At 33.6% G+C, this 69,435-nt stretch overlaps 9 protein-coding genes and 1 pseudogene across 16 annotated transcripts in view; 6 read left to right on the forward strand and 4 right to left on the reverse strand.

Annotated features, from left to right (window-relative positions):
• Positions 1-2,085: 2,085 nt before the first annotated feature.
• On the forward strand, positions 2,086-11,767 carry LOC18035664 (V-type proton ATPase subunit a1). Of its 3 annotated transcripts, XM_006424602.2 has the most exons (18): positions 2,086-2,553; positions 3,998-4,042; positions 4,513-4,635; positions 4,804-4,911; positions 5,595-5,708; positions 5,802-5,975; positions 6,139-6,276; positions 6,560-6,667; positions 6,807-6,914; positions 7,036-7,184; positions 7,952-8,105; positions 8,446-8,606; positions 9,236-9,442; positions 9,551-9,734; positions 9,828-9,911; positions 10,414-10,607; positions 10,691-10,750; positions 11,010-11,767. In XM_006424602.2, exons 1-18 carry the CDS (start codon positions 2,410-2,412, stop codon positions 11,212-11,214), a joined length of 2,460 nt encoding a protein of 819 aa, XP_006424665.1. In that variant the 5' UTR covers positions 2,086-2,409; the 3' UTR covers positions 11,215-11,767. The 3 variants fall into 3 exon arrangements, with proteins under 3 accessions (XP_006424665.1, XP_024034587.1, XP_024034586.1); XM_024178819.1 differs by lacking the exons at positions 2,086-2,553; positions 3,998-4,042 and having other exon boundaries at positions 4,595-4,677; XM_024178818.1 differs by lacking the exons at positions 2,086-2,553; positions 3,998-4,042; positions 4,513-4,635; positions 4,804-4,911 and adding an exon at positions 5,328-5,439.
• Positions 11,768-13,992: 2,225 nt separating this feature from the next.
• Positions 13,993-16,952, forward strand: LOC18035061 (DDB1- and CUL4-associated factor 8). The gene is made up of 5 exons (XM_006424603.2): positions 13,993-14,252; positions 14,834-15,085; positions 15,577-15,720; positions 15,807-16,496; positions 16,580-16,952. Exons 1-5 carry the CDS (start codon positions 14,145-14,147, stop codon positions 16,817-16,819), a joined length of 1,434 nt encoding a protein of 477 aa, XP_006424666.1. The 5' UTR covers positions 13,993-14,144; the 3' UTR covers positions 16,820-16,952.
• Positions 16,953-18,798: 1,846 nt separating this feature from the next.
• Positions 18,799-25,169, forward strand: LOC18033798. Of its 3 annotated transcripts, none has more exons than XM_024179535.1 (11): positions 18,799-19,018; positions 19,445-19,645; positions 19,742-19,971; positions 20,096-20,181; positions 20,306-20,469; positions 20,618-20,754; positions 20,881-21,135; positions 21,252-23,950; positions 24,085-24,193; positions 24,576-24,656; positions 24,807-25,169. In XM_024179535.1, the coding sequence occupies exons 1-11, from the start codon at positions 18,838-18,840 to the stop codon at positions 24,894-24,896; spliced, it is 4,233 nt and encodes a 1,410-aa protein (XP_024035303.1). In that variant the 5' UTR covers positions 18,799-18,837; the 3' UTR covers positions 24,897-25,169. The 3 variants fall into 3 exon arrangements, with proteins under 3 accessions (XP_024035303.1, XP_024035304.1, XP_024035305.1); XM_024179536.1 differs by having other exon boundaries at positions 20,621-20,754; XM_024179537.1 differs by lacking the exons at positions 18,799-19,018; positions 19,445-19,645 and having other exon boundaries at positions 19,901-19,971; positions 20,599-20,754.
• Positions 25,170-25,916: 747 nt separating this feature from the next.
• LOC18034339 lies at positions 25,917-26,780 on the reverse strand. Its single transcript, XM_006424605.1, has one exon. The coding sequence runs from the start codon at positions 26,778-26,780 to the stop codon at positions 25,917-25,919; it is 864 nt and encodes a 287-aa protein (XP_006424668.1).
• A 689-nt stretch (positions 26,781-27,469) lies between these two features.
• LOC18034719 lies at positions 27,470-28,475 on the forward strand. Its single transcript, XM_024179929.1, has 2 exons — positions 27,470-28,143; positions 28,259-28,475. Exons 1-2 carry the CDS (start codon positions 27,470-27,472, stop codon positions 28,473-28,475), a joined length of 891 nt encoding a protein of 296 aa, XP_024035697.1.
• A 1,565-nt stretch (positions 28,476-30,040) lies between these two features.
• Positions 30,041-31,691, reverse strand: LOC18033953 (annotated as a pseudogene).
• Positions 31,692-34,039: 2,348 nt separating this feature from the next.
• LOC18034365 (laccase-17) lies at positions 34,040-36,351 on the forward strand. Its single transcript, XM_006424608.2, has 6 exons — positions 34,040-34,211; positions 34,287-34,438; positions 34,516-34,760; positions 34,859-34,987; positions 35,084-36,055; positions 36,143-36,351. Exons 1-6 carry the CDS (start codon positions 34,098-34,100, stop codon positions 36,271-36,273), a joined length of 1,743 nt encoding a protein of 580 aa, XP_006424671.1. The 5' UTR covers positions 34,040-34,097; the 3' UTR covers positions 36,274-36,351.
• A 2,884-nt stretch (positions 36,352-39,235) lies between these two features.
• LOC18034415 (mitogen-activated protein kinase 3) lies at positions 39,236-42,200 on the reverse strand. The gene is made up of 6 exons (XM_006424609.2): positions 41,946-42,200; positions 41,703-41,832; positions 41,113-41,250; positions 40,674-41,006; positions 39,988-40,171; positions 39,236-39,602 (listed from the first exon to the last, which is right to left on the reverse strand). Exons 1-6 carry the CDS (start codon positions 42,116-42,118, stop codon positions 39,433-39,435), a joined length of 1,128 nt encoding a protein of 375 aa, XP_006424672.1. The 5' UTR covers positions 42,119-42,200; the 3' UTR covers positions 39,236-39,432.
• A 4,439-nt stretch (positions 42,201-46,639) lies between these two features.
• On the reverse strand, positions 46,640-49,467 carry LOC18034822 (L-ascorbate peroxidase, cytosolic). Of its 2 annotated transcripts, none has more exons than XM_024179175.1 (10): positions 49,366-49,467; positions 49,106-49,232; positions 48,855-49,029; positions 48,679-48,744; positions 47,817-47,865; positions 47,647-47,732; positions 47,444-47,523; positions 47,198-47,300; positions 47,018-47,076; positions 46,640-46,898 (listed from the first exon to the last, which is right to left on the reverse strand). In XM_024179175.1, the coding sequence occupies exons 2-10, from the start codon at positions 49,222-49,224 to the stop codon at positions 46,883-46,885; spliced, it is 753 nt and encodes a 250-aa protein (XP_024034943.1). In that variant the 5' UTR covers positions 49,225-49,232; positions 49,366-49,467; the 3' UTR covers positions 46,640-46,882. The 2 variants fall into 2 exon arrangements, with proteins under 2 accessions (XP_024034943.1, XP_006424675.2); XM_006424612.2 differs by having other exon boundaries at positions 49,340-49,445.
• A 16,496-nt stretch (positions 49,468-65,963) lies between these two features.
• The window catches only part of LOC18034564, a 9,086-nt gene continuing 5,614 nt past the window's right edge, over positions 65,964-69,435 (forward strand). For all 3 annotated transcript variants that reach the window (XR_002904373.1, XR_002904374.1, XM_024179679.1), the window contains exons 1-8: positions 65,964-66,145; positions 66,831-66,930; positions 67,805-67,932; positions 68,048-68,204; positions 68,313-68,422; positions 68,671-68,754; positions 68,899-68,947; positions 69,041-69,132. Coding sequence is in view for 1 of the 3 variants with exons in the window: in XM_024179679.1 (XP_024035447.1) it covers positions 66,838-66,930; positions 67,805-67,932; positions 68,048-68,204; positions 68,313-68,422; positions 68,671-68,754; positions 68,899-68,947; positions 69,041-69,132 (713 nt within the window). In the remaining 2 variants the exon portion in view is untranslated. The remainder of the gene's footprint in view (positions 66,146-66,830; positions 66,931-67,804; positions 67,933-68,047; positions 68,205-68,312; positions 68,423-68,670; positions 68,755-68,898; positions 68,948-69,040; positions 69,133-69,435) is intronic.

The raw sequence follows: 69,435 nt of genomic DNA on the forward strand, positions 1-69,435 counted from the left end.
TACTAGTAACACAACATAATGAACTATAAATAATGCTTACAAAATTACAAAATATATAAATTGTAAATTAACTAGACTCATTCATAGGGGCCTTTAAATTTTTTTACCCATGTCCATAGCCTCATAATGTGGGCCGAGCCTAGTGCCCAGGAGCCTAGGTAGGACCGGTTCAAACTTTTTTGTCCATCCTATATATAGGGAGGTTGAGTTTACTAATTTACATGGTATAATAGTTAGTTTTTTTTTTCTATGTAAGTAAATTGTTTATAGTATAAGATAAAAGATAAATATATTAAAAGATTGAGTGTTATTGGAGTTTTATGTGTTAGAAAATACTAGAATTATTATAATAAATTTTCACACTGTAAATTATTCTCTCGTTGTTTATACTGGCCATGGTTTTTCTCTAATATAAGAGTTTACTATGTAAACTCTTCTACTATGTGACTGGCTTTTTTCTTGATCTATATTTTTTATTTTTTATTTGTTTAATATTTTTACTTGCGAGATCTTAGGTGGGATTAAAAATCCCTAACAAGTTTTTATTTAATTGAGTAATAATTCAGTTTATTCTTTAAAAGTTAAATTATTAATAATGATTTAGATCATTCAATTAAAGTTAACTTAAATCACTTAATAATAGATTTATCAATATGAAATTTAGAAATCTAGAAGACACTGAAAATTTTCAAACTTAACTTTTTAAATTTGAACTTCAAATTTTTAACTTTGTATTTTATTTTCTATAACAAAACAACACAAGAAATTAATAAAAAAGAGCATGTGAGCTGGCACGATGGGCTGTTAATGGGCTTATGCTCGGGCATGTCCATTACCCTGACGTGCCTAGGTATGGCCATGTTGTGCCTAAGCCTGGCACGATGTATGGCCCAAAATGATTGACTTGATATGGTCAATTAATGGGCCGTGCCGTGGCCATCTATATTCTCATATTATTTGAAAACACTGATGGTGTGTTTATTTTGTAGATTAGTGAATCGGAATCCGAATCATTAACAATATTTATTTTAAAATCTGAATTATTAATAATATTTATTTCATAAAATAGAGATATTAATCTAAATCAGAATTGTGGGGCCTATTCCAATTTGATAATGAGGAATGGGAAAAAAATTCCGGGTTGATAATTGGTCTGCCATGCCCAAGAATGACGATTTTGTCCCATTAGAATTTCAAAATTTTTAAAATGCCCTTCTATAAATAAAAAATAAAATTGCCGCAAAAAACTAAGCAAATCTCAGCAGCCAAACCATCGCTACCAAATCGAGCAGCAACAATTGCGATCCAGTAATATTGTCTTCGTCAATTGTGGAGCAGCAATTGGTCGCTAGTGTTGTCGTTGTTCAGCCCCATTTTGAGCAGCAGTAGCAACCAGTGATGATGAAGTAGCAGCAGCCGGTGTCAATGATTGATGTCGGCGATGATGATGATGATAATAATAATAAAGTGTAATTAATTAATCTATTAATGTTAACATTATTATTATTATTAATGATTAAAAATATTATGATTAATATAATAATAATGATGATAAATTTTTTTGTCATTAATTAATATATTAATATATTATTAACAATACTTAATAATAATAATAATTTTTGAATAAATAATCACAATAATTAAAATAAAAAATATTAATGATGATAAAGTTAATTAAAAGGATTTTTAGTAATTTATAATAATTGAATTCATTCCAGTTCTAATTTTAATATAAAATAAAAATATTTATAGCAATCCATCTTATTTTGATTTCGATTACATCAGTTCAAATAAACAACTTAATTGTGATTAGCATTCCTTATTCTGATTTTTGTCAATTTTAATTTTTACACATTCCGATTTCAGTCTATTCTTATTCTTATTTAATAAACTCACCAGGAAAAAAAAAATTAAAGACAAGTTTCGCGTGTGTATGCGTTACTGAAACTTTTTAATAAGACGGGTGAAATGCGAAGATGGATTAGTTTAATGGTAGAGTTTTGAACTTTTGGTAATGGAATATGTGGTTCGGAGCTGGTTCGCACCGACTGTATTTTACTACAATATATATTTTTATTGCGCATTGGACTTTGTCTAATGTCCGTAGTCTCATACGCAAACTTCCATTTCAGTCCCCAACAAGTAGTGAAATGACAGAAAACCCTTCCGTTAAGTCTCCGTTCGGAAAAACTCCCGTTGAAAAATGGAAGTGATGCGAAATTCTCGATTCAATTGACAGTTGCAAAATGGCAATACAGAAACTGAAAAAGAATTAAGCCCACACACACCAAACGCAACTCACTTTCATTCCTTATTAGATCTGAAAAGAAAACTCACTTAGATCTAATAAGAACGTAAAGTTTTTTTCTGCCTGGTTCTCGAGAAGAAGAACAAGAAAGAAAAAGAAAAATGGACAGGTTCATAGACGACTTACCGCCTATGGATCTGATGCGGTCGGAGAAGATGATGTTTGTTCAGCTCATCATTCCTGTTGAGTCTGCTCAACGAGCCGTTTCGTATCTCGGCGAACTCGGTCTCTTGCAGTTTCGTGATGTAAGTGTTCTGTCGACTCAGATTCGATGTCGCTGTCTTGAATTGTGTTGAAATGAATCTATGCATTGTTTATCTGTTTGCTTGTTCTCGGTAGTATTTTAGTTTGTTTAGTTTGATGAGAAAATGGAGGAGAGAAATGGAAAATTTTGGAGTGTGAAGTTTAATGATATTGTTTTTGGCTCAACGGCCTGCGTCAGTAATGCTAATTATTTAATTTTTGTTATTTGCTCTTTCTGTCATTAGCCTTAAGTCAGATCCGGCTAGGTTGCGTTGATTAAGTTGAGCTGAAGTAATGTATTTTTCGTGTTTGTTTGCTGTGAAAATGGAGAGAAATTAAGGACAGGACTGGAATTTACTTGTTAATTAAACATGTGTTAGGTATATATGAGCGAAAGAATTTAGAATTTGAATGCCACATTTTCAATACTAATAGGTGAACTCTTGGTTTATGGTTTATTTAGTGTTAGGATTTTATTTCATGGTTTGACTTAGTTTTTATCTGAATTCTGGTTTATATCAGACATGTTAGCTTTGCCAGTTATGGTTAAGATATGAGAGGTGTAGGTTTCAAGTGAAGGAACAGGATTTCGTCGTTGCATTTAATTATGTAAGTTAATGATCATTTCCAATTTGGGTAGATCGATCCATAAATTTGATTGTTAAGTATGGTTCCAGAATCCAGATGCATGCTTTACTAAATATGGCTGAAAGTCCATACTTTTGTAAGCAATAAGACTGCAATTTCTCTAGAATGGGCAAATGTAGGGTTGCTTTGAGTATTCTGTATTAATCAAAACAAAATTTCACTCTCTTCTTGAGCCAATATATTAGGCACTGTGATACGTAGATATCTTTCAATTGGTAAACTGCAATTTAATCGCATTTAGACTTACTGCGCCTTATACGTATCAGTGGAAAGTGTGAATCTATTTGGGTCGGTTTGCTTATTGGACCCTGTTTTCGGGAACTTGGAGTTTTGAATTTGAGGCTTGAAACAGAAAAGAGATCGATAGCTTGGAAGACAGCATTTTTAAGTTTCTTATGGACTGTTTGAAAGGAATAAATTATGCATGGTTTTGACGGGATTAAATCTTCTTTACACAAGTTTTAGTCTGACTCTATGAGTGTTTTTCTTTATCTTATCCTTTTTCCTCCCTTCTTTTCTGGGTTTCATATATCTGAAGGAAGTTCTTTTCGGGTACCTGACTCATGTTCTCTTTCTGATTTCAGATTGTATCTCCTAGCAGGTTCATTTGTATACCTCATCTGAGCCTGATCTTTCTGCTTTCCTTTTGTTTTTTAAAAAAATTATTTGGTTACTTTTAATTGTTGGCAAATTGTGGATTTTCATTTTCGTCTTAACTTGAAACTAGTATGTTAAACTGAGTTTTGTGCTCTTGTAGTTTTGAATCAGATACATTATGATTTTTTTCCCCTTTTGCAGTTAAATTCTGACAAAAGCCCCTTTCAGCGAACATTTGTTAATCAGGTATGTATTGAACTCTATTAGAGCTATTGTTGCTATCAAAATTTTTTATGTTGTCGTACTATAAGATGTTAGTTGGTATTGTATTAGCCATTTGTTCTTAAATCTTTGTATATGCAGTTTTTGATGTTTCCCGTCTCTCAGTGATTATATTTGTTTCAGTGTATGTATGCCTTTAGTTAATGTAAACTAGCGCATGTTGTAACGTGCAGTCATCATAATTTTTTATAATCTGTGCTCTATTGTTCGTAATTGCCAAAAGATAGGATAAACATTTAGCGTGAATGTTTTGAAAATGCTGCAGAATCAGAACCACTTGTAAATTTTTTTGTATTTAAAACACAGTTTGCCTTTGGACAAGAATATTCGATCACCATTTACTATTGCAAATCTTTGTTGTTAATTTGATATGTTGTACTTGAAAATTGTATTGCCTTGTATTATGGTGTTTGAAGTCTTATGACTCTTGACAGGTAAAGCGATGCGGAGAGATGTCAAGAAAGTTACGATTTTTCAAAGAACAAATAAATAAAGCCGGTCTTCAGTCTTCTGTGCATCCTGTTTCAGGACCTGATCTTGACTTGGAGGAATTGGAGGTTCATATATATAACATCCCTCATGTTGTTGATACGTTTTAGGTTTTGGTCATGTTTATTACTCCATCAATCATTTGAAGTTGTAACTTTTTGTTTAGAGGAGGCATCTACCGATACCACTTCATCTTGGTTATGAAATCTTACAGTGTTTTCTTTCCCCAATTTCAGATTCAACTTGCTGAACATGAGCATGAGCTAATTGAAACAAACTCGAACAGTGAGAAGCTTCGACAAACATATAATGAGCTCCTAGAGTTCAAAATGGTCCTGCAAAAGGTATTCATTTAGGCTGCTTATTTGAGTTAGGGTAATATATTATGAATAATTGTCATTTACTTTTGTGGTTAAATTGGCATCCTAGGTATGCACACATGTTTATCTTTCTTATCTTTGTTCGTCTCAAACTACCCTCACCGCATGTACTGTCGCTACTATCACAATGAAGCTTATCTGATTTAACCTGAAGAGAATGGTTTCACTATTAGTACCACTAAGCTATTGGGTTGGTTGACTATCTGTTGCTTCTAGTATTGATTACAAACGCTGAACCAGAAAACAAAGTACTTTTGTGGGGTTAGCTGCTGAAATATATTGTTTCCTTTCAAATTAGCACAGACAGGTGATGTGTTTGAATGCTTTCTTTTGTGAAATGGTTTCTTTTGTGATCAGATGGATTTTAGGAAGAAGCTCTAGCATCTACTTCTGCATTGCTGTTGCCAAAAGTTGTTTGACAGTTCACAAATACATAAGTGATCAACTTATGGTCTTTAACCTGTTTGGCTGATGAAGGAATTCTCATTCTTGGTCATGATATATCCTTAATTAAATTTCTGTAAAGTCCAGTTCAAATGTCTCTAACAAAGCTAACCTATTTTAAAATGATAAAATTATAACTTGGCTCTAAACTTTTGACAATTGATACTTTTCTATGCCCTTTCTATCTTATGGGGCAATTTCAGGCTGGTGGCTTTCTTGTATCAAGTAATGGTCATGCAGTTGCTGAGGAAACAGAGTTAAGTGAGAATGTGTACTCAATGAATGACTATGCCGATACAGCATCATTACTTGAACAGGTATCTTCTGATTTTTCAACGTTGCCTTTGAATTCTTTTCTTTTCAGACATTTATCAGATGGTTTTATTTATTATAGATTATTCATTATGCAGGATATTAGGGCTGGGCCATCAAATCAGTCTGGTCTGAGATTTATCAGTGGGATTATTTGCAAATCCAAAGTTCTTAGATTTGAGAGAATGTTGTTTCGTGCTACAAGAGGCAATATGCTTTTCAATCAGGCACCAGCTGATGAAGAGATTATGGATCCTGTAACAGCTGAAATGGTTTAAGTCTCTCTTATTAATATTAACTGCATATTAATTTTAGCATATTTTTTCACCTTGTATTGCACTTGCCCCACCTTTTGTGATCAGAAGATTTATTTAGTCATTTACAATAAAGATTAATTAATTATCTGCTAATTGACTTCTGGTATTCACGTTGCAGGTCGAGAAAACTATATTTGTAGTATTTTTCTCAGGGGAGCAGGCAAGAACAAAGATTTTGAAAATCTGTGAAGCGTTTGGGGCAAATTGCTATCCTGTTTCTGAAGATTTAACTAAACAGAGGCAAATTATTAGAGAAGTAAGCGTGTTCTTAGCAAAGCTGGCAGATTCCATTTCATGCATGGAAGAAATATTTTCTGCTCAAATTGATCTCTATTTTCATTTCATTGTTCCGTAAATGGTTTTTTTGTACAGGATTATTTGGAATTCCTTTCAGAATTTAACTAATTTTAATCTAATTTTGCTTACATTCATAGTCATACACTGCAACCTTATATGTTAAAAGAAAACGAAAGAGGTGCACTGAATATTTGTTCATTTATTTATTTATTTATTTTGTTGACACAAGCTTTTATTTGCAGGTTCTGTCACGTCTTTCTGAATTGGAAGCCACATTGGATGCTGGCATTCGCCACAGAAACAAGGCACTTACTTCCATTGGATTTCATCTAACAAAATGGATGAATATGGTGAGATGCAGCTCTATCTTTTTTCCTTTGTTTGGCTTCAGTTGAGCTGTCAACACATTTGATGTTTGCATGACAATAGTTTATGGTGTTTTGAAACAGTGATAACAAAATCCTATTGACTACTTTTTTCCCCCACCAGGTAAGAAGAGAGAAGGCTGTATATGATACATTGAATATGCTGAATTTCGATGTGACTAAGAAATGTCTTGTTGGAGAGGGCTGGTGTCCTATTTTTGCAAAAGCTCAGGTAATTTAGCGTGCCTCTTCCATTTTAATTTTGTATAGATTTACACACGCTAGTTGGTTCTCTGTTGTTTTGCATATTTTCTGAAGAGAGATGAATTAGAATTTGGTTTATGATTTAACAGATTCAGGAGGTTCTCCAACGTGCAACATTTGATAGCAACTCGCAAGTTGGTACAATATTTCACGTAATGGACTCTATGGAATCGCCTCCTACGTATTTTAGAACAAACCGTTTCACAAATGCTTTTCAAGAAATTGTTGATGCATATGGGTTAGTTACCATGCTGCTATTACTTTTTCCCCGGTTTTTATATGGAAAAAGATTTGTTTTCAACTGGACCACCATGTGACTTGTAAAATGAATGAATGTGAGTTTGAATAATGAGTTTTGTGTACGATATTTTTCTCTGACACTGTTATTTCCTGGTATAATTTTTATCAAATGCTCTTTGCTGGTATGTGATTTCGGGTGTATGAGATGTCTTGTCTACATGATGACCAGCAAACTCAAGGATAATGCATTTTCTTGTTCGTTGTTTATCAGTTTCTGTGGAGAACTTATTGTTTGAAATCGGGTTCTCTGTGTCTCCAAACTAAAAGAACTGATTCAATGGATAATATAATTCAGTTGCTGGTGGTGATAGCTGACTGCTTGATGTCAGTTTAGACTGAATTGGTTAACCAAATTGATGAAGCCTGACTCCATCTTCACTCTCATACTTGGTGTTACCAATTTTTTTTTTTTAACATGATCGGAGACAAAATAAGTATATCGAGTTTAAGGAATGTACATAGAAGAGGGACAAGAAGTCCACAAAGAAAATGTCAAAAAGTCCCTAATTCCAAAAATCTTACAAATCCTATAGGATCAGAAATTCTATCTAATGATATTACACTGTAGCTAAATTTTGGTAAACTGAATCAATTAAAATAATTGTATTGATTTATTGAGCTGATGAGTTCTGCACTTCTTATTTATTTATTTATGTCATCTAATGTAACAGATCAGATGAATAATGTAACACTTTTATTTGGCAGTGTTGCTAGATATCAAGAGGCAAATCCTGCAGTTTACGCTGTTATTACATTTCCATTTCTTTTTGCGGTGATGTTTGGGGATTGGGGTCATGGAATATGCTTGTTATTGGGAGCATTAGTCCTAATAGCACGGGAAAGGAAGCTCGGTAATCAGGTATTTGCTGCCAAATTCTTGCACTAGAAGTTTGAAAGAATGTGTCAAGTATATTTGGCTTGTAATATGAGTTATGGTTCTCAGTTGGGGAAAACCTGCTTCAAAGTATTTATTCACTCATGTTACAAGCCAGTTAATGCATCAGTGTTTAAGATTAATTGTTATCATTTGTTTTGATTTTGCTGTTGCTTTTATATTTTGGAATAATTTATCATCACAATGTTGTGATTGTTACTTATATGATAGTTGATAGTGATTTGCATAGTTATGTTGCATATATTTCACTCTGACATGAAATACTTGCATATCAATAAGTTGATTTTGGGTAGTTTGTACATAGAAACTTGGAAGCTTTATGGAGATGCTATTTGGTGGGCGCTACGTACTACTTTTGATGTCACTTTTCTCAATTTACTGTGGGCTGATTTACAATGAATTTTTCTCCGTTCCTTATCACATATTTGGTGGGTCTGCTTATAGATGCCGGGACACTACTTGTAGGTATGTGCTATTGGACCTTCTAATTTTAAGTAGAATTCTCATATGCTAGTTCACAACATGCTTAATCTTTACATACTTTACCTGAAGCTTTTATTTGTTGATATGTTGTCTAGGACTCTGATTAGCCTAAAATGATCAATTTACTTTTTTGGGGCAGCTGTAGCATTTGTTTAGGATTATTTTTCTTGGGTTTTGTGCTCAGGATTTTTGGCATAAAATTGCTCCCCTAGGATGGATTGATGTTAATATGTTATTTGATATATCAGAAGGACAAAAAGGACCTAAGGGTTGTACTGTTGTCATCTTCTTTCTGGGCTTGAGAGATGATTTTTGCTTAACTAGTATTTGATTGAACAACAGGGAACTATGGTTGTACAGCACTTTTATATGGATTATTCTAGAGTTAATTTGTTATAGATTAAGAAACTACATTAGTCATATACCCTGCAATATAATTTAAACCTTGTAGAAGTTAAATAATAACATAGTAATTTTAACTTGTTAGGATGAGTTTTTGCACCATTTTATTATACTTTTTCCTATCTTGGATACGTCTTGATATATCTGAAAAGTATTTTCTTTGTTTTGCTCTGTGATTGCTTATTTTATGTTTTGTTTGCTCTTATAAGTGATGCCTACACTGCTGGTTTAGTCAAATATCGAGAGCCATATCCATTTGGTGTTGATCCCAGTTGGCGTGGAAGCCGTTCAGAACTGCCATTTTTGAACTCTCTCAAAATGAAAATGTCTATTTTGTTGGGTGTGACTCAGATGAACCTTGGAATTATATTAAGTTACTTTGATGCCCGCTTTTTTGGCAGCTCACTGGATATTAGGTTTGTCTTTCTATCCACCTCTATTCCTCTGACTATATTCCCTGCTTCTTCTTTTCTGTTCTTTATTCCTAGGCAAGAAAGTGAAGTTATTTTGTATCTTGGTGCTAGGTACCAGTTTGTGCCGCAGTTGATCTTTCTTAACAGTCTCTTTGGTTATCTATCGCTTCTCATTATCATCAAGTGGTGCACTGGTTCTCAGGCAGACCTTTACCATGTAATGATCTACATGTTTTTGAGTCCTACTGATGATCTTGGTGAGAATGAATTGTTTTGGGGCCAGAGACCACTTCAGGCATGATTTCTATTCTTTCATCTATTTATAAAGTGTACGTATGTACAATTTCGTTACTTTCAGATCTAATCAATTCGTTCTTGAATTTTGCAGATCTTATTGTTGCTTTTGGCTACAGTTGCAGTTCCATGGATGCTGTTTCCAAAACCTTTTATTTTAAGAAAACTTCACACGGAGGTACTATGGATCTTCACTTGTGGAATTGTTTTACATGTTTCCTCGAAAACTTTTAGCTAATTTTTGAACATAAATGACTTTCATCTCATGACTATTGCAAATGTTAATGGGTCTTTTCTTCTTTCTTCCTTAAAATTTCTCGACCCTCTCCCATGTTATTATAAGTTAAAACATCAGAGTCCAACTTAATGGCCATATATAATAATATATTCTTTCTTGTTATGTGTAATTGATGGATCCCTTGGATTGTCTTGTTAAAATGGATTATTAAGTGTGCATGTTTGCTTCCAATTTTGTCAGCATTCTAGTGATCTCTGTTTCGATTGTAAAATGAAATAGTGAGGAAATTGAGGAACTGGTTTCGGTGCCTATCCATCTCCATTACCTAAATTTCTTTTGGTTCTCCTTTAGATTTCTTGATTTTATCTTTTACATATTCATTTTATCTCTCTTTCAAATTCTAAACTTGGTTTTTTCCTTGGCTTTTTTTTTTTTTTTCTAGAGATTTCAAGGTCGCACCTATGGGATACTTGGCACCTCTGAGATGGATCTTGAGGTAGAACCCGATTCTGCACGACAACATCATGAGGACTTTAATTTCAGTGAGATATTTGTGCACCAAATGATACACTCTATAGAGTTTGTTCTAGGTGCTGTCTCAAACACGGCATCATACCTTCGACTCTGGGCTTTGAGGTACAGCTTTGAATAATCCTTGAGTTTAACCTAGATCTGTTTTAATGCAACTGTTTAATTGGTATCTATTACTGCTATTGCAGCTTGGCGCACTCTGAATTATCAACTGTTTTCTATGAGAAAGTGCTCCTCCTTGCCTGGGGGTGAGTTTTTATATTTTACCTTGTGCCACACTGTTTTTCTGCCCTTTTGATTTCCCTCTCATTCTTTTTATGACTTGCACTTTGTATGTTTCTGGATACAGCGTATATTTTTTTGAAAATGAAAAAAATATTTGTTGATCTTGTCATTCTACCAATTATGGAAGATCGAGATAGGAATCACCCAGTTATGATATTCTTATCAATGTGCTGAACAACTTTTTTTTGGTCAGTGCTGACATACAAGAGGAAATTATTGCAGGTATGATAACCTTGTTATCCGGTTAGTGGGGCTGGCAGTTTTTGCCTTTGCCACTGCTTTCATATTGCTCATGATGGAGACTCTCAGTGCTTTCTTACATGCATTGCGTCTTCATTGGGTGGAATTCCAAAACAAATTCTACCATGGGGATGGCTACAAGTTCAGACCTTTCTCGTTTGCCTTAATAAATGATGAGGAAGATTAGGTTTATCATATATCCTTCAGTTTTTGGATTTTTTTTTTCTTGAGAAAGAAACGGAGGCAGATATATGTTCAAATTTGGAAGCCACTTAAGATGGACATCGATTAGAATGCCATTGTCGCTGGCTGAGGATCGTTTGCTCTAATATTAGCTGTCGCTGGCTGAGGATCGTTTGCTCTAATATTAGCACCACTTTGACTTAGGAACATGGAATCATGGCTCATTCTCTGGAGGTTCTGGTAAAAAAGAATTTCTGCTTCAGTCATGTTAAGCTATTGTCATAGAAGTTTGTATTTTTTGATTTTTAATTATTATTTTGCACAAATGAGAAAAAGAAAAGAGCAAAGGGAGGGGAAGTTATTACTGTAAAGATGAACTGGCAGTCGTTATACCATGTAGCCATTTTTGTTGGACTGGGAATTAGATCTATAGTTTTTACACAAACCCACTTGCTGCCATGGACTCACCGGAATTTGAGCCTTATTTTAAACTTAAAATTTTGTCTTATTCTAATGTAACTATCGATTCGTCAATTATACAGCTTATTTACAGAGAACTTCAAGAATAATAATTTCATTTACATTCTCAGCTTCATCTGTTAATATTGCTACTGTATGCTTGGTGGGGATTGTTGTGGATATCCCAATTCTGTTAGAATTGCTTCGTATCACAAGTAGGTAGTCGTGCATCAGGGCATTGAAGAAAGACGAAGAATTGGATATTGTGGCCAAACATGACCACAGTAAGGCCACTTCTACTAGTGCAAGTCGACTCCCACACATTTTCTCTTTATCGGTGAATTCATATTCAATTCTACATTTTCAATCACATAATGGCAAATGGTCCCGCCATGAGGCCTTCTGTATCCTACTCCATAGAATTAGAATTCCTGTATTTGATTCCGCAGTCCACGGGTCAATCATCCCCTTTATGATTCACATTACATATTTCTCACTTATTTCTTTTTCCTGAATAGTTCTTGAAGTTAAAAACACCATAACAATAACCTTTTGTATCTCAGCTGATGATTTAAGTTTTGCTTATAGAGTCGAAGAATTATTTTTGACGCAAACTTAGGACGGCTGTAATTTTTTTTTTTCTTTTGTTTTGGTCACATAAAAAAAATTCAAATAGCCTCAATTCACCTTATTAGTTGACTCTAAGCCTAAGAGAATCACCAAAAGGTTTTTTAAATTTTACTTTTTAAATATTTATTTGTTTACTTAAGTGCTAAATAGAAAAGTGAAAAAATAAGTTTTTTCCTCAAAAGAATCTTAAAAAAGGAACAAGTTCATGTTATTTTTATCAAATCTTTCCCTTCAAATTTAATTACCCTCCATATTTTCTCGATAAATTTAATTACTCTCATTCCAACTTTCCTTTAACACCATTTGTATAATGTATTTTTTAAAAGACATAACATTTCTTCTATGAGTGCGTTAATTAAATAGGAATTAGAATGAGTTGGAATCGAAATCATAATAAGTTGTTTGTTTGAGCTGTAGGAATTAGAATCAAAATGAACTGTATTGCTATTGATATATTTACTTTGTTTTGGAATTAAAATCGGAAAGGGTTGGATTATTACGAATTACTAAAAAATTATTAATTAATTATTGTTATAATTATTATTTTGTATTTCAATACTTAATTATTATAATTAAAAAAATTATTATTATTATTAATTATTGTTAATATATTAACATTATTGCTAACATTAAAATATTAATTAATTATAATACCTTTTATCATTAATAATAATGATAATAAAAACAACAGCGGCAACAACAACGACAATAACTATTTATAATCGAAAAAGTTGTTACTGCTGGATCGAGATATAATCATCATCATCGCCGACATCATTGACATCATCATCGACGATGGTTGCTGATACTGCTCAAAGGCAGTCCAAACGGAGAAGACACCGGCGACCAGCTATTGCTCTACAACCAATGACAATGACAACCGCGATTTGGGTGCAACAATTTGGTTGTTGTGATTTGGCGGCAACAGCTTGGTTGCAATTTGCTTTATTTTTATTTATTTATAGGAGGGCATTTTTAGAATTTTATAATGTTAATGGGGGTAGAATTGAAACAATTGGGAATGATAGATTGATTCCCATCTAATCAGTATCTCATTCCCATTCTTACATTAGATGGACTCCACAATTGCAATTTTAATTTCTACTATTATTTTATAAAATAAATATTGTGAATAATTTTAATTTTGAATTCCGATTCGCAATTGAAAAGTAAATAGATCAATGATTTCTACTCTTCTTAGGCTCTGTTTGATACAACTTTTCAAGTAAAACTTATTTAAGTAAAGTTTTTATCTAAAAAATTTTAGTTATTTAGTTGTCAATAAAAATTTTTATTAAAAATCTATTAAATTACTTTAATAGATAATTTTTTTTAAATTATGTTATAAAAAAAATAAAATAAATTTGACAAATAAGTAGAAGATATTTTAAATATTTTAATATTTAAAAAAAATTTCAACCTCTATTCTCGAAAGCTCAAAATTTGAGCTTTTACTAGTAAAGACAAAATAACTTAGTTAAACTCTAAAAGTTCTACTAAAAAAAACTAAATAACAAAAAAAACTATAATAAAAATTTATAAAATTAAATAAGTACTTATAATCATTAGATAAGTCGTACCAAATAACCATTTAATAGAAATTGAAAAGTTTTCTCGGGCTGACGGCTGTCAATTGCCAACATGGTGCTTATTATTTTCGTTTTCACTTGGACTAAATGCGTTTCCACTGTTTCAAAAAAAAGAAAAATGCGTTTCAACTGTTTCTAGGAAAGGCCACCTCTTATCTCTCTCTCGTGTGAAAAACTCAAAATACAAAAGAAAGGAGAAAGAAAAAAAGAAAAAGAAAAACCACTCACTCTGTCGATAGAGTGAAATTCTGCTAAAATGGGGACGAATTTGAAGCGAAGTAAAGATGGGTTTACGGATATTTACAAGAGGGAGATGGGTTTATTTCGGCCCAGAAGCGTAGCTCGCAGATTCTCTGCTTCAGAGGTTTCAATACTTTTTTCTCTTTTCGTAATTTTGTGAATTTCGCAGTTATCATAATTTTACTGAGCTCTTACTCCGAGAAATAATAGATTTGGTTGAATTTAGATAGAATCAAATTAAATTGACAGTATATAAATTTGTTGAGCTCAATCAACTTTAGTTCTTTTTCCAATCTTTAGTATCATGGGTTGGATCAAATTATATGGTTTGGATTAACAAAGCGGAGCAACCGATGGTGTTATCAATATGTGGTCTAGGATCAATTTGTAACTCAAGTATTAGACCGTAGATTGGTTTCATACTATTCGCTTTGTGTATCTAATGATTTCATCGGTTAATATTGAGTAGATATTTCTGTGATGTTTTCTTTCTCGAAGAGAATTCTTTTCAGTGAATACGAGTTTAAAGACAACATAGATGTGATGTTGTAGAGAAATGAGCTTTGCTTTGGCCACGAAGTTGCCGTGGGCCGTGTGGATGTATTTTGGACATTTTTGTATTTCTGATTTAGTTAATTGCAGCTTTATGGATGAACAAGGTTGGAAATGGTTGGGGCCTTATTTTATATTTTCTTGTTGGTGCAGGTTCTTATGAAGCGAATCAACCTTTGTGGGAAGTTACATGGTCACAAGGGTTGTGTGAATGCAGTAGAATTCAACTCCACTGGTGATTTTCTTGTTTCGGGTTCTGATGACAAGCTTGTCATATTTTGGGATTGGAAAGATAGGAGAGAGAAATTCTCATATCTATCTGGCCATCTTGATAACATATTCCAAACACGAATTATGCCATTTACTGATGATCGGAAAATAATAACATCGTCCGCCGACGGCCAGGTGAGTGTCACTTCAGATGCTTTGACACTTCCTAATTATGTCTTTCTTTTTTTTGTTGACATGTTAGACATAATGGATTTGCTGATTCTCTGTTGTCATTTTGGCCTTTGGTTTATGATTAGTTCTAATGTTTTCTTAACCATTTTTGGGTTCCTCAGTGTGATTTATTGTAATAGGTAATTGTATTCAACGTGCTTCAATTGCTTTTGACTCTTGTAAAATTCTATCACTCTTCAGCCATTTCTTGAAAAAAAAGAAAAAGAAACCTTCAATAAAATAAAGCTTACAACGGAAGGTTGTTTACATGAAAACATAAAACTGAGACTTATGTAACTACTTTATTGATACCATCTCACTTGTAAATTTTTCATACAGTGATTATAATTGATGTAACATCTGGTGATTTAGATCTAATCCCAACCTGTTTTATGATGATTATCCATAGTGTACTCCATTTTTTGACCAATGTGAGCTGTTCTCCTTCCTTTTAGGTGAGGCTTGGCCAAATCTTTGAGGATGGACGGATGGATACAAAAAGATTGGGAAAGCACCAAGGCCGTGTGTACAAGCTAGCTGTAGAGCCAGGAAGTCCCTACATTATCTATAGCTGTGGCGAAGATGGTTTTGTTCAACATGTTGGTCAATCTTGTTATATGAATCTTGTAAAGCCTCTCATTCTTTAATATTAGTTACAGAATTACTTTTTCTTTTTATGTGGCAGTTTGATCTGCGAAGTGACAGTGCAACACGGCTTTTCTACTGCTCCTCATTTTCAGAAAACAGCAAGCAGCCTATGAACAGCATAAGGTTGAATGCCATTGTAATTGACCCGAGAAATCCCAATTACTTTGCCGTGGGAGGTTCCGATGAATATGCACGTGTCTATGACATAAGAAAATGCCATTGGTATTCACCAATTAGTTCAGATACGCCTGTGGACACGTTTTGCCCCCGTCATCTGATTGGGAAAAACAATATTCATATCACTGGATTGGCCTATTCTAACACAAGTGAACTGCTTATCTCTTACAACGATGAGCTCGTATATCTGTTTGAGAAGAATATGGGATTGGGGCCTTCACCCTTGTCTCTCTCTCCTGAGGATTTGCAGAAACGTGAGGAGCCACAGGTTTATTCTGGTCATAGGAATTCACAAACAGTTAAAGGAGTGAACTTCTTTGGCCCCAATGATGAATATGTTATGAGTGGCTCTGACTGTGGTCACCTATTCATTTGGAAAAAGAAGGGAGGTAAGCTTGTGCGTTTAATGGTTGGTGATCGACATGTAGTAAATCAGCTAGAGCCCCATCCACACATTCCGATGTTTGCTACATGTGGAATCGAGAAGACTGTAAAGCTCTGGGCTCCTATGCCTACTGATTTTCCTCCATTGCCCGACAATGCAGAAAAGGTGAAGCTCTGTTCCTGTCTTTTATTAGTTACAGACATGACATGAATTTAAAGGTCTAATGCTTCCTTTATGTTTATGAACAGATTATGAAAGCTAATAAACAGGGTAGAGAAGATCATTCGCGGATCACACTTACTCCTGACGTTATCATGCATGTTCTACGGCTGCAAAGGCGGCAAACATTGGCATACAGGGAGAGGAGATACAATGCAGCTGATTTTGAAAGTGATGAAGAGGAAGGAGAGACTTATCTTTTAGGATTTTCAGATAGTGATGCCTCTTCGGAAGGAGGTGGAAACCAAAGAGAGTGCATAATTAGCTAGAGCTAGAGCCTAGAGCTTGTAATTTATTAATAAGAGCCAAATTTTGGTTTGAATTTCCATTTACTGAAAAATGGATTGTATATGAATAAATGGTTTAATAGCTTAAAATAATCTTTAAAAATTGTGCCAGTCAGTTTGTACTTTTGTATAGATAAAGGTGTGGTAAAATAAATTTTTTGTCCGCCTATGTGTACGTGGCACTAGGAGAAGTAATTGATCAAACAACAATAATAATAATAATAATAATTGACTTATCAATAATATTTAGATGAAAATTATATAATGTTGTGATTAAAATTATGGTATCAATGCTGTAATAAAAATAAATTTTATAAATTGTACATATTGTTAGTAAATGAAAGGTAAAGTAAATAAATTAATATAAAACTACTAATAATTAGAACAATTAACATTGTTTCTATAGAATTTTTGTGAAAAATATTTTATTTATTTAGTTTAATTAAACAAAAAAAAATCACTCGTCAATTAAAAACAATTTTTTTAAAACAAGCGGAAAATTTTATTGAATTGATTAGACAATAAATCCTATATTCATTCTTGACATTTATAAACTTTTTTTTCGTTTTTTATATAATAGTATTTGTTTACTACACAAGTTAATTAAGCGCATTCATTTCTCTTGATGTATATCAAGCCAAAGTAAAAAAAAGAAAAGATATTCTTATATTACTAGACACATATATGATATATCAATAATATTATATTTAATTTTGAATCTTATGCATACTTCGAGTAGTTTTAAACTTTTCTCTTTATTTATATTTAGAGACCATTTATGGTTGTTGTTGAGAAGGTGTAAAAGGATGAAAAATAGTCTCATCTTGGAACAAGTTTGAGAAATATTAAAAGAATAGTTTTTCGCAATCCGATTCTAAGAATGACTTTTATCTTCAATAAAACATTACGGCCTCGTTTGGTATGCTGGATTGGATTGGATTAGATTAGATAAGATATAATTGGATTAGATAATACTGAATTATATATAATATTATGTTGTGTTTGGTATGCCATGAGATTAGTTAGTAACTAATAATATGTCTTATATATTTAATTTATTAAAATCATCGTAGATTTCTTTAAAATGACATGTAATATGATCAAACTTAAATCAATAATTATTGGTAAATTTATAAAAAAAAAATACAAAATCTTTTCTTAATTTTTTTTAATATTTAACATGTTATAGTTTTTAATCCCATGAATAGTAGAGGATAAAGTTTTATCTTAAAAAATGTAATCCCAAGGGTCCCCTTGGGATAAAATTTTGCCACCATTAGGATTAAGTGATGGACCCATTATTGTTATCATACCTTTACTTTTTTTACACCAAACATGATATAAGAATTATTTTACACTAAAGTTATCCAATCCCATGATATATAACTAAAACCAAACGGGTCCTACATGTATTACATAAACCCAAAACTATTATTATTCAATTTAAATACAAAATCAGTGAATATATCAGATAATTAATATTACAATGAGTTTTTATTTTACAGTCGTAAGTTTTTTCCATTTTTGCAATAAAATCTAATATTAATTTATTTATTTTACCTTCTATTCATAACTTTTATGTGTAACCTACAAAATTTATAATTCATTTTATGCTTGATACTGATTTATAAGTTTTATGTTACATTTATTGATTTTTTTTATTAATAAAAAAACTAATTTATCACTTTTATATTAATTTACTTAATTTACCCTCTATTTAGAATTTTTATGTTTCATTTTCAAATTGATTTATCAATAATATTTGGATTGATTACAGAGAGCTCTTCAGTCAGCCAGCTGCCAGCCCAAACAAAACCGAAAAGGAATCAAATCAAAGGGAGAAATAGGTAAATTCAACAACCTCAATCACGTGATCTTTGTCTTTACTCCACTCCACTCTGGCACTCTCTAAGACTTCCCGCTTGCCAATAATTTGAAATTGAGTCAATTGACACCTCTCGTAACAAAACACAAACTGATGAAAAGGAAAGACCAAAGAAATGGAACCAGACGATCTGTCGTTTATAGAGATCTCAGGCGAAGATGATTCGCTATTGCCGCTGCAGCACATCTCGAACGACGGCGTTTCGAGTCTCAACAACACTTATCTCGCTTGCTCACCTCTCCAAATCCCCAGATCCGCCTGCGCCGTTAATCCTTCTCCTCTTGTCTCTCCAATAGGTTAGAGTTTCCACCACTCAATTAATATCGACACCTGAATTGCGATTTATTTTTTTTGAACAATTTGCTCTCTTAGTGTTTTGTTAATTATTTATGGTTTACAGTAATGTTATTGCTCTTATGTTGCTTCGCGAATTTTGTCTTCTTTCTCTTTTACTAAATTTATGCTCTACCCTATGATTTGTTTTCTTGGTGAATGTGTATTGACAGACTGATAAAAATGCATTTAGGAAGAAGTTTTAGAAAATGCTTTAGAAATCATTTATATATTTTTTATTTTTTATAAAAAGAAAAGCTCTTAAATGCGTCATTGATTAATTTTACATAGAATGGTTTCAGGACAGATATTTTGTTAATTATGACTTATACCAAAATTGAGATACATTTGTGTAAAGTGTAAAAATGAATGGCATTATTCTGTTGCAGTGGGTATCACAGGCAACTGGGATGCAGCAAAACTAGATTTATCATCAAATAAAGACAGTGTTAACAATGAGAATGCAAGTTTAAACAAACCAGAAGTGCCAAAACTCAACATGGAGCCACAATCAATGAAGAGGAAGAAAAAGGGAGGATACAATTTGCGCAAAAGCTTAGCATGGAATAAAGCTTTCTTTACTGAAGAAGGTGATCCCCTTTTTGATTTTGTAATGTTTTATTGTACTTAAAGATTGAAATGGGAGTTCTTAGTTGATTGCACTTACCAGTTTCTCGACCGGTCAGGTGTTTTGGATCCAATAGAGTTGTCCATGATCAGCGGCAATTCTAGCAATTCTAGTGGTGCGATGTTGTCAGTTATTGAAGAAGATGGGAGTGAATCCTTGGCTGGTAATTCAGAAAATTTGTTCAAGGAATCACCTGCAAATTTTCTTAGTGAAGATGGAAAGAGCAGTGGTGCATTTTTGCCAAAGAATGGTTCACCAGCTAGAGTTAGTGTTGCATCAGCTTCAGTGGTTAGTGTTTCTTAAATAGCTTTAGGGTGCCCAAAAACTTTCCATCATTTTGACCTCTTCCCCATTAGTCAAAAGTTGTGGAAAAAGGAACTAATTCTAATTGTTCTGAATACATGCTTCTCAGGGCAAGCGGAAGGTGCTTTCAGCCCATGACATCAATAGGAGTGGATCTAAACGCAGTGGTTGCCCACGCCCTGTTGCTCCATCTTCATATCCTTTTGCTTAGCTTTTGTGGTTTAGTGGGAAAGCTAGTTTTTCCCAAATGTTTTTACTTTGACTCTCTCTCTCTCCCCCCATTGTAATTGTTGAACAGTTGACCTTAATTTCTTTGAACTCTTAAAAGACCTGCAAATGCAAACACCACAAAATCAACAAATAAGGAATCAAAAGTTTCTAAGGTACCAGCTCGTAAGCTGGATACCTCTGTGCATTCTGCAACTGCCAAAAACAACATTCCTGTTGCAAGTAACATGCAGAGAAATCAGATTTCTCAACCAGGTAATTTAATTATGGTTTTTCTTCTTTCAGGAAGGGTTTGATTATTTGTGTTCACAGAATCATCTTTATCTTAATAAGTTAATGTTTCATTGATAGCTGGAGATAGTCAAATCATATCTGTATTTTTAGTGTCTCTTTTCTCATGTAGCAGTCAGCGTTCAAAAAAATGTTGGATCAAAGGCTGCCTCAAACAGTATTAAAAGTGCAAGAAGTGATGCAAGATCTGGTTCAACTGGCAGATTTATAGCTGTGAAATCCTCCGTTCACCAAGCAAGAAGAAATGTGGTGAGAACATTTTACAAAATTCTGGGGCTAATCACGGTTTTTGCAACATAATATTTCACCAACATTTTATTATTATCCCCAGGGAAAGTTTGCTCTCTAAGTCATGATTTTCTTTCATTTGTACAGACTAACTCATCGTTGGAAAAGCATTCATCAGCCAAATCTCAGCATCCTATTATAAATAAAACTAAGAATACCTTGAAGATTGATACAGCTCCTCCTCTTCTAACTTCTGCAAATGTGTTAAACAACCATGATGGTGCTTCCAGAAAAGTTCAGATTTCTCTCCCAAGTGATGGAAGCATGCAGTATGCAAAAACTCAAACTGCAAAACCATCAGGTTTGCGGATGCCATCTCCATCTTTGGGATTCTTTAATCAGGTAAAAACACATGGATAGATTACTTTCAACTATTTTTATGGTGCACTCGGAATGAACTATTCTTCATTTAAGTGTCTGATCGAATTTTTCATTTATACATGTTCACATCCTTGCAGTCAAAAGCTTCTACATCACATGTTTCATTACCGAGAATTAATCAAGCTTGCAATGTTCTAGAATCCAATATACCTAATTTTAGAAAGTTTGATTCCTTAAACACAACTCATGAGACGCCCATATCTGCTCCTGCAAAGGCGCATGACATGGCCAATGGTGTGACAGCAACTGATACAAGGATCCCAAAATCAATAAAAGGATCTTTTATCCCCACTAGTCTTACAACTGTTCAAAAGGTGGAATTGGAAGTGCCTTTTAACTCCAACACTAATGGCAGTTTAAGTAATCAGCAAAAATTTAGTCTGTGCTATGATATTGACCAAGAAGCTCTGCCAAATGTGGGGCCAAGTGAAAATGAGAAAATTTCTCAAGTGGTGAATAATGAATCGAAGAGTAATGATAACAAATTGCTCTTTCACAGAGCATTGAGTGATCAATTGAAGAATGACAATGATGATGATGAAAAGAGTGTTGCCGATATTTACCCAACAAATATGGAATTGAGTGGGAAAGAATTGGAAAATCCTCAATTTTCATCCCATCTTCGAGCCACGGTGCAAATTGAAGGTATTTTTAAGACAAAGGATATGTTTGACAACCAATGTGTGGAAGAGAAAGCATGTACCTCATTTGTAAGGAATTCTGCCATCTCTTCAGAGTTGCAGTCCGAAGATGTCATCAGTGATGGTATTAATGCTACTTTGAAGAAGCAAGATGATTGGTTAGGCTCTGTGCATGATGTTAATGAACAATCAAGGAAGCAGGATGAGGAGATGGTGCCTTGTATCAAACACGTTTCTACCAAGGCTCAAAAGCCATGTATGAATAATGGTGTTTCATCCAAGGTGATTAGATCTTCAGAATTCCATAATTGTGAAACTACAAAGGCTGCAGATGGCAATCCAGAAGTCAGACTCTGTAGTGGTGGTGAAGCAGAAAGTTCTCATGGTCGGCGTCACCCTGAAGACACGGTGGAAGCAAAAGACTGTGTGCCCAGCATTGACTACATTTGTACAAAATCACAAGGTAGTGATGTATTGGATAAAATGGTTGTTGATGATGTGACTCAAAATGTAAATGGTGCTAATGGAAGTGAATTGACAAGTTCTGGTGCTCTTTGTTTAATACCACCTGCAACAAAAGATTGTGGCTTCCATATGGCTGAAATAGCTGATTGTCCACATGGAGATGACACTATCTCAGGTTTTACTGATGCACAACTCAGCCATGAGATCAAGCTCCATGGTCTAACTAATTCTGGGGAGTCTGAAATAATTGGCAAAGATCAATCAATAAACATGGCAACCACCACTATTGTCGAGGTATCTAATGTTTGTCTCAACACTGGAGATTTCATTGGATGTGAATGTGATCTTCAACATTTTGAAACCCAACCTAGTGCTATGCTGCAAACTGGGAATGGCGTTAGGGTAAATGATAGAGTTGCTGCAATTGAAGTTCAGAGTGGTTATGTGATAAATGATCCAAATAAGCAGAAAGGTGTAGAAAGCAAACTAAACAGTTGCCGTTCCAACTCTGATCTACAGCCAGCAGATGGCATTAGTTTTTGTCAACATACTGCATCAACAACAAACAATGACCAGTTGAGTGCTATGCACACAGTCTGCCGACAGTCCATGGAGCATAATCCTAGCCCAACGGTGTCTGATAAACTTCTTTCTGAGGATGATAGTAGTTATCATCAGCGTAGTACATCAACAACACACAATGACCAGTTGAGTTCTATGCACATGTTCTGCCAACAGTCTGTTGGGGGGATTCCACAGGCGTCTGATAAAACTTTGTCTAAGGATGGCATGCCTTTTGAAGAGTCCAGAGAGTCCTATGCGGGGAATGTTGCTGATATCAGTTTGGATGTTAAAAGTTGTAGTGGAAGAGGACTGGAAAGCCATCATGATGAATTCCAACAGGAGCACGTGGAGCAAGGAAATGAAGAAATTGGTTCATTTGACAACAAAATGAAGAAATCACTTGTTGAAGATGAACAGATGCAGGTCTTAGAAGGGAGTATATTAGCCGATAGCTGCGCCGGTAAATTTAATCCTGTGGTTGCAGATGACGTTTATGAACAATCTAGAGTGCATTCTGAGCTTCATACTTTGAATTCTGTAGCTGTCCGAGGTTCCCTAGATACCCATGAGTCCTGTTTGAATGACAAGTTGATTGTAAACAACTGTTCTTCTGAAGAATGTGAGGACAACAATGATTGTGGGAATCTGATGGATGATATTCTAGAACAACTAGATGCTTGTGCAAATGAATCAAACAGTTTTATCATTTGTACTGAGGTAGCAGCTGCAGTGAGAGAAGATGGTATTGATGAGGATGAGAAGGCTGAATGCCCATGTGGGGAGGATGTCGATGTACAAAATATGGGGAATAATCTATTGAAGAGTGATGTTTTGCCCGAGGAAGCTAGTGTTTCTCAAAATAATGGCAGTTCTAATTGTGAAATAAAGCATGAGTTTAAAAGTCCCATCTTAGCCACAGAAGATTCAACAATGTCATCATTAGGAGGTGTTTTTCAGGATACAAAAAATATATTAAAGAGTGATGTTTTGTCTGGAGATGCTGAAAATAGTATTTCTCAAAAGAATGGTAATCCTAACCGTGAAAGGCTGTGTGAATTAGAAGATGCCATACGTCCCATAGAGGATCTGGATGGAGCAGAAAGCCTGTGAGTGATAATTCTAAATCTTATTTATGCTAGCATTGATATTTTCTACTTATTCCAATTATCATCACGAGAATTATTTAAATTGCTATTAAATTTTCAGAGATGATGTTGACTCTACCTGTTTCTTATGTCAGAGGGAAAACTGAGATTGATGAGAAGCAAGATAATCTTGTGATAAAACCTCCACCACATGCTGCTCCTTTTTCTGATGAATGGTTAGCAGCATTTGAAACCGCTGGAGAGGTAATATAAACTTGTTTGATAACAAGAAAAACTTTCCAATCAATTTTTTGAATTTGACTTGGTGATCTAGGTTGAATCACACCACTATCCTGATTAGTCTCTGATCTGCACTTGTCTGTTATGACTTGTGACTGTAGCCTAAATGCAGTCCTTGAAAACTCAACTTGTAAACAAGTGTTTTTTCCCTTTTAGTAGTGTTGTAAATTTGTGATTCATTGACAGAAAACATATTTTGAGTTCATGTCTTATATATTCTTGAAAACTTGAACTTGATATCAAGTGTTTTTTTCATTTTAATAGTGGTATAATTGATGATTCATTGGACTAAAAAAAAAATTATCAACGATCACTATCTAGCAATTTAATGCAAAATTTTCTGCAGGAAATTCTAACCATGAAAGGCGGAGCTGTACAACATTCACCCCCAGACAAATCTCTGCCTGAACCTGGTCCATGGTCCCCGGTATGATCCATATTATTTTGGTTTTCTTATTAATTTTCTCTTCATCCTAGATCCACTGTGTCAGTCATTGTAATGAACACGCAACTTGCAGATTCCTAGGTACGTTTTTGCAGTATTTTGATCTGATGGGTATACTTTGTATGTTTTTAGGTGAAACGAAAGAATAACCAGGGGATAGGGCCATTTGATTGTACAAAATTCACCAACTGCAACATCAACACTCCTTCCAATTCCGCATAAGGACGCTGAGGTTTGCCTAATCATTCTTTTGTCACTAACATCGTGACTGATGTAGAAGCACAAAATCTGTCACAAGATTATGGGGAAAACAAGACCATGGCTTGTGCAGAAGGATGTATTAAAGAAATTAACGAAATGTAAATTTTTGTTCCTATTAACCTAGAAAACGTCATTTGTGCACTTCCGCATTTGTTGTGTTGAAATTGTTGTTCTATGGCCAAACTGGTGTTCTCGAACACTGGTGCGTAAAGATGTTGGTCTAGACAGTTTATTATTTTGAATGTAATTTTGATACTATCTACGATATTTTTTTTTATAAAAAAAAAAAATTTATCATTTTTCTACTTAGTTTTATTTATTAAAATTGTATCTAAAATTTGTTATTAAAAATTGTAAAATCTAAATCAACTAACCTCAATTATACGCAATTGTGTTTACAACTTATTTTCCAGTAAATCTCCAGTAAACCTATATTGTGATGATGACAATGGAGAGGGAAGGGATCTAACATTCATGTGTGTGAATATTGGAGATTCATGTGTCCGTCCTGGACCTCTCATCCGAAATTCCAAATATAGTAATTTGGGGATTTCATTATCCATATAATCATTTGAATGGCGGATTTGGAGATTTCATTATGCCTGTGGTGATCTTATAATGATCATGCAAATTATTCAAGCAAGCGAAGGTTCCCACTGCTAACTCATGAAATAAATTTGAGTGCAGTGGTCGATGTATATGAGTATAAGCTTGTTTTTCTCTGGAGAATAAAATTCTGTATTTAGGAGACTCAAGAGTAAGAATAGCCATTATCAACAATGCTATCCAGAAGGAATTCTTGAAAGTTTATTTTAAAGAATTTAATGACTCTTATAGATATGACTGAATCAGTAAATCTCAGTTACTGTTGGTTAACAGGGCAGTAGGCAACATTATGTCATTATCATCCATCAAGCAAGATTTTATGCTAACCAGGGTTTAAAATAGTTAAAACTAAAATTTCAGATTGAATTTCTAAACCTAGGCGAACTTCCTAACTGTAAGTCTAAACAATGGATCGCAATTGATTTGCGTTACTTCATTCTCGCCCAGAATCCTAGCAATGTATGAGGGTAACCTCACTACCACACGAGCATCAGCACACTCCTCGCGGCCACTATCATTATCATCCATCGTAATCTCTTCCACACAATCGTCCCCATATCTCCAATTGAAGAAGCAGTGAAGTAATTCTCTTGTAATAGACTGATCCTTTGAGAAAGTTACAAACAAACTCCTGTCACTGATCCTCTGTTCCCCATTACAGAAATCCCCATTAGCCACCTCCTCGTCAACTTGTTCATTACCTTGTTGCCCAAGAATGTTGACTTGGGGTCGAAGTAACCCAAAAGTCGACTCCATAAACTGTATTTCATCTATCAAACATTCTCTTGGAACAATGTCGGTAAAGGCTCTGTCACACACATCTCTTACAAACTTAGTAATCGTTGCTTTGGCACTCTCTTTATTCTCATAAATAAATTCTAGAGAGAGCTCTTTGCCACAAAGTTGACTCATTACTGGAAGACGATTATCACAGCCACTCTCTTTGTTCTTCTCATCAACAAATTGTAGAGAGAGCTCTTGTAAAAACGTTAGTTTTAGTTCATTCAAACACTGTAGGCACAACTTAGACTCCATTTCTAAGTAATACAGCACTGCGCCGCTGACTGTCAGCGTGTGGTATACAAAATTTCTGTAGCCTTGAGTTTCAAGCCAATTCCATAAGGCTATTATTTTCTTGTACGCCACACAATCTGACCCATATGGATGCAAAAGCCTGGCGTATGCTACGCGATCGATATTGTGATATTCTTTGAGGTTTTTGATGGGAATCCAAGACATTATAGAAACAAGTTCTGGCCTTTGCAGATGGGTATTTGGAAAAAAAAAAGATAAAAATTAAGTTTCTCTTTCAGTGGAGTTTCTGGGAATGCCGAAGAGTTGACACTTGAGAGGCCATTTATAGGATCAGTGAAGGCAGTTCCGGGAACGAGCGAATGTATCCAAGGTTCTTGTTAGAGTCCAACAAGGAGAAGAAGTGTAATTATTTGTAATTTTTAAGTTTCTAATTGTCTATAAACTTGAACCAATCACTCTCTAACTCTAATACGAACTCAGATAAATAATAAATCATCACTATATATGAGTAATAATATACACGTGGCAAAATATTTTTGATATATTTTTACATACAATTACAAATATTAAACATATTATATAATAAATAAACGTCTTTTAGTCTCCCCAAAAAAAAAATGAATGGTCTTTCTTTCCCGTTATTGATAAGAGAAAACATTAAAGATTGTAAGAGCAATCATATTAAAATTTACATTCCTTGCCCTTCTTCTCCTTATTGGATTCTAATAAACCTTCACCAATCCTATAACTAGCCTCAAGTTTAATCTTTGCTACAATTCCACAAAAACCATCAAAACACTAACTTCGCTTTTCTTTTCATTTTCTTGATTTGCTTCTTCTCAAATACCCATCTGCAAAAACCCCCCCTTCCAGAAAGGCGAAACCTTTACACAATGTCTACGATTACTTCCACAGTTCCTGAGCTTCAAGAAGAAAATGCTATCCCACTCACTGATTTCCAAAGTTTTCACAACATTGATCGTGAAGCATATGCAAAGTTAGTGATTCAACTGGGTTTAGATTCTGACACGTCCAAGAAAATTGTAGCCTTCTGGAATTGGCTTGAAACTAAAGGCTATAGCCATTTTGTGCACAAGTCACTACAACTAACAGAATCATCACTCCCACGGCTCTATGGATTAGCACTCGAGTCTATACTGTGCCTTGATTGTTTAGCCAATGAATCTTTTTTACAGTCCGGTCTTGATTGTGATCTTCCACTAATGAGTAGAGTTTGTGACAGAGAGCTCTCTCTAGCATTTGTTTTGGGGAACAAACAGAGTGCCAATGCAAATGTTAATATCTTTTTAAGAGATGTGTGTGACAGAGCATTTATTGACTATGACTTGGTCCTCGGAAATAATTTGCATAATCATCAAGTTCAGGTTTTGGAACCTGCTGCTGAATTACTTCAACCCCAAGTCAATATTCTTAGGCAACAAGGTAATGGAAACCATTTGGCAAATGGACAAGCTAATGATGCTGATACTGATCGGACTTTGTTTGCCACATTCTCTAAAGGTCACCCCATCTCAAGAGCAGAACTTTTTGAGTTCTTTATTAGGTCGTATTGCATTCTCTTGTTCTTTCTTTATTACATTAATGAGTCCAAATACTAGCACAACGAGAACAAGTACTGCGACTTCTGTTAACCTTTTTTTATTGCTTTTGATTGAATGCAGGAGATATGGAGAAGATTGTGTAGAGGATATTAAGATGGGCCGCTGCCGTGATCAGTCTCTTTATGCTCGTGTGATCGTCCGCTCGCCTGCGTACATTACATTAATTCTTGGAGAGAATGAACTGAAGCAGTTCGATATTCGTGGCAAAGATATAAGAGTGAGAAGATTCGTCCCAAAACCTGCACCGGTAGCATCAGCTTCAACTTCAGGAAATTAAAAAACTAGGATAGTTCTAAAATTATGAAGTTCCCCTTTCAGAATTTGAAGTATGTGTTTCCTCTGTTTACACTGAAAGCTTGTAGCTTTAATAGCTTGTTGAATATGAAAACAGTCACGCGCTGTTGTATGAAAATTTCCTTTTCTGTTTCAATTTTATCTTTTAATTAAACAGTAAAATTGGAATATAGTTACTTGCAAGAATTCGCAACAAAATCAAACAGTAAACTGAATATTGATATCTTTCCCGTTCTTTCTTTCAGAAGTCTCTCAAGTGACCGTTTTCCTTCTCTATAAAAAAAAAACCCAGATGAAGATTTAGTGACAGAAACCTAATTTAGATTCAGAACCCCAAACAAAAAATCCCAAGAACTTGTTAACACCACTAAAAAATACTTGCTTCTGCATTTTCGTGCTTGGACTTTTGATTGGATTCCTCTCCAACAACTCCAAGCCTTCCAGAAAATTGATCAAAAAGCGTATGCTCGATTGACTCTCAATCTTGGTTTTAAGCCTGGGTTGTCCAAGAAAAGTGCAGCTTTTTGGCATTGGCTTGAAAGAAAAGGCTTCAGAAACTTTGTGCTCAGTACATTAACTCTGGATCATCAGACTTTGCAAAGATTATCATTAGAGACATAACGTGCCCGAAAAGTTTGAATCAAGGAGAAATTCATCCATTTACTGGTAATCTTCGTGAGATTCGTCAGTTTGTTGGAAAGAGTATCTCTTGGGATTTGATTTATCGGAAAAAAGAAAATGCAGAGATGAAATTAGGCCCGAAAGTTTCATAGTACATTTACATAAATATTTTTTAAATACTGTGAAATTAAAATATCATTTATACTTATATTTAATATTTTATAATTTAAATTTTATTATTTATTCATTAATAATTCTAAAAAATAAAATTAAAATTAAAATGGAGAAATGGGGAATTGAGGAGGGGATGGAGATTCCATTTCATCCTCGTCCCTTTTTCTAAAGAAAAATTAAGTAAAAAATCATCTTTATCCCTTGTCCGAATAAAAAATTGAGTAAAAAATTTATTTTTGTACCCTTTCTAAATAAGATAAATTCTTGAGAAGACCTTTCCCTATAGGAATTTCTACTATCCCTACTAACGCTTCTCCTTTCTACTTCAGTGGTGCTCATTTAATTTCTCAGAAATAAAAAGTTGCATTGTTTCTTTTGGCTATTAATAAACATAGAAACACATTTATTATAATAACTTTTCTAATCTGTTAATGCCATACCTGAAGTTATTTATTTTGGGCATTCAGGGCCCCATTTCTGGTGTACCGTTTTGTTGTTCTGGTGGTGGTAATCCTCACTGACAGATGAAAATTGGAAACTCTGCTTCTGTTTCTCCAATTGGAGCAAATACTTCTCCTTTTTCTACCTTAGTACTGGTGCTTTATCTTCTTTTAAGACTTGAAAATGGCATCAGCTTCAGGGGATTAGAGAACTAATATAGAATTTCAATGTAGACAATAAGTGTTATAAATATGTGCTAATAGATTGTAACAGGAGTCAAATGCATTAAGCCTCTTGCTTTTTGTCCCTATTTCAGTCACTTAACAAAGCCAGAATCATTGTCCACTCTTTCTCGACATTTCTGTATCTGTACTTCCAGGAGCAAACAAGATAATAACCTACGTTCAACACAGAAAGCACAAATACAGTCCAATACATCTCGTCTAGTCTTCCGCTATTTATATTATCCGGTAACCAACCAGTTGCCTTTCGGACGATATCTATCAATGCTGTGCTCAAACAGAGACCAATCCCTAAAATAAGGGTGATCATAGAAGTTGCCGTGCCTCGTAGAGAGGCTGGAAAATCTTGATAATATAGTTGAACTTGTCCTGGAAAATTAATGCTTCCCCAATGCCAACCAAAACTAGTTGCTGTAATAGCCATAAGGCCAACATTGGCACCAAAGAACCAGGTTGGTCTTGGAGGTGGTGAGCATAGGCTATTTTGAGCCTCCTTGACTCAACTACAGATGAGACAACCATGCCGATCCTGTTTAACACGTGGCCTACTCCATTTGTTTGAGTGGAGTCAGCAACTGATGAGTCAACATCTGCCAAACGGGAAAGAACAAGCGATCATTGAAGATGAGAATGAATCCTGATGGGATTTTGAAATGTCGACCAAGGTGACGGTCGATATTAGCAATAACCTGAACTTCTGTTCAAGTGTTGCGGCCATGAGACTAGTTATTGCATTCTGCTCCTGATAGTAATCCTCACTTCTAGATGAGAGAACAAGCTTCCATTTTTTAACAGAAGCAACAATGACACGGGCTCAGCCCACAAAGGGGCTCCCATTCGGCTTGTCAAACAAATAGAAATGTTTTCCCGACAAGTAAATGACAACACCAGCTAAATTAGTTGCAATATTCAAGCCAAATCCCAATCTCCAACTCACATTATCCTCAATATAGACGAATGCAGCAGAGCTTATCACAGTTGAAGCGTAAGTAAGAATGAAGAACCAGTTGAAGAAAATGCCTTGATGCTGAGGGATTTCAAATTGATTGGCTCACATTGTTGCTAATGTAAAGTGTAAGCCACCCAAGCCTAGACATGCCAGAGCTATGCCTGCATATAGAACTGCAAATTGGAGATTTGATGGAGCTTTACATAAGCTCAATCCAACATCACATCTTTGAGGCCTCAAGGAATCAAATGTTGCAGTTGAAGCTAAAAGAATGGTTCCCTGCAAGAGTTAAGACATGATGATATATCTCGTAAACTGTAGCTAATTACTAGCTGTGAATATTGAAAGAATTAGTACAGGTGACCCACATATATATGGCAAGAAGATTACCAGCAAAGAGATGAAAGAAGATATCCAGATGACTTGGAAAGAGACTAAGAAAGAGTCAGCAGTGATTGCTCCGAGGACAGGAAACAAGTTGAGGAAACCATTAACAATATTTGAAATCAGAGTAGAGTTAATGCTTGTGATGTGGAATTCTTGAATCATATACACCATTAGGTTTGCTACCCATCCTTCTCCAAGGGTCAAGCAAGTGATAGTTCCTGATTAATTGAAATTACAGAAACCATTCACATCAATTCAAGATTGTTTAAATTTCAGTGAAAGTAGTTACAGAGTTCGTACACGCATGAGACAGTAATGCGGTCCGGCCTCCTCGTTTAGCATTTGATATTTGTGCTTCTCTGTGAGTGTCAGTGGCAGCTCCCATTTTTCTCTGTTGAAATGTGCAAGTTCTTAATTTATATAAAACCGTGACTTTGAATGGAAGCAACGCAGTGCTACTGCTGTCAAGGCAATTACTCATGCTGCACGTTTATGAAAAAAAAAAATCATTTAAGTGTTTGTGTTTGTGTTTGGAGTTGGGTAACTATAACTTTTTAAATTACAGTAGTAAAGTATTTGATAAACATTAACTGTTGTATTTTAAAAAATATTTTGATAATTTTTTTACTTGTATGATGAAAAATCTATTATATGTTTAATAATTTTGTTAAAATTATTATTTAAAAATTATATTTACTACATATGATTAATTTTTATTTTATAATTATAATTTTTTTTACAAAATCTGTACCGCTCCTTTGTTCCAAACAGAATCTTAACTAACTAAAAAAAGCTATTGTCTAACAACCATTAACATTTAACAATGGACTTGTCATCTGTCATTTACTGTAATGCACTTTCATTAGATTATATAACGAAGTACTTATTGCGCATAATGAGTGGTACTCCCCATCCTTATATAAGTAAGGAAAATTATCATTCGTATACCTCAAGTTTACGCTTTTATCAAAAATATTATAATACTTTAAGGGTGTATTAATCGTTCACCTTAAATTGACAAAAGTTATCTGTCGACCACTAAACCGTTAGCTGACATTTGAAAGTTAACAGAACTATAATGAATTGACGATTTTACTCTTGAAAATTATCACTTGTATACCCTTAAAATCTCTTATTATTACTTATATATCCTTAAATTATTACTTGTATCATATGAAAAGACCAAATTTTTTCTATAACTGTCTGACGTCATCATATTTAAATGGCAACTAACGATTTGATGGATGACAGATACATTTTGTCAACTTAAGGTAGACGACTGATATACCCTGAAAATATTGTAATAAATTTGATAATGAAATAAACTAAAAGTATACGATTGATAATTTCTCTAAAAGCAAACATCTCTGTAACATGTCCATTATAGTATTATATGTAGTAGATGGTTTTGGTAAATGGTGGGACCTAAGAATTAATTCTAGAGGGAGTTAGGGTAAAAAGTGATACAATTATTATTATTCTCTTTGTAAAAGAAAAATGATAATAAGGTTCCCTTTGATTTAATTTTTCACATAAAGCTTATTTGAGTAGAATTTTTATTAATAAATTTTTTATAAGTTGAAATTTTACTAAAAAAAAATTAATTATTTGATTATTAATGATAACTTTTATTAAAAATTATAAAATTACTTTAAGAGACAAATTTTTAAAATCATGTAATGAAATGAATGAAATAAGAATGTGAAATAAATAATAGACATTTTAAACAATTTAACTTTTGAAAAACCTCTCCCACCTCTATTTCCAAAAACTCAAAATTTAATATCCAAAATCCCTACTCAAAATAAACCAAACAACAATAAAAATATTTTAAAAATAACTTTTGGGATTAAATAAGTATTTATAATTATTATATAAGTAATATCAAACTGATATCGAATGTTAAAACAATTTATATTTTAGTAAGTTTCAATTTACACCTTTCGAAAATTGATATATCGGAGTTAAATATTTATTTCTATGTCTTCTCTTTTATTCTCTCTACCTTTCTTCCTTAATGTTGAATGTTAATCTATTGATCACCGCGTGTGTGAGAACAAGATCCCTGTTGTTCCGCAACTTGAGGCTGTTAGTTTCTTAATATTTTTTATTCAAGTCCTTCATATATAGCCTACCTTCTGTTATCTTTTTTTTCTTCTTTGGGTTTTGGTAGGCTGGTGATAATGATGTAGAAACCCTAAAGATTCATGCACAAGACTTCCATGCAATAACCTACTAAATGAGGCAACATATAGTCTCATGTCTCAATTGATCTGAAATTCACGTAATGATCCTTGATTCAGTGCCATGAGCTGTTTAATTCTGATATTGAAAGTCACACTTGATTTGCACTTTTCAACAAAATTGATGGGGGCAAGGTCATTGCCATTTTGGGGCGCAATTGTGATAATACTGAAGTTTCCTCAATTTTCTTTTTTCTTATGGGTTAATTACTATCCAAATTGGTAAATCAACCTGCTTGGGAAACCACGTGAGCATGTATATAGGTTTATAAATTTGTAAATAATCACCGTTTGACTTAAACAGAAAGGAGGTCAGAGAAAATTGATTGCCTTTGACCTCACTCTAAAGTTGTTCTAACAACCAGTCCTTCTCAATTGAGCTTCAAACTACAAATTTCTATCACCTAATCATGCTATATACCCTGCATCTACTCCATATATATACACACACGACCGTATAGGCTTCAATGAATACATACACAACGACTAATTCCAGCTTGAGCAATTAGACTCTCTTAACCTAAAGAGAAAAGAGATACAGAGAAGAAATGGGAGCTTCTCTTCTTCGATCACCAGCATTTCTAGGAGTCATTTGCTCATTTATCAACTTGTGTCTGCTTGCTGAGCCTGCACTCGGTGTCACCAGGCACTACAAGTTTGATGTATGTGTAATAATTCATATGACGAGTTATTTTCATTTTTCAGGGTACAGTTTATAACTCATTGACATATTGTAGATCAAGTTGCAAAATGTGACCCGTCTTTGTAACACCAAGAGCATTATATCAGTAAATGGGAAGTTTCCAGGGCCTCGCATTGTAGCAAGGGAGGGTGACCAGCTTCTTATCAAAGTTATGAACCATGTCCAGAACAATATTTCCATCCATTGGTAATAGCATTCCCTTTTGGAGGAAAATAATATGTTCTCTTGTTCAATTGCAAGCTGTAATGATATGTTTGGAACAGGCATGGAATTAGACAGCTTCGAAGTGGATGGGCCGACGGACCAGCTTATATTACTCAATGCCCCATTCAAACAGGGCAGAGCTACGTTTACAACTTCACCATTGTTGGCCAAAGAGGAACACTCTGGTGGCATGCTCACTTATCGTGGCTACGATCAACTCTCTATGGTCCCATCATCATTCTTCCCAAGCGTGGCATTCCTTACCCATTTACCAAGCCTTACAAGGAAGTTCCCATTATCTTTGGTAGTGGAAGCTTGCCTATTTCGCCTCTTTGGTCAATTGGTAGTCAAAATTTTCTAACATTAACAACTAAAAAATAACAATAATGGTTTAAACTGCAGGAGAGTGGTTCAAAGCAGATCCTGAGACTATCATTAGCCAGGCCCTACAAACAGGTGGAGGCCCAAATGTATCTGATGCATATACCATCAATGGACTCCCAGGGCCATTGTATAACTGCTCTGCCAAAGGTCTGAAACTGTGGATGCAGGCATTAATTGACAATGTTGTTTTCAAATGCAATTTTTTTTTCCTTTTTTTTTTCATACTTAAATTGGTGTTGCCAGACACATTCAAGCTGAAGGTGAAGCCCGGAAAAACTTACCTTCTCCGATTAATCAATGCTGCACTGAATGACGAGCTCTTCTTCAGCATAGCAAACCACACCCTTACAGTTGTTGAAGCTGATGCTATTTACGTTAAACCTTTTGAAACTGAAACACTACTCATTGCCCCTGGACAGACAACGAATGTTCTTCTCAAAACAAAACCTCACTACCCAAGTGCCACATTTTTCATGAAAGCTAGACCTTATGTAACTGGCCAGGGCACTTTCGACAATTCAACCGTTGCTGGTATCTTAGAGTATGAAAAACCACTCAATTTCCATCTTTCTAGCAACTCCATTAAAAATCTTCCCCTCTTCAAACCAGTTCTACCTGCTCTCAATGACACTTCCTTTGCTACAAGTTTTACAAATAAGCTTCGTAGCTTAGCAAGCACACAGTTTCCTGCCAATGTGCCCCAGAATGTTGATAGGCGATTTTTCTTCACGGTAGGCCTAGGAACAAGCCCCTGCCAGAGTAACCAAACCTGCCAAGGTCCCAATGGAACCATGTTTCAAGCTTCAGTCAATAACATTTCTTTTGTAATGCCAACCACAGCTCTACTCCAAGCTCACTTTACTGGAAAATCAGATGGTGTTTACACCCCTGATTTTCCTACCAGTCCATTGATTGCATTTAATTATACGGGCACTCCACCCAATAACACGATGGTAAGCAATGGAACAAAGCTAGTGGTGCTTCCTTTTAACTCTAGTGTGGAGCTAATAATGCAGGATACAAGCATTCTTGGAGCTGAGAGCCACCCTCTTCACTTGCATGGCTTCAATTTCTTCGTTGTCGGCCAAGGTTTTGGAAATTTCGATCCAAATAAGGACCCTACAAAATTTAACCTTGTCGATCCCGTTGAAAGGAACACAGTTGGCGTGCCCTCGGGTGGCTGGGTAGCAATTCGGTTCCTTGCAGATAATCCAGGTGAATGAGATAAAACAATAGGCACCATAATATGCATGCATACTGTTTGAATGCCATTTAATCATAATTATATAAATTTCTTCGCAGGAGTATGGTTTATGCATTGCCACCTTGAAGTGCATACAAGCTGGGGTCTGAAGATGGCTTGGATTGTTTTAGATGGAAAGCATCCTAATCAGAAGCTACCCCCTCCACCAGCAGATCTTCCTCAGTGCTGACAATAATTTTATATTATATATATGTATATTTCACTGCTGAGGTCATTCTGGGCACCTTTTTTTATTGATTCAATTCTTTGGCGGCATCAAATTATTTGTGCTTTCTTTATCGCTGTGGAATCTGAGAAAAGAGTGGATATATTTTTTTTTTCTTTTTGTATCATTTATCTTCAATAACATAATCACAGTACGGAACTTTTTTCCTTTTTTTTTTTTTTGCCCTTTGAGACGGAGTCCATGTTTGCTGAGGAAGCTCTGCTACTTGACAAGTAAAAACACAGATGCATTTTGAACTTAAGTGAAATGGACAATTTTTCATTGTGTGTATCGAAGAAATAAGTTAAACTGAGGGATACGACGCCAAAATGTCAATCGGATAGCATGTAAATGTCTGTGAAGCTGACTACCAGCTGCAATAGGGTCGCTTTGTAAGATTCCAACTTTCTTTGGCATACTGATATGAATTAAAAATGAAACGTAGCTTCATTAGATAGTTTTGCCGTACGGAAGTTGTACTTTTAGATTTAGGAGCCATATTTATCCTTTGCTTTTAACTCAAAGCTTGTAGCTTGAATACTCTATTGAAGTTGAAAATAGTCACTTGCTGTTGTTGTACGAATCAAAGTTTATTTTGTAATCTGTTCTGTTTGGGTACAGAGAAAAGTTTGACTTGAAGAGAAAAGTTGATGAATTCAAGATATTTTCATTACTCATTGAATCTGATTTACAAGCCTCGTTTACACTAATGTTCAGAACTTTGTATACACAACAAATGCATGTGCTGAGATTTAGCTCAAGATTAATAAACTGAAAACAATTTCTAACGACCTTGCTTACTCAGCAGTCACGTCATTAGAGTTAGTTAACTAATTGACTTGACTAACATGCAGAGCTAAACCAAATTAATTTTGAAGAAAAAACTCAACTTTTCTTCTCAGACCCTTTTTAATCCAAAAACTAAAGGTTATATAACACATAATTTTCGACTTTTAAAGGACGACAAAAAAAAAAGGAATTCATTTCCTTTTTTTAAGTCAAAGAAATAATTTCTAGAGAATTTTCTGTCTTTTTTTAAGTCAAAGAAATTCCCAAAGAAATTAGGATAATTTTTTGGAATTGTGTGAACTGTTTGAGAGGGCTCTTCATAACCCAAAGAAGATTTGAAGAAAAGTGAATTAATTTAGAAGGAAAAACCCAACTTTTCTTCCCTAGCCCATTTTGGGATAAAAATTGAAGGCTGTAACATAGGAAAATGTTTGGTGTAAAGAAGAATGATAAAAAGACGAGAGAAATAATGAAGAAATGAGTAGAGAGAGAGTGAGTGGGTAGAGAGAGAGAGAGTAAAATTCTCTCGTCTTTCTCTCGTGCTTCTCTCTCTCTAGCACTATTCTATAACATATGCTTTTGGGTCTTTAAACGACAATTTTAGAATTTTGAGTTGACTTTTTGCACAACGTTAATATTGGCAAAACTAAACCATAAGGAAAAAAAGGAGTCAATTTTAAGCCTTAAAATAATTTCTATAGAATTTTTGGTCTTTTTTGAAAAATAAAAGAAAATAAAGGAATAATGGGAAACTATTGTAGAGGGTTCTTTATGACCTAAAGAAGATTTTCGTCAAAGAAAACCGAATTAGTTTTAGAAGAAAAACCCAATTGAATTAGTTTTACAATAAAAACCCAATTTTTCTTCTTAGGCTAATTTTGGACTAAAAATTAAAGGTTATAGCACACAGTTTTAGGCTTTTAAAGGATGATTATGGAACTTTGAGTTTTTTTTTTTGTACACACGTCAATATTAACAAAACTATACCATCCGAAAAAAAAAAAAACAAGCGTGGATTTCGAGCCCATAATAATTTCTATAGAATTTTCGGTCTTTTGCTGAAAAATCAAAGAAAATCCCAAAGAAATTAGAAGAACTTTTTTGGAAAGATGTGTAACTATTTGAGAGTGCTATTTATGACCTAAAAAAGATTTTGGTGGGAAAAAAAAAAACAGGTTTGATGAAAACCCAACTTTTCTACTAGAGCCCATTTTGGGCCGAAAACCGAAGGTTATATAGCATGTTTTTTTTTTGTTTTTTAAAGGATGATTTTGGAACTTTAAGCTGATTTTTTGCACTAGTGTAGATATTGGCAAAATTATACCACAGGGAAAAACTTGGGATTGATTTCGAGCCCCAAAATAATTTATATGGAATTTTCTATCTCTTTTTAAAAAAATCAAAGAAAACCCCAATGAAATTAAGAGAACTGTTTTGAAAGGTATGAAACTGTTTAAGAAGGCTCTCTATGACCCAAATAAGATTTTAGTGGAAGAAAACATAATTAGTTTAGGAAGAAAAACTCAACTTTTTTTTTCTTAGGCATATCTTAGGCCCAAAACTAAAGACTATAGCATATAGTCTTGCGCTCTTAAAGGATAATTTTGGAACTTTGAGCTACTTTTTTATAAGCTTGTCAACATAAGTGAAACAATACCGTAGGAAAAGAATGGGAGTAGAATTTCCAATCTTCTTTTTTTTTTTATAGAATCAAAGAAAATCCTAAAAAATTAGGAGAATTTTTTGGAATGGTGTGAAACTGTTTGAGAGAGCTTTTTATAACCCAAAGAGGGTTTTGGTGGAAGAAAACATTATTAGTTTTAAAGAAAATCTTACTTCTTGGGCTCATTTTGAGCCAATAGTCAAAGGTTATAGCACACAAAGTCTTTGAAAAATACACCAAACAATCTTAGAAGTTAAAATACCTAGAGAATTTACTTGGCAAAAGCTCATAGAATTCCAAGCCTTTCATTTTCAGATTTTTCAAGAGCGTCGCTTTATTTATAAGACGATAACCAACACAGATTGACTAATTGATGGCAAATTGATCATTAGAAGAGACAGGAGCGGTTAAAACAATTTCAATTTTTGTATCGGTTCATCAACGCATGAGATTATTGAATGGAATTCGATACGATGAACAAAAAAATATAATTCTGAATTTTATTATTTTACAACAGATTAATAATACAACAAGGGAAAAAATAACATTTGTCGGCCAACTGCAGAGCTTCAAGGCTTCAAAGTCATCTATTCATCCGAGCAACACTTGAATTAATGGAATTACAAACAAATAGTGAATATTAAAACGGAGCACCAGTGCTGTTTATTTTATTAAGCAAATCCTGGATTGAGTGCTAATGCCTCCTGATAAATCATGTCCTTTATTTGCTCTTCTCCCAGGCTTTGTTGCTCAAAATCAAAAGAAAATGGCTCTGGGCAGACCGGTTCATCGGCTTCATCATGTAATCTTGCAAGATAAGGATGGGCTAGTGCTTCGTCAACTGCTCAAAGACAAAATTTTCACTGATGATTAATTACAAGGATAGGGAACTTGTAGATAATGTATCAAGGGGAAAAAAAAAGAGAAAAAAATTTGTTTAAAGTGCCTTGAATTGTGTTAATCCATAATCAGAGCCAAAATAATAATCGTCTGAGGACAAGTTCAAATCATGTTCAAAAAAGCTCAATGCAGGGAATTCGGTATAAAATTTTCTTCTAGTATTATATGTGGAATTCAAATCCGAACCTCTTGCACCACTCTAGAGGTCTATAAGTTGAACCAACACACACCATACAGGAGAAGATTTCAATTTCATGACTGAAATAAAATAAATTCTATGCATCCACAACAACACTGAAATGGCTTATATGGAACAAAAAATTCACCAGTAATTCTCTTCATGGGATCAAATGTAAGCATTCTGTCTACAAGATCAATAGCCAGTGGATGAACATGTGGAAAAACTTGGGCTAACGACTGACGAGGATGTTGGGGAAGTTGTCGTATATATCTTTTTGCATCCTCATTACGGACAAACCCCAGATCAGCATCTGTTGGTGTTCCAAGAAGCTAAAATGCATAAAACCAAGCATAAAGATTCCTTCAGTAGAGAGTTTTAGGTATATTTAAAACTTAAATCTATATTAATATAACTGAAAACAGAATTCATATAGATAAACTTAAATCAACTTCAGCAATTGATTACGAGCTTGGACTGCAACAAATAGAGCAAAATTAAAGGAGGGTTTAAAGGACTGTCAAACTCATTACCATTTACCATTTACAAAAATTGTGAAACTATAAGCTATTAATGTTGAAACATTAAACAGAAGCCATAATCAACTTTGAAAATCCTAAAAATCTGTTTTATTACTCAGTAGCATTTATCATTGCTTCAACACTGATTTCATCAATGCAGGACCAACCCAAAACACACAATTCGTTACAGTCTTGTAACTTATAAATTTTAAATCCAGAACATTGGTTAATGCATGCAAGAAAATCATCAGAATCAACTCATTCAATGGCTAATGCATAAACAACTAGCTCCAAGTACCAAATTTCAACTCACCTCTATCAATAAGCGCATCTGATGCACGTGATCGTTTCCTGGGAACAGAGGCCTTCTGTTCATAAGCTCCATAAATATACAGCCAACAGACCACACATCTATTGCAGCAGTGTAGTCAGATGAGTTCAATAACAACTCAGGGGCTCGGTACCATCTTGTGACAACATACTCTGTCATGAACTCATTCTCCGAGGTTGGACGAGCAAGACCAAAATCACAAATTTTTAAATCACAATTTGCATTTAACAAGAGATTGCTGGGCTTCAAATCCCGATGAATAACATTTGCTGAATGGATATACTTGAGTCCTCGAAGAAGTTGATACAAGAAATACTGCAGTAGATAGAGAATACAAAAGGTAAGGCAATCTCATAATTGTGATGGATGAGTTTTTAAATTATTTGTATGAAAAAAAAGGGAAGAAACATTGAAGTAATACCTGGCAGTGCTCCTCGGATAAACTTTGATTTGAGCGAATAATTTGGTAAAGGTCAGTGTCCATGAGTTCCGCAGCAATATAGACATCAGTGAATTCTCTTCGTAACGGTGGGGGAACCACATCTTTTACAGCTATCACCTGTTTTACATTTCAAGTATAAATTTGTACAAGTTAGAATACATTAAAAAATAATAACATCTTAGGTTCAAGATTCATTTATTTAGTGTTTAAACGTTCTTCTTTTCTTAGTAGTTAGAATAGAACTATAAGACAGTTTCAAACCTGAAGGAATAATTAGGAGTGCTCTTAGGCTATTTTTTAGTCATAAATGAAATAGATTTCATCAAAAAGGACTTTGTAGTTTAAAGTCACTTGTGAGAAACATCTTGTGTTTGCTTCCTCAAGAGCTACTTTTACAAACGTAAAAGTGCTTTCAAGAAAGCAAGTTTTGTAAGTTGCAATTTCTCATAATCTATGCAAATCCAATCATAATTCGTACAATGTCTGAAATAATCAGATTGTTGTATGGCATACAAATAAAAATCAATAAAATCAGCTAAAGAGAAAAAAATGAAAAAAAAAAAACTCACATTTTCATGATCCAAATGTTGCAGAAGCTTAATCTCACGAAGCGTTCGCTTGGCATCCATGTGATTATCAAAAGCGTTCGCTATTTTCTTCATCGCAACGAGCTCATTCGTCTCCGTATTCAACACCGAGCTTCAAATTTCAAAACAAGAACCAAAATCCATTTCATTTCAACATACAAAACCGAATCGTATCGAAATCGAATCAACAAAACAAAACAAAATAAGCTCGATCAGAACAAGTACCAAACGATCCCGTACGCGCCGCGACCAATCGGCATGATCGGAGGCCGATACTTGGCCGTGATTTCAAACAAGTTTCCAAATATATTGTACTGTATAAACTGACCGCCGTGCGTCGGTACCGCAGGAAAATCAGCCGTTTGACCTACGCCGTTGACCTGCGCCACGTCAGCCATTTTACTCTCTCTCTTTTTCTCTCTAATTAATTTTCTACGCTCTCGTTTGTGGTTGTGTTTTTATCGAGTATGGAGGGCTTGAATGTGCTGGTGCTCACATATATAATTAATAAAAAAAAATAAAAGTAAATTATTTGAATCTTGTTTTGTTTCAACGCACGTGCCAGGAAGATGGAAGGAAAACGCGCGAGGGAATGAGGCGCGTTTGTTTGGAAGAACGGGATTAAGGGTTGAGATTAGAGCCGCCCCTGATCGACGGTTGGTATTTCCTCGACCTTTTCAACGGCCAACTGCTTTTTGCGTATACAGTAGAAAGCAAAGAAAAATAATAATAATTTTTTTTAATTTAAAAATGATGAGACTGCGTGAACCGTCGTCGTCTTGATAATTAGACATGTGGATTAAATTATGACTTATAATATTATTATCTTTTGATTTATTAGGCATAATTTGGTGGATAATTTTGTCTATACGTGAACGCTGATATCGAGGGTCCCACGTGAATATATGGACTCTAGAGTCTAGAGTTGAATTGAAGGCCAGGCTGTGTTTATTTAATTGATTTTGAGGTTTCATGTGAACGTGTGATACGGTTAAACTTTTGACTGTGAGAATGAGCCAACTACGCGTCTACTAAACGTGACGCTGAATTAGCTAGCCATTTGTCAAATACGACAATTTGAGATGGCTCCATTATTGAACGAATAATGGATACTAATGCTGCGTTTTTTTTTTTTGAATACTGATTAATCATTATATTACTGCATTACACAGATATTTACAATTGCTATTATAACAGATATATTATACTGATATTTACAATAAGAAATATATGATTAGGACTTATATTATTACATTGAATTCTGTGAAGTACATGCCCAGACAAATAATCCCTTACAGAAGAGGGATGTCCATACTCCACTCGTATTGCACGAGGGAGAGGAAATTTTTTGAAATATTAAACAAATAAGCACGTTAGCCCCCACAAATGCTTTTGTGGGGGCTTGAACCGCTGCCCTCACAAGTATTGTGAGGGTAGCAGCCCACCACTCCGACCAAGGCCGAAGTGGCTACTAATAGCAACACTAATGCTACGTTTACTTTTTAGATTGGAGTGAGAATTTTGAGGATTGTGAATTCTTGAATTAAGAGTGTGGAGTGAGAGTGGGAGTATGGTGTTTATTTAGACTAAATGAAAGTATGGATTGTCAATCAGAATCATAATTATTTGTTTATTTTATCTTAGATTGGGAGTAAATTATTTTAAATTATAATTTTATCCTTATGTACAGAATTATAATTTATAATTAAAAAATTAATAAAAAATATATTTAGAAAATAAAATAAATATTTTATTATATTTATAAATTAATAATAATTACTAATATTCTTAATTATGTAAATCATAATTTTTTATTAATTTTAATTTAAATTATGTGAATAAAAATTATTAATAATAGCAACACAAATGAAATATTATTATTGATAATATAGTACAAAATTAATATTTTTTTAGAATAAAATATTTATTATTATTAATTAAATAATTAATTAATATTTATTAAAATTAATGTTTAATATTATTAATTTAAATATAATATTTATTTATTTTTATTTTATTAAATTTAATAAAATAAATATGATATAATTATTATTTTTAATAAATACGATATTATTTATTTTATTAAATATTATTTATTTATTTTAATTTTAATTATAAGGATAAAATAGGAAGAGGGGGGAGTGGATTCCCACTCCCACCTCCCCCCATGGGAGTGGGAATCCCACTCCCCACTCCAAAATTGAGTGGGACCCACTGATTCCCACTCCCACTCCCACTCCCACTCTCCTCTTTTTTAAGATAAGTAAACACTGAAGTGGGAGAAATCCACACTCCACACTCTCACTCCAACAAGTAAACACTACCTAAATGTGTTCAGTAGTGCACGACTCTATTGCCGAAGATATTTCAAGGAACATTACCTTAGCTACTGTTTTTTTTTTTAATTTAGATAATTTGAAAAGATAATTACAACTTATCTCTTTTAATAACTCATACGTGTTATTTCACTAGGGTATCTTGTTTATCATAACTTTCTATACATCGAATGCTATTAAAGTAGTTAAATAAAAATAATATTTAAATTCTCTTAGTAAGCATCAAAATTTAATGTGGAAGATAATGCTTCCGCAACCGTGACAAATGGTGACTTGAACTTGGCAAAATTCTGGGCCGCAGAAGAAAGAAAGTCAAGTTTACTCTTAAAATGTCAATTTCAAACTTCATCGAGTCAAAGATTGCAGGTTGTATTTTTCTCCAACCGTTCGGAACCTTGGACCAATTATTTATAGCATGAGGCACGAGTAATTTAATTTGTAATCTCTATCCTCAAACAATTGAAATATTACAAGCGGCAATCAGATTGATAAGAAGACAAACAAGAACATATGACTCGGGGCATGTTTGATAAGTTACAATTATTGTGAAAAAGAAAAAAAAAATTTCAACTGTGAAAATAAAGTTGATAGTTTGAGTTGAGTATAACTTTAAACTAATAAAAATATTATAAATTTTTTATTATATAGACGTCTAACAAAATTAATTTAATTTTTAAATCACAATAATAATAGTTATTAAAATTTTTAATAACATAGGGATATTTCTTAATTTTTTTAGGGAAATTATCATTAATATACTTTAAATTTGCACTTTTATAAAAAAATATTACAATACTTTAAGGGTGTATCAATTGTCCACCTTAAATTGACAAAAGTTATTTGTCGACCACTTAACCGTTAACTGCAGTTTGAAAGTTAACGGAACTGTAGTGAATTGACGATTTTATCCTTAAAAATGATCACTTGTATACCCTTAAAATATTTTATTATCACTTATATACCTTTAAATTTATCAGTTGTATCATATGAAAAGGCTAGATTACCCATATGACGTCATCATATTTAAACGGCAAGTAATAATTTAGTGGATGTCAGATACATTTTGTCAAACTTATGGTGGACGACTGATATACTCTGAAAGTGTTGTAGTGAATTTGATAACGGAGTAAACTAAGGATATGCGATTGATAATTTTCTTTTTTTTAATAATAAGTTAACATTATTTTTAAGAGTGATAATACAGTCACAAACTCTTGTGCAAACTTATCTTATACAAACTGATGTGGCATTAATTTATTGGTTGAATGAAAATATTAAATAATAGAAATAAATCATGTGGGTCAAGAGATATTTAATTTAACCAATGAATTAACGCCGCATTAATTTGTACAAGAGTTTGTGGCTATATCATTACTCAATTTTTAATAACTACAAATTAACAATAAATTTTTTTCAATTAATCAATTAAATTCTTCTTATCAATTTTTTTTAATTAGATCTTTTTGACCATTCAAATTACTTTACCATAAGGTTTATTTGACTATCTTACCCTTATGAAATGAAATGAATAAATTGCCCAATATATATGTCCTTGTATCATAAACTATTTAATTTTGATTATAATCTAACATTTTTAAATAAAATTCTAATAATTTTCAATATCCTGCTAGTAAATTACATAAATTTGACACTTTAATAATTTACCTGAATACTATATCATAAAGACATTAAGTTAATTTTAATTAACAATTAATAATCATATTAATAAAAGTAGTATTAACACATTATTTAGAAATTATGATTTTTGTATAAAAATTCAAAAGAATACACTTTTGGTACTTTCATCTTATAAAGGTAGAATAATTAATTTAAACCTAGACTAAAGCAGTCTTAATACAGAAATATAATTAAAAAAATCTAAGGCACAAAAAATTAAACTAAGATAAATTTAATTAATTAGTTCTTCAAAATTCTTCTTTATCTAAATTTTAAAAAATTATTTGATTTTTTTTTTTTTTTTTTGTAATTAGTTTCTTAACGGGGGTACGTTAACAAAAAGCGTGGGATAAAAATATCGCCATCCTAGAACTGTACCATTTAAGCCCCCAGTTTACTTGTTCAACTTGTAATCTGGAGATGGTTCAAGGACCTGAAAATGAGTTTGTTTGTGAACTTTGGAATATCATCTCCCATAAAAGACAATGAAGTAGTCAGCGCTGGTGCGCGTAAATTTTATATTGTTCGTTTCTTCAGGAATGGTTTACTTCAGCAGTTCATCACTCTGGCTTAGAGGTGGCATTTTGGGACATGCCGGCTAATAGGCAGCGGCCATAAATGATCTTGGCAGAAACATTTGGCCATGTTAGCATTGGCCTAAGTGTCACCTAACGTTGCCCACAAGACGGAGTTAAAAGAGCTCCAAAAGAAAGATCGGATATAGCAAGTGCGTGATTTAAGATAATGCCGTTGATTTTGAAACCCATCAATATAATGGACCGCTAAAGCAAATTGTTTGCTGTAAGTGGAAAGTGTCGTGCCTTTCGCAACAGAAACCAAGCAAACATTGAACATCATGCTACCGATACTGCATTTTGTGACCAGACACATATACGGCGAAAAAGCTAAACCAAACTTGGTGGATAATTCACATCTAGTCTGAAAACAGTTGATATTATTAGTTCTAAAGGATGATAGTAACCATAGTATTCGACCCAACTTTTCACAATCCACCATGTGCAACAAAACAAAACCACAAAATTCCACCAACAACATCTTGAAATTCGAATTTTCTGAGAATTCAAAAAACATAAAATAGAGGCACACTGTTGTTGGCATCATTCCAACCATTTATTTACTCAGGTAAATTTAGGCTTCAGCAAATCTGCAACAAAGAACAGGCGCACCCAATAAGTTGAGTTGTAACATTAGGAAGATTTTTAAGAGAGGGAAAAACAATAAAATTGAAATAAGCATAATCAGCAAAGGTGAAAAGAATCTTACCCTAGCTCAGAGAGCTTGAGATGAGCCTCAGCATAATCAGCGAAGAAAGCGTCCTCATCCTGAAAGGTGATAAGAAGCAACCAAAATAATCATCAGAGTACATTCATTTGAAAATACCAACAGAACATAAAGTGAATAACAATATACCATTGAGGAAGTATAAAAATTAAGCATACGCACCGCAGCATATTTCTCAACAAGAGGGCGGAAAACAGGGTCATCCAGAAGGGCCTTGTCGGATGGCAATTGCAGAAGACCATCCTTCTCACCAGTCAAGAGCTCCCTATTTTTCATGCACACTCAAGGTCAAATTTCTCCCTAAACTACGGACTCATTTAACATTTTAAAGTAAGACTACTATTCATGCAAAAAGACTCAAACAATACACAACCGAACATGTCAGGCAAAGAGACCAGTGACACATACGTGAAGTAGGAATTGTCAAAAATGAGAGGGTTGCGGGTCCATGGTCCCTCAAATCCAGACCTCTCCTTGTGGCACCTTCCCTACAAAGTTATTCAAACCAATAAGCTGATTAGACTATAAACAATGCAGCCAATTTAACACTTCACAACCACATTATTTCAGCACACGAGGAAAGCAACAAATCTTCACAGTTTAGCACTAACCAGGGTGTGGCCACCAGAGAGAGCAACAATATCCTTGTCGCTGAGGCCCATCTGAGCACCAAAGACTTGCCTCAAGTGATCATTACCTGCAGCAATTAAATGTAAAGAAGCCATCCAAGATGAAGCAACAAAACAGCTCATTTAATAAGATCCTTAAAAAAAATACAAACCCTGTTTAGCATCAGGAAGCCGGCCTTCTTGAGGTGGCTCAGCCTTGTCCTGAGAATAGGAGACGGCCATTGTCAGTAGCAAAAAATCACAACAATACAAGATTTGTAATCAAAAACACCATACAGATAAGTATTTTATAGATAAATAGAGCAAATCACAACTAAAAGGGGAAAAAAACTAGCTAAGTGTTATAATTTCAATATACAATGTTATAATAAACAGTGTTGTAAACTTGGACGTGTGTAATGTCACATCAAAAGGGTGGCTGATATTTTATTTGATAACCAAAGTACAGTGAAAAAAGCAACAGTGCAATAACTTCAGTATCCATTACCCAGCCACTTAACCACGGAGGGCCATCCACAGAGTCACACAAAACTTGTGGTAGTCCGCATAGACAATCGTAGCAATTTGATTGCGCAACACAATTTCAAAAGCCACAAGTTTTATGTTATGAAACAACTTTCTTATTTCTAAAAATTTCCACAAATTCATCAACATCTTCCAAGCCAAGTGCAGTCGCTAAAAAAAACTAGAAAAGTATCGCATGCACATTCCTATACTGCTTCCTTTAATTTCAATTTTCACCCAACGACCAAATAAAGTTTTACACAGAACAATGAAAGCCAAAGACCAGAAAACAGAGTAACACTCACTAAAATAAATAAATAAATAAACAGTAAATAAGGCCAATTTTATCAGTAAATGAGCTATAAATGTTTCAACATTAATTTACATAAATCAAGCAAAACAATTAAACAAGCTACTAAGATCAATTTCACAAATCGATTTCATCCTCGAAACAACAGAAAAAATATTAAATCAAATTTAATTAAATAATAGCGAATAATAATAACTTACATCTCTTCCCGGGTGGAAGGGGATATCGGGCCCACCGGTAACCTCAACGCCAACAACACCAGCAAGCTACATGATCCACGATGATAAACAAAAAAGATCGGTTAAACAAATTTAAATCGGTCATCAGAAAAGTCAAAGATCGCCGTCTGATATTAACAAATTGATTTATACAGTACCTGATAAAGGTCAGCGTAGGAGATGGTAGGGAACTGCTCCTTGAACGGCTCCAAAAGCCTAACGGCAATATCGAGGCCGTTGTTGGCTGAGTGTGCCTGCTCAGCAGCGAGCCTCATGGTTCCGAATGGACCTCCGGTCTTGGTCTTCACATCATATGTACCAGCTGAGTGCCACCTGAACAATTAAAAAAAAAATCAATCTCACACCCACACATATTCAATACATACGTATAACGAGAGAGTACACGTACGCGATACGGAGCATGAGTGGAGCGCAGTTCTTCTCAGCGATGAAGCCTCTGAGCTTCCTCTTGCATTTCTCCACGGCCTTCTTGTAATCCTCGCTAACAGTGGGGTAATTCTTCGTCATCTTTTCAACTGCTTTCAAAATAAAAAACAGTTTTAGGAAATAACAAGAACAAAAACAAAAACACTTTCACATTCTACGTTAAAACGACGATCGGCATTTCAAAACGGTGGCGTACGGAACAGATCTGTTAACGTCACTGACCGCTGAATGAAATGAGAAAGAGAGACGCAAATCCTTAACAAACGAGAGTGGCACGAGCAGAGCACAAGCTCGCTATGGCCAGGAGGAGGGTGAAGATATAGTGGGGAGGAGAAAGAGAAGGTTCTAGTAGATTGATCTTAGCCGTTGGATATGCCTGATCTTGCGGCTGTTAATTAGTCAGTCAATGGACGGGTGAGACTAAGGTCTATTTCTAGATCTACGGTCAGCCATTGGGTAGGTGGGGGAAACAAATTAGGAAGTCAAGGTTTACGGGAGGAAACAAATTATTTTATTTGGTTATTTGCAAAGAGATAGACCGGCCGATTTAAACGTAAAATGACCTTTATGTACGTGGCTAAAAATGAAAAGTTTTTGAACAAGAATGAGTTGGCAGTGCTGACTGTTTAAAAAGATTAATGGCTAATAATTCATTTTAATCGTTTTTAAGTTAAGATGAGATAAAATTGACACATCATTTTGAGTAAAATGTTTTCCGTACATTATTAAATAAACCAATTAATTGTGTATTTTATTCACAATTAATTTATACATAAGGGTGAAATTTAATTATTATATTACATTTATTATAGTGGAAAACATGTGTATTTTGTGTCATATTAAAAGATTTATAAAAAATAATTATTTTTGCTGTATAATTTAAAATTTCACCCTATTTATTAATATATAAATTAAACTCAAGTTTGGAGTGAATATTTATTATACAAAAAGAAAATAATATTTGAATAGCATTAAGACAACAGAAAGACAAAAACGAGAGCATTATAATAAGTAATGTTGTTATTTTGCATGATTCAACATAAACAGTATCTACTTTTTTATTTTACTATTATCTTATTGTTACTCAAATAACAATACCTTGTATTATATGGAACTTATATTTTTTACTTAGATTATAGTTTTTTAAACGATATTATAGTTTTTAATTCTCTTCGTATACTTAATGAAATTATTGATGATAGCTTAAATTGTAATAATACAGTTTGTAAATAAAAATATTTGGCTCTTTTTTCCTCAAAAATAAAAATCAATGAACCAAACCACGAAGTTCATAAATAAATGCAATTATGCAAATAATTAAAGTCAAAATAAAGATCGTATTATTAATTTCCTCCCTTTTTAAAACGAAAATAGCCGCTGTGAAAAACCACCCCTTAAGGTTATTAAAGTCATTTCGATGCCTTTATGACGTTCATAACTCTGCAGGCATGAAAAGTATAACTATCCGCATGTGTGAACGCATCCAAATTCAGAAGATTCCATATGAGGAATAATTAAATCACCTGCTAGTGCACAGAACCTTTTATCACCCGTGAAATGCTATTGGCCATCGGAAGACCCCATGCGCCCCACTTGTTTAAAAGCATACGGTGCATCTGATTTGGTTGCGCGAATAACAAGGACCAATGATCTCCGGGAAATTTATAAAAATGGCCATAAAATTTTTACGTTTTTCAACTTTAACCCCCCAAAGTATTTTCTATCATGACTAGTCAAACACCCTATTTTTAGACTAGATTATCCTCATCACTTTTATTAAATTTACAAAGATATGCCACTTTTTCAATTCCAGCACAACTAAATACGGATCTTCCTCAACAACTTAACAAACTTTCATCACTCTCAACAAATTTCAACACTCTCGATAAATTAATGACATAATTGAATATATAATCATCAATGGGAGAGCTTCTTAAAATTAGTTTATACTCTTACACAATGTAAACCTTTAATCTATTGATTTTATCAACTAAGTTCGAAATTAAAGGGGATTTTGCTGCAAACGTTGTTATTTTTCATTTATAAAATAATGTGATTTGTTAAAGTACTTAGTTTGAGTTGAGAAATGAAGAAAAATCATTGAAAACACAAATAAAGGGCAAAAACGAAGTTCAGAACAAGTGAGACAGGCAAGTGGGACAGGTGCATGTTTCACACGAACGCACTGCATTTATGTGCGACAGGCACCTGTCCCACTGCCTGTCGCACATAAACTCACTGATTTTATGGAGTACATGATTTTGGATTTGATTTGTCTCGTCATAAGCTTCGAAACAGTATATTATACGCCTAAAAAGGACACATGTAGCTCAAGTTCTGACTTTCGAAACATATATGAAATTTAGTGAGATAGACACTTGTCCCACTTGCATGTCTCGCTAAATTATTTTAGTGAATCTTTTCTTTGGGCTATTTACTCTGCAGAGCATTTTTATTGATATATTTGATTCTATCTGAGGTTAATCACTTAAAAAAATGGTGAAATGTGAAAAGAAAAAGCTTAATAATCAAGAAAGAGAAAAGAAAAATAATTAATAAATGAATCACAATGTTACCGCCGCATGTTTTTTGATATTCCAAATTTTATGAAGAATTAAAAGTTAACAGAGGTCCCGACTTCAACTAACACGGGTGCATTTAGCATTTGGGTATCAGCATAGATAGTGCCGGCGTTCACTTTGAATCGATGAAATTAATAATTCAATTAATTTTTTTTTATTAATTTCGCACGACAACGCATTTTTTTTTGTTTGTATTATTTGAAAAGGTGTATTCTTAAAGTTATCCAAAATCGTGACGGTCCATGACTTCTTAAGATCAGGTTGTGACGTTGTGTTATTTTATTGGGTATGACATATATATTTATATACAGACCATTGTTCTTTTTTTTTTTTTAATTATTAATACAAGTGATTATAATATATGGGGAATTGCAGTGGCTGGTCTGTAAAGTAATGCTAACGCTATCATTGTCTAAATGCAACTATCATAGAAGGTTCAAAAGTGGACAAGATTGGATCCACACGAAGCACCTTAAGGATATGTGAAAATTCTTTAAGCTTAAAATATTTATTATTATTTACAACAAATAATGACATGTCTAAGGCAGTTGGTATTAGTTTAGGATTACATCTTTAATTCTTTATTAAAAGTAAAGCTTTTCAAAATTTAAAATATCGAGTTAGGCCTGCCATCACTCTGATGGCTAAAAACTAATTGATTGATACAAACTAAGTTTTTTTGTGAATATTATTTTTTCCATTAATTAAACAACACAGATATTTCTATATAAATTAGGATTTTATATGAATTAAGATTCAATGCTGAATTAAATTTTGGTTGAATACTAAATTCAGGATCAAGATTTATTTATTTTTTCATATTTTTCGTTTCTCTTATCTAACAATCCTTAATTCAATGTTTAGAAAAAGCCCATCACTAAATCCTTATTCTTTTTATATAAAAATAAGAAGATATATTAATGGAACTTATAAGGACCACTGAATTATAATCAAAGCTTAGATGGTATTTGTTTTCTAAAATAATGACTTAAAGTGACTTAACTTAATTGGTTAAGTTAATTAGAAGTATTTATTTTTATAACTTAGTAAGACTTTGTAGATAGTTTTGACTTAATAAAATAAGTTATTTTTTTGACTTTTTACTTAATGGAGAAATGTGAATCAGCCAACTAATTTCTAATGTTAAAAATATCAATGTCTTATTATTTATTTTTCATGTCTGTACAAAACTCACACATTTACCCACTAATAATCTCATATTTATTTATTTTTTTCCTTAGTTGTCATGGAATCCCTTCTCACTTTACTTCTCTCACCAAGTTCTTAAATCTCCTATTATTGGTAATCAAAGGTATTATTCTTACGCTTTTTTATATAATTATATAATATGTTTTTATAATAAAAAATTTATTAAAATGTGGTTTTATTTATTAATGATAAAATATTATGATATTTATGTTCTTTGAGATATATATTATTTATTTAACATTCAAGTTTAATAAAAATATAAATGTGAAAATACATGTTTTTAATTTTTAAAGTTAAAAAACAAATAATTTAATGTCTTTAGTTTTTAAAATTAAAAAAATGAATAACTTAATATTTATTTTTAAATATTAAAAAAAATAAACATACAATTCAAATTCAAAACATAAAAATCTATTCGGCTATAAAATATTCAAATTTCAGATATATATATATTTTTAAAAGAGGACAAAACTACGTTACAGAATCTGTAAGGTACAGACTGCAGCATCAGCCGTTGGATGTGGTTGGATGTGGAGTGAGAAACTAAACAAAAGAAAATCGGATGGTGGGATGACGGGAGATGTTTGTTACAGAATCTGTAACATAGACAGGTCCTTTTAAAGAAGCCTCCTTATTCGATGAAGATGATGTAACATTGAATTTCACATCAATGTCCCGTGTCTTTTAATGCGTTTAAACTGTTAGTTTGTCGTAAAATGATCCCTTAAACACACAATTACGCATCATACACTGTCGGTGTCGGACATCAATGGATTGGATAGGAGTTAGGACCATTAAATATATGAAATCATAATAACTAAAAGACAAAAAAAAAAAAGCTCTAATAATCTCATTACTATTTTTTTTTTCCCGTGAAAGTGGACTAAATTCATTCTAAATAAAACAATTCATTAGATTATATTGCATTTTCATACAACTAGCTAATAAACTAACAAAATCAATTGCTCTTACCGCTTTTTGTTTTCTTCTTTTCTCTTTTTACACCAGTAATGACAAAAATTAGCACAAAATTCTATCTTTACAAAGCAATTCTCTATGCCATCTGCCTAGACGCGTGGCGTGGTGTGGCAATCGTGAGCCTCAAGGATATCTTTTTCTCTTGTTAATCCTGGGTAAATCTCAAGAAAATTAGCCCATCCAGATGCTTAATCAAACAGTTGATATTGCGTAGCCAGAGACAATCTGAAAACGCACAAATGCATAACAAACCATCTAACGGGCCTCAAAATTTTTGAAGCTTATACCCCATTAGCTGAATGCAAAGATATTTTTGAATTCAAGGGCAAACTGCAAAACCCTAATTCAATTGAGGCTGAATTGGCAAACCCTAGTACATAACCTGCAGCTGATTCATCTGCTGAAAACAATAAGGCAGCAGTTGAGTAGACTGTGGCTGCACCGGCACCACTAGTACTTGTAGCAGAGGTGCAGCGGAACTTTTATTAGTCATTCCTTTTCCTGAACCAAAGCTTCAGGATAATGAGAAATAACTAATTGATAGCCTGGAACTACACATGCTGACAGTAAAACTAGAATTTGCAGCTCACCATGTGCAGCTACTCTACATCAGACTGCAAGTTAGCACCAAGATTTTACCACAATGTGAATCTAGCAATCTGCCGGAAAACAAGTGATATACGCTGGACCAGCTAATAAGCATCAGCCTTCAGAGCAGAACAGTCGCAGTCCTCTGTCATGTCTGTTCTCCAGATTGCAAGTTCACTAACTAACATGATCTATGAACATATAGGCAAGCTTCGATGAGCTCCTGTAAGACCCCATATTCTGAAATGGCCACCCATGCTTGTGTCCATCGGAGTCCCTACCTAGATAAATCAAGAGGGAAAACGACATTTTCAGACATAAGAGAGGCACCCAAAAAAAAAAAAAAATTCATCTGAACTAAAACTGAAATGTAAACTAAATCACAACAAAGTCAACAAGCACAACAAACTAATAACTGATTTATTCAAAGACAGGTCCCTAGCAACATATGATTAATAGTGACCAAGATAAAAATAGTAGTAGTACAGTATAAATTCCTGTCTCTGAAATCTTGCAAACTATTAAAAAACAGGATATATAAACCTTTCTGAAATATGGGGCTAATTCCTGAAAATTAAGCCGATACAATAGTCACTTGAGTGTTTTTTACTCTTTCCTCACCCTCAACGACTGATTTTGTTTCTCACCGTGCTCCTCATTTTGGTGATGGCTTGTATTTCAAATACTAAGCCACATGCGATTAAGAATCAGTAAAAAGGCCATATATCTTAAGGACAAAGATCTTTCAAATAAGAAGAAAGTATAAGTGGAGAAGATAAAAAATAATGTACAAATCCCACCATTATTCCCAAAGGAAACTCCTCAGTAAAAATATAACAAGCGTGCAAGTAATGACTATCTTGGGAGTCAGGGACATTAAATCAAAATAAAAGGCATAATGATTCTACTATTCTTTGAAAGGGCAAATATTTGAATCACAAAGATTCCTCAGCTTTAAGCCTTATGTGTACCTTTTCCATAAAACTGGGAAGAGAGAGATATTGCTGAGAGGTCAAGGATCAAAAGATTAAGACATAAAAATGTAAATGGAAGCAACTCATCAATATGTTACAGTGCGCTGCAAAGCATTACTATATGACCCACGTCAGCTAAATAAAAAAAAAGATAGGAACACATGAAAAATAATAAAAAATAAAAAATAAAAAATTAAATTGGGGAAAACTGAAAATAGAAAAAAGGAGTAAAAACACTTGATTCCAGCAATTGGCAAGCGAATACATGGTTTGAAAGATGACCAAAACTGAAACTTGTTAAAACTGAAATTTCTGGACTTGAATAAGTTGATTTATCTAGAAGAACTTGAGACATGACTACAAGAAAAAAAATTAGAAAAGGGGAAATGATCATGGAACAAACCAAGTAGCAAATTTTAAAATCTGTTAGTAGTAATGATCTATATACCTTGCAATTCCAGAAGGCGCAAGCTCTCCTGGAAAAAGTCCCCAAGTGAAACGCATTTACTGGGGAATCCTTGTACTTCACTGGGATCTCTCGCCGTGATCCCACTTTCCCATGTCACCCATTTCCAAGAACGGTAATGAACTTAGACAAGTTTCCCAAGTTCGAAATTGGGCTCAAGGAGGAAAGCTGTTTGAAGTTTATGGCATGTTAAGAGGTGTTATCTCATCTGTTTTGGGCATTCACTTTATATAGAGTAGAACAGCAAAAATGGATAAGCACAAGGGACATCAGCAAAAGAAGAAAAGACAAGTACACGTCGATTACCACAGAAAAGTTCAAAATTTACAAATTTAGAGGCTATGCATGTACAAGATGTGTAATTCATGCCAAATGTAAGCTACACTTGTAATTCATGCCGAAAAGGTGAAAACATTTTGAATTGCACATACATTAAACTTGGTCATAAGATAAATATTCTATCTGTTCAGTGAACTCCACTAAGATAAGTACAAGTCAATTACCACTTTAAAATTTACAAATTCAGAGGCTATGCATGTACAAGACGTGTAATTCATCCCGAAAAGGTGAAACTATCTGTAAGATACACTTGAAATTCATGCCGAAAAGGAGAAACCATTGTAGATTGCACATACATTCAACTTTAACATAAGAAGACAAAAGTTCAATCCGTTCAGCTAACTTCACTAAGACAAATACACATTGATTACTGCTGAAAAATTTTCAAATTTAGACGTTGTGCATGTACAGAACGTGTAATTCACGTTGAAAATGTGAAATATTTGTAAGCTACACTTGTAGTTCATGCCAAAAAGGTGAAACCACTTTAAGCACATATATTCAAATTAATACTAAGAAGACAGATATTGAATCTATTCAATTAATTCAGTCATAGCAACTTTTATAGAGAGTTAAAGCACAAGATATGCAAATGATAAAGATGAGACAGGAAAGCATAGAATACCAATGAAAAATTCAAATAGAAAATTGAATGCTTATTCCTGGACACAACATGTAGAAAATCAGAAGTTAAAACCAAAGCTAATTACTGTTATGTAAGAAGAATAGAACTGACCACTCAGTTTACTTAAATGCTAGTAACAGTAACCAGATAAAAGTGAAAGAGATGGAAATGATAAAAGATGAGATAGTATATGGAAGGATTACATTTAAGGAAAATGTTTGTTCAAGACTTTATCCAATATTCACCATGAACAACTCCATAGAAGGAAAAAATCAAACAAATAAAATGTCAAAACTTTCCTTGATACACAAAACAAACTTGATACAGTTCTGCAAATTGGGATCTATACTCTGCCCTCTTCTTCCTCCAAAATTAACTACATCACGTGACATATTTATATAATAACATATGAGATTTCTTTGATTACAGTAACTACGTTTCCAATTCAAGTAGTTCCTTTTGATGTTGTTACCAAATTTGTAGCTTTGATTGTCAAAATAAGAGAAAATAATAATTGTTAATTTGACGCAATTGTTAGCTTAAGCAAGATTAAAACAAAACATTCGAGACGAAAGCTTGCTCAATTAGAAAGAGTTTATTGACAATACAGCTGGCCCTGTATAAAATGAAAGCTTAATTAATTGAATTGAGTATAATTTCACCAACTACATCAACGAAGCTATTCCTACACAAGGAAACTGAGGAGAATAACTTCAAAGTAGTTTCTCGGTAGAAGATGCAGCTCTCAGTTATAACAAAGAATTAAACGCAGTGCACGCAAACTTCAAAAATCAAGATGACATAATTTCAATAATCCCAGAATTACGGATATATGATTTTCTTTTTCCGTATTCGAATAGGCTATAAAAAGATTAAAAAAAAAATCATGAATATTAAATTTCAGAAAATATATTGCAATAAAGATAAACCGTCTCTGTTAATAGAGTACTTTGAGAACTGTAATAAGCATTAAAGCTCACCTGGTCCAGAAAGATTGCTGATTTTTCCGCGTAAATTGAAGCATTCATTCCAAATTTCCACTTAGTGGAGTTTGAATAGCGCTCGAAATCCTTATTATTTTAAATTTTTTTTAAAAAATACGCCCCCAAAAAAAAGTAATCGATGGTTCGGGCGCCCAAACAAATTAATGAGTCCATGGGCCATAAGCCCATGGCAAACGAAACTCCAAAAAAATTTTGATATATTTTTTTAACTACCCATCATCATTACAAAGAATTTTTAGAGGGAAAAAAATGATAATTAATCCTTGATTTTTTTTAATGCGTAAATTATGATTTGAAATCGAAACTTACAATAAAATACGTATTACTTGTAACAATATTATTCAACTCTATGCACTATCAGTGTATCTGTAAACCTTGCTCAACCCACAACAGAGATAAAATACATTACAAATAAATAATTCCAAAGATTACATTGCAATAAATAATTCATTAGATTACATTGCATGATGCTATTTAATCATCCATCCAGTAACAACAGCGTGGTGATTTGTCACATTCACCTACGTCACAATTACGTCAACGTGATTTTATCAAGAGTAATGATACAGCCACAAACTCTTGTACAAACTTATTTTGTACAAACTGATGTGGCATGATAAGATTGGTTGAATTAAATATCACTTGGCCCACATGATTTGTTTTTATTAATTTATATTTTTATTCAACCAATGAATTAATGCCACGTCAGTTTGTACAAAATAAATTTGTACAAGAGTTTGTGGCTGTATCATTACTCTTTTATCAAACAAGATTGTACAAACCGATAACATTTTGTAGAAATAACAGCTTATGTCGTGATACATGATTTTGTGAGGCGACATAATTAGGCAGACAACGGATTTGCAAGCTGCAAGCCGTGATCCAGCCATAAAGCTATCGTATCACAACCTGAATCAAGCAGCCATAAAATATGTAGGACTGGCTATTAACTTGTTCAAAGCACGAGCCCTAACGGAACTAGCTGCAGTCCTACATTATTTCAGTCCTCCAGGTTGCAAGTTTGCAAAAGCATCATAATTAACATGATCTATGAACATATAGGCAAACGTCATCTTGATCTATGAACATATAGGCAAACCTCCACTAGCTCCCATGTCCAACCCCGCTCCTTCCTGGCTCAATCAAGAAGCAAAATGTTGTTTATACATAGGAGGCACAACAAATATCGTTTAAAGACACGAAAATGTGAATAAGATCACAACAAAGTCAAGGCATAACAAGCTAATAACTGAATTACACTGAAACTGGTCACTTGCAACATTTAAAAAAACAGTGGCTAAGACCCAAATAAAAGCAGTACAGTAAAATTGTCTAGATGTCTATCATCTGAAATCCTGCAAAATATCAGAAAGCAGTACTGCAGGATGAGAGAAGCTTCCTGAAAATCTGTTAGCTGCAAATAAGCGCTATAGCAGGCAAATAATTATGGGATTAACTCCTGAAAATTAAGCCTATATGACATTCATTTGACAGTTTTCTTTTTCCTCAACATGCGACCATTTCTCCCATGTTCTTTTACTCTGGTGTTGGCTAGTATTCAAAATAGCAAGCCACTCTCAATATGTTTTAGGGGATTTTGTAAATGAAGAAAGTAAAGTGGGAAAGACAAGCAACAAGAACAATTCAATTTTTTTTTTTTGAAAATCTCACTATATATTCCAAAGGAAATTAAAGTACATACATAATAAGCATGAAAAAAATGTCTATCTTGGCTTACGTTAAATCAAATTAATGGCATAATTTGATTCCACCGTATTTTGAAAAGGAAAAACTTTTAAGTCGCTCAAATTCCTCAGCCAATATCTACCTTTTCTGTTAAATTGAGACAAGAAAGATATTGCTGGCAGGACCAGGGCGGACAAATTAAGACCTGAAATGGGCACAGAAGCAACTCAAATCAATCTGCTCTACAGTGCTACAGAACATTACCCCACACACCCCAAATAAGAAAAACGAAAACCGAAAAGATAAGAGGAGGAGGAGGCGTGGTGAGGTGGGGAAGAAAACAGGAATATGAATGCAAAAAATTTTACTAAATCAAAAAGAGGAGAGCTAAAATGAAAGAAAGAGTTGAAATCAAGTAAAATCACTTGATTTCAACAATTGCCTAGTCAAGACATGGTTTGAAGCATGAACTCACAATATGACCGCAAAAGCAAAATTAAACCAAAACATAAAAGAACAAAGATACTATATATTACCTTTCAATTTCCACAGAGGCCAACTCTCATGGAAAAGGTCCCCAAGAAAATGACATTTAACCATAGGGATCCTTGTACTCCTTTGGGACTTATTTTTATCCCATCTTCCCATTTCCAAGATCAGTAATGAATTTTGACAAGTTTCTGAAGTTCTAACTTAGGCTAAAGGTGGTAAGCCAGATGAAGTTTATGGCATGTTAAGATGTGTTATCTCATCTGTGTTTGGCGATCCACTTTATATAGAGTAGAATAGCAAGAATGGATAAGCACAAGAGCTTAAGCAAAAGAAGATAAGACAGTACACGTCAATTACCATGGAAAAACTAAAATTTTCAAATTTAGAAGCTTTGCATGTGCAAGACGTGTAAACCATGCTAAAAAGTTGAAGCCACCGGTAAGTTACGCGTGAAACCATTATAAACTACACATACACTCAACTTTATCATAAGAAGGCAAATATTCAATACGTTGAGTTAATTTCACTCATTGTAACACTTATACTGTTAAAGCACAAGATCAAAAGACAAGATAAGAACATAATGCTTACCAATGAAAAATCCAAAAAAATAATAATAATAAGAATAATAATAATAAAATCAAGGCTTATGCATGCACTAAACATGTAAAATATCAGAAAAATTAAAACCAATATGAATTATATGAGCAATTATCTGCTGTATAAGAAGAATGGAACATCCCACTAAGTTTACGTAAACGCTGATTACACTAACCAAATAAAAATGAAAGAGATGTAAATGAAAATAGATGACATATTATATGGAAAGAGTATATTTAAGGAAAATGCATGCACAAGATATTATCCAATAACTTACTTTCAAACGCCGATTCACTACAAACAACTCCATAGTTGGAAAATGTCAATCAAAAAATAAAATGATTTTCACAACTTTTCCTGTGCACCCATGTTGTTTTATCTCAAGAATCTTAGTAATGTCAAATATTTGTATAATTACATTTGAATGAATAGCAATTAGCACTAGCATGCATATCGTGAAAGATAGGACTCAAAGCCAACAAAACTTGCATAATTTTGCAAATTGTGATTCGTACTTCACCCCTTCCTCCTCCACAAGTAACTACATTATTTGGCATATTCAAGTTAAGAATGATCTTTGTCTGTAACCTGCCTTATTTCAACACCAATAATAACCGTGCTTTCAAGTTTCATTCAAAATTTCACATTAACATAACAACAAAATCACATAGTCCTCGAAACGGCACACACAAGCTACAGAGTAAGTACTCAACCCCTTATCTAATGTACATAGCTTCATCATCAGCCAAGCTCAAGTTCACTACAGTGAAGCTCATTTAATCAACTTCAAGAGACCAATAGCGTTGGTTTTGTTATTGAATACTCCACTAAGATAGTCTTGTAAGCACAACACAAGAGCTAACTCAACCTTAGAATCCCGGAAATTATTTATATTCCTCGAATTCCATTAGTTTCTTTGCCAAATTGTTGCCAAATTTGTAGCTTAAAGTTGACAGAATTAGAGTAATAAATTGTGTTAGTTTTGATGTTGTCGTTAGGTATGCCGAGAAAATATGTACAGGTGATGCATAATCCGGTATATAAAATTAAAGCACGTAAGATTGAATCGAGTATGATTTTAACAATTTTATCAACCGAATCGCTATAAAAATCATTAACACTAAAATCCAGAAAATGAAGGCAAAAGAAAGATAAAACGTCGCCGTAAAATTAGTAGCATGAAAACTGTGATGTATTTTTAAGCTTACCGGTCCGCAGATCGCAGATTTTTAGGCTTAAAATGAAGCATCCATTCCAATGCTGACTGCTGAGTTTGAACAGTGATCGATGATTCAGTTGTTTTAATATTTCAGCTACGATAAGAGAAGTTTTTAAATCCCTCTGAATTTCGTATAAATCCTCCTCTTTAAGTGAAATTACCTAAATAACCATAGATAAATTCTTTTTTTAAATCTTCAGGCCCGAAGCCTTTAAGGCTTTAAATAAGCCCACGGACTTTGCACTATCCAAATATTTTTATTCTATGGAGTAAAAGAAAAAGGGGGTGCGTGTAACGGAGGGGGAAAAAAATTCATTTATTTTTGTTTCTTAATAAGTGTAATTTTGGAAATATAATAAATTAAGTAAAAAAAGACTAAAGAAATAAACTGAGGGTCAAGTCAAATATCACTACTGAGAATTTTATGCTTTTGAAAGTTGCTCGTGAAAACAAAGACGGAGTCCTACCCACACGTACACGGTCTACACTCTATACCTCATACTCACGCGTTTGCTTTTAATATTTTAATAATTTCTCCAATGATAAATCCATTTTCTCTTTTACATCTTGGATACTTTATTTGAAACCTTATTTTATTTGGATCTAACCTTCCTTTTCCACATTAAGACTTGCATCTAATCCATTGGACTATAACTTCATTTACAGTACAATTAGAAATTTTATTGGGAGTAGCTAAAAAATATACTTACATTAATAATATTGTAAAGAAATCTACTATTAGTTCTTATTTTCTTGAAAAGTAAAAATAAAAAAAATATGGGGCTCAAACAGTTGGGGAAGATCCTATTTATGAATATTAGAGGATTAAACTTATGTTGGAGAGAATATATTTTTTAAAAACTAAAGATAAAATTACTTGAATTTTTAACTAAATCCTGTTAAATCTATTGAATTAACCCGTTAAGTCTATAAAAAATAGTTCTTGTAAACTCATAAATTCATAAGATTCTAATTTATACATATATATATATATATATATTATTATATCACTTAGTCATAGTAATTTTCTTTTTTTGATCCACCACTATAAATTGGTGTACAAAGTAAAATGATCGGGATGCATTTTGTTTGGTGGGAATTTGTCTTATTAGGTAATAATTAACAAATGTTGCTGTTTTGTAAACTTCAATTCATCTCCAAGAGAAATGATAATTTCCAATTTATCAAAAAAGTATGACAACTTTAATTTTTCCTCATTTTGGTTTAGAAGATTAGGTCAAATAGAAGGTGCATTGGTGAAAAAATTTTTTATTCATTAAATGAGAGTAAATTGATGTTTTCACACCCTACCAAGTAAATTAACAACTATAATTTTAGGAGATAAATTGAAATTTATCTTTTTGTAAGTGTCAAAAAGAGATTTTACAAGACTTTAAATATATATATATTTTTTTATTTTTTACTAGTTGTTGGAAAAATATAATATAGGAGAAAAGAATCTTAAATATTATTCCCCGCCTAATAGTGTATATGTGTAACGAAGCTTAAAATTTTCCAACTCATTCAAAACTCTTTCCAAATTCTCTTCTATAATAATTTTCTTACAAAAGAGCAAAAAGTCATATTGCACAGTTATATCACATTCGTTGGAAATTTCAAACAACAATTAATTTTCTATTTTCTATTTTCAATTTCATATTTTACACTCAAGGTTACTAAAAGACAAAATTTATACCCACTTTTTGCATTCATAATTTGTACCTTGAGGTGTTATCAGCTGTGGAGTGTTTGCAGTTAGGACCCATCAATCGGGTACAGCTCTGTGTGCATATGGTCAAACATTATAGCTTATGCACCCAATCACATGATACGAGGAGGAGTACAAGATGAATTCATTCTTTATATCTCAAAGGGACACTTTTCAACAAATTATTTATGCACAAAATTTGACCATATTGTTTTGCTAGGTGCCACCAAACACCCAAGACCCAACTCTCGCCAATGGTCATTACAAAATTCTGCCGACGCTATTTTAGTATTTTTGACGCATCGGAAGGCAAAAATCGAGGGCGTGTTTGGCAAGTTAATATCAGGTGGACAACGTTGTGTACTTGTTTTTGAGTAAATCTATGGACATTCTCATTCATGTTGATACACAATTAAAACAGAGGTCGGTGTCCTTTGGTTGGTTAAATTTCATTTTCACTATGGATCAATTTATCACACAAAAAGACATATTTAATTTTTTTCTTTAAAATATTAATGTTAAACTATTATAATTTCTACTTATTATTTATTTTATAAAACTCCTATATAACCAACTAGCAATTTGATGTCGAAATTAAATTATATTTGATCATAGGAAAAGACTTCACACTGAATGCGTTATATTTTTCTTCGTTATTTTTTTGGGACATTAGGGTGTTTGACTGTTGAAAAAAGTAGATATAATGGTAAAATATTTTGTTTCCAAATTTTGAAGATCATGAGAATCGATCCCAACAGAAAAGCAATATTTCATTTGCATAAATTTGCATAATAGTATATGTTTGAAAAAAAATAAAATCATAGATTCTTTGCTCTTGATTAACGAAATTGTGTGTGATTAAATAAACTCTCACTCCATCGGACACATCCATGATCCGTTCCATGTGAAATTAACATAGAGGGCCCACCCTTTCACAAAAAAAAACAAAGAGGGCCCACGTTACATCACATGAGAAATACAAACATCATACATGCACGGATGCGCCTCATCCATGAATGTGTACATCCAACACGAGCAGCTTGATCAAATGTTAATTCATAGATCTACAGATTTTGACACGGCTCTTTTTTTTTTCCCCTCTAAATATTTTAGTCACACTTCGATCATCTAATATCCTTCCAAATATTGTTAATTATAAATTTACTCTTAATAATTTAGGTCGAGTTATGATAATTGATGGTAAAAAAAAAAATCCTATTGCACATAAATTTGTAGATTAATAATCAAACCTTGGAAACATGGTTAACATTTTTGCATTTCATTTTTATATTACAATAATACGAGTTCAATCAATAATTAAGTAATTAAGTAGTTAATTTATTATATTTAATTTTATGCAAATACGCATTGGTTTATGGTAAAATGTTAATTCGTTGATCGTTTGAAGTTTTCTTTGAAAATGACAAGTTATTTTATTAAGTGAAATTTAATTTGACGTAAGATAATTAACCATGTCTTTTCTGTAAATTGAGACAAGTTTATTAATATTAAACTAACTTTTAAATATTTATAGCATGCCGATTGTTAATATTCTTTTTTTTTTTTCATTGTGGATCTCAATCATTAAATTGTTTCACTATTATTATGCTCAACATTACTCTTAAAAATACTAAATTTATATTTCTAAAACTGACATGAATAACTTAACTGGACTTATTATTATTTAGACATTTATCTAATATCTAATCAGTCTTCGAGTTTTAATAGAAAACTTTTTAATTCTTGATTATGCCAAACTTTCTCAAACTTATTTTCTAACATGAAATAATGACTTTCATAACCGTTGCTTGAACATATAATAATAAATAATATGTGTCGCAGGCGTATTAATCTTTTAATTAATGTGGGATTTTTCTTTTTTTCTTTTTTTCCCCAAGACAATGTCACATAAACTTAAATAATAAATGCTCGACTTTCTCTATAGTGGACCAAACACATTGACTTCAGGCATTGAGTCTAAAGAAATAGGACCATTTTACTAACATTACTTTTTAGTAATTATAGATAATTTAAATTTATTAAAAACTCGAGAAAATAAGTTCAAAATTCTTTAATTTTAAAAAATAATTAAATAAAAACACATTTTCATAATTATTATGAATAATATAAAATTATAAAACACTGGTCCACGATAAGACAAATATCAGTCGTCGGATGAGCAACTCAATGAAGTGGCACTCATCGAAGCAACCACAAGAGATACCCCAATAAACCCACAGAACCCAGTTCCAAATCTCGACAAAACCGGAAAAGCAAAGAGGAAATGGCACATCCCGTAATAAAATGGACAATTCAAGGGCAGTTAAACCCTTCCACAATATTTAAATGACAACGACGCAGACAGAAGAAGAGAAAGCTAAAGCCAGCAGCAGCCAATAAAGCCATTCATCCCATCCAAACAAAGCCCCTGCCTCTGCCCTTGTATTCTCTCTCTCTCTCCTGAATCGTGCGTTTCGTTTTATCTCGCTCATCATCTTCTCAGATTCGCGTCCTCTTATCGATCCCCCAACTGTATGTCTATCTAACCCTAATATTCCGATTATGCCCCTCGATCTTTTATCTATTTTCAATATAGATCCCTAATTTCTCGTGTTTGTTCTTGTGTTGCATGCGAGTGATTTTGATTGGTTAGCTTCGCAATTGTGAGTTTCGTGCGATTTGTTTGATGAGTTAGTTGTTTTGATCTGCGATTTAGTAATTTTTTTAGTCTTTTTGTCACTGGTGTCCTTGATATGATGAAAGTGAAGTGGTAATGCTAGGGTTTGATTTATGATTGTTGGTACACATGTCAGCTGTGATTGCAGCTGCGTATTGATTTGATTGAGACTTATCTAGGGTTTTATCATTGTCTGGGTGTTTAGTTGAGGCTAAAATGGTTGTCCAGTTCCAATTAACAGTAATGTGAACGTGTAATGGGCTATTGTTACCTTTATTTTTCGTAGAAGTGATATTATATTTCGTTCAGTTTTCATGTTTTAATCAGATTATTCAAATTTGTTTGCTTTCTTTTACTTTCTGCATTCTCCTAGCGAGTTCTCATTTTCTATGCAAGTGGAATTGTGTGTGGTTTACTTGGATGGAGGTGTTTTTTTTTTTTTCCTTGAATTTGCTTGAGGTGGTGTTTTAATTTGCAAATTCTAGTATCTTTGTTTCTGTTTGTGCCCTTGAAAGTAACCAGGCTTTTAAATCTTGGTAGGGCAACCATGAGTGATGAAGGAGAAAAGACTTGTCCTCTCTGTGCTGAAGAGATGGATTTGACAGATCAACAATTGAAGCCTTGCAAATGTGGCTATGAGGTTTGCCTCAGTTATCTTTATTACCTTTTAGATAACGATAAGGTTTCTGCTTAATTGAAATTTGAATATGTTGGCTGGAGATGTTGTGTAGTCATCTAATAATTATGATATGATAATGGATGTGTCGTATTATGAAAAAAGTGTGCTCTGGCATTTGATGAAAAAGTAGTTCTTAACTTGGATGTCCTATTTGACTTGTTTCCAATTTTTTTTTTTTCCATATTTTGCCTTGCTGCAGTCAGGGCAATAGTCCTATTTGTCTGTTATTTTTCTGGCTAAGCGGCTAAGCTCTATGATTTATTCCCTGAACACGTTACAGCCTAATTGCTGATCACCTTTTTCTTTTTGGTCTGTCTATAGCATCATTGCTATACAAAAGGTTTCTTTGCTTCTTTTCATTTAGATTTTACGTAGTCAACTGTAATATATTTTATTTGTGTCTTTACTGAGAATGTGCTTGGTATTACCAGTCTGCTTAACAAATGTTTGGTGCCAGTTGTATGGTCAAACACAAACCGACCATTCTCTTAGGTTAAATCATTTTTTATTTGACCTTTGATCTCTAAAATCTTTCATTCGCAAAATCCTGGGTCTGTTGCCTGGTGTCATCTTTATTTATCCTGCACTTTTATTAAGCCTTAATAAGAAAACTATAATTATTTGCAATGTTATATGGCATATTATTAATAATTTGTCTTGTTTTTCTTTATATTCTAATGTATCCAGACCAATACCTATAGGGGAAAAATATATGTACTATGAATGCTAGATGTCTTATTTTTGATCCTGTGTTACTGTTGATTCCTTACAGAAATTTTCTCCAAATTATATTTTTCATTTCAATTTCATAAATACCTTTTCAACTTCGTTGTAGATTTGTGTTTGGTGTTGGCATCACATAATGGACATGGCTGAAAAGGAAGAGACGGAGGGTCGGTGTCCAGCATGTCGTTCTCCTTATGACAAGGAAAAGATTGTAGGGATGGCCGCAAAGTGTGAGAGGTAGTTTTTTCTTCAGATTGTTTGTCAGCATGTGAGATCACAACAAATGATCTTTCCAACTGTATGCAAAGTTAATTGTCGCATTTATTATACTTTTTGTTTCTAAACTTCTCAGATTGGTGGCTGAAATCAGTATGGAGAGAAAAATGAAATCACAGAAGTCGAAGACTAAATCATCCGAAGGAAAGAAGCAACAGCTTAGTAGTGTTCGAGTGATTCAACGGAATCTTGTCTACATTGTTGGGCTGCCTCTAAATTTGGGAGATGAAGATGTACTCTCTCTCTCTCTCTCTCTCCATCTCTCTGTCTCTCTCTCTCCGTATGTTTTTTCCCACTTCTACCGTACATGTTCTGAATACGGTGATGACAATGTTTTGCAGCTTCTTCAGCGGAGAGAATATTTTGGCCAGTATGGAAAGGTTTTGAAAGTGTCTATGTCTCGTACGGCGGCTGGTGTTATTCAGCAATTTCCAAACAATACTTGTAGTGTGTAAGCTCAAATGTTTTCATAATGTCTCGGTCTTCTTTGCGATGAAATAGGAGAGCTTTATGTAACCAGTGTCCTTTTATAATTGGTTTTGTATTTGCTAACCTACCTCTCCTGTGGTTGTTTCTTTTAACATCAATTTAGTATTGCTTTTAGACATCTATGTACATTTTTTTTACATCACTTGCCTTTTATTATCATACAGCATCTCATTAAGTGCAGCTGCTAATCTATATCCTATTTATGAGCAGATATATTACTTACTCAAAAGAGGAGGAAGCGGTTCGATGTATTCAATCTGTACATGGGTTTGTTTTGGAGGGTAAATCTTTAAAGTACGTTCTACATTGCACTTGTCAAATCTACCCTTTTTTTATGATGTCCGTGTACCATTTTTTATTTTTCTCGTTTCTTTTCTTCCGTTCACCCCCCACCCCAAACAAAAAGAAGTTTGACAATTACCAGGTTATATATTTCAGGGCATGCTTTGGGACCACAAAGTATTGTCATGCTTGGCTGAGAAATGTGGTATGTACCCTACATACCTATTTGGTTTGTCTCTAATATTTTAGGAATTTTCATTTGTTGTAACTTACGAGGATACATTTCTCTTGGCTCCAGCCTTGCACCAATCCTGATTGTCTGTATTTGCATGAGGTTGGTTGTCAAGAAGATAGTTTTACTAAAGATGAGATTATATCTGCATACACAAGGTAATCTACATTCGTGTGCCTGCAGCTCCTGTCCTTGGTAAATTACCCATGAAGTTGCTTTGTTTTCTACTTGAATCATTTGTGAAATGAATGTCTCACATACTCTCCGGCTTTTTGGACTTAGTCAATTTTTATGTTTGATTGGGGGAATCTATTTTATGAAAGCCAACAGTCGCATTCTCGCTGTTCTACCTGAGTGAGTTCTCGCGAATCAAGGAAGGATTTAGAAGCGGCTTAGGTAGACGATTGGATTCCCTTTTTTCATATGGGGTAGTTCAGCTCATAAGAGTAGGGCGTCTCTGT

The sequence above is a fragment of the Citrus clementina genome, unplaced genomic scaffold, assembly GCF_000493195.1.
Source record: "Citrus clementina cultivar Clemenules unplaced genomic scaffold, Citrus_clementina_v1.0 scaffold_8, whole genome shotgun sequence".
Taxonomy (NCBI): domain Eukaryota; kingdom Viridiplantae; phylum Streptophyta; class Magnoliopsida; order Sapindales; family Rutaceae; genus Citrus; species Citrus x clementina.

Coding starts and splice junctions, on each gene's coding strand:
- LOC18035664 (XM_006424602.2), top strand. CDS start 2,410: ATGGACAGGTTCATAGACGACTTACCGCCTATGGATCTGATGCGGTCG. Junction 8,607..9,235: donor TGCCGGGACACTACTTGTAG/GTATGTGCTATT, acceptor TGCTCTTATAAG/TGATGCCTACACTGCTGGTT. Junction 9,443..9,550: donor GGCAGCTCACTGGATATTAG/GTTTGTCTTTCT, acceptor TCTTGGTGCTAG/GTACCAGTTTGTGCCGCAGT.
- LOC18035061 (XM_006424603.2), top strand. CDS start 14,145: ATGGGGACGAATTTGAAGCGAAGTAAAGATGGGTTTACGGATATTTAC. Junction 14,253..14,833: donor GCAGATTCTCTGCTTCAGAG/GTTTCAATACTT, acceptor TTGTTGGTGCAG/GTTCTTATGAAGCGAATCAA. Junction 16,497..16,579: donor TGCCCGACAATGCAGAAAAG/GTGAAGCTCTGT, acceptor GTTTATGAACAG/ATTATGAAAGCTAATAAACA.
- LOC18033798 (XM_024179535.1), top strand. CDS start 18,838: ATGGAACCAGACGATCTGTCGTTTATAGAGATCTCAGGCGAAGATGAT. Junction 20,755..20,880: donor ACCAAGCAAGAAGAAATGTG/GTGAGAACATTT, acceptor TCATTTGTACAG/ACTAACTCATCGTTGGAAAA. Junction 24,194..24,575: donor CATTTGAAACCGCTGGAGAG/GTAATATAAACT, acceptor AATTTTCTGCAG/GAAATTCTAACCATGAAAGG.
- LOC18034339 (XM_006424605.1), bottom strand. CDS start 26,780: ATGTCTTGGATTCCCATCAAAAACCTCAAAGAATATCACAATATCGAT.
- LOC18034719 (XM_024179929.1), top strand. CDS start 27,470: ATGTCTACGATTACTTCCACAGTTCCTGAGCTTCAAGAAGAAAATGCT. Junction 28,144..28,258: donor TTTGAGTTCTTTATTAGGTC/GTATTGCATTCT, acceptor GATTGAATGCAG/GAGATATGGAGAAGATTGTG.
- LOC18034365 (XM_006424608.2), top strand. CDS start 34,098: ATGGGAGCTTCTCTTCTTCGATCACCAGCATTTCTAGGAGTCATTTGC. Junction 34,439..34,515: donor AACAATATTTCCATCCATTG/GTAATAGCATTC, acceptor TGTTTGGAACAG/GCATGGAATTAGACAGCTTC. Junction 34,761..34,858: donor GGAAGTTCCCATTATCTTTG/GTAGTGGAAGCT, acceptor TTTAAACTGCAG/GAGAGTGGTTCAAAGCAGAT.
- LOC18034415 (XM_006424609.2), bottom strand. CDS start 42,118: ATGGCTGACGTGGCGCAGGTCAACGGCGTAGGTCAAACGGCTGATTTT. Junction 41,007..41,112: donor TATCCGAGGAGCACTGCCAG/GTATTACTTCAA, acceptor TATCTACTGCAG/TATTTCTTGTATCAACTTCT. Junction 40,172..40,673: donor AGATGCGCTTATTGATAGAG/GTGAGTTGAAAT, acceptor TATGCATTTTAG/CTTCTTGGAACACCAACAGA.
- LOC18034822 (XM_024179175.1), bottom strand. CDS start 49,224: ATGACGAAGAATTACCCCACTGTTAGCGAGGATTACAAGAAGGCCGTG. Junction 48,745..48,854: donor CCTACGCTGACCTTTATCAG/GTACTGTATAAA, acceptor TGGATCATGTAG/CTTGCTGGTGTTGTTGGCGT. Junction 47,866..48,678: donor CCTTCCACCCGGGAAGAGAT/GTAAGTTATTAT, acceptor TCCTATTCTCAG/GACAAGGCTGAGCCACCTCA.